Here is a 60,948-nt window from a genome sequence, read left to right as displayed (position 1 = left end):
TTAAGTGCTGTACGACTCTAATTTATTTCAGTGAATCTATTTTGTTCTAATCTAGCTGCCTTTGTAATCATTTCTCCTCAATGTCTTCTAACCTACATTGATCGTTAAAAGCAGAATCCACCCTAAGACAGATTTACTGCTGTCCTTGCAATGGTAAATTGCCAAACTGATAAACAACTCTGATGGAGCAAATGGCCTTTTCTTGTTCTGTGCATTTATTGTCATTGTTACACTTTGAAACTTTCATCACCAACTTTACTCACCTTATTTTGTGGATGATTGGAAAGATTGTTTTGTTTGGACATTTTCAGATGTAGTGCGGGAGACCTGAAATAAGGGAAATTCATACAGTGTTACTTCAAAGTGAATCTCATTAGTTTTTCTAAAAATAATAATTTTTATAGTAAATGCAGATCACCAGATATTTTTTGTACTTTTAGTTTAAACGCAACCTCTGTTTTTTGTTTAAAACTCACTATCTGCCTTTATTCCTTTGCAGTTTATAAACTCTGCATTATTTACATATTTCTAACCCATTTATGCACCTGTTTTCTGAATTGACGAAACACATTTTAGACAGTAATGCTGTAATCACCTCCCTGTTTTACACCACCAGACTATTTTGAGTTTGAATATATATAATATATATAAATATATAATAAATCACACATAATAGCATAAGAAGCAGAAGCAGGAGTGAGTTACTTGGCCCAACAAGCCTGCCCCACTATTCAATTAGATCATAGTTGATGCAACCTTGTCATTAACACAGTATACCCATGGTCTCCCCACATCCTTTGACTCCCTTGTAGCTCAAATATCTGTCAATTTCTGCTTTGAATATATTCAATGACTTGTACCCATGCCTGAAGAGAACTTAATATTGACCGTCTCCTCCTCAATTAGAAAGCCAGCTGGAGTGGCTGAAAAATGTAAACAAAAACGACAAATATCCTCGTGTTCTGGATTTCTCTACGGTTCTTTCATGTTCCAACCTATGTAGTAGTCACCTGGAAATAATTTCATGAGCTCTTGCTTTTGCTTTGGGAAAATAATGCATGGTTGTTCATTCAAATATAGTGTCATGTATTGTGTGAATTGTGTTAAGAAACCAAATTTGATTGTTCCTACACCAAAAGCAATTATTAGCTACAGTTTTTACAGGTGAACAGCTGGAGTTGTTGGATCCTGTCCCACTTCCTATCCAAACTTTCTTTCCCAGCTTGTTCCCCAGTAATTCCATGCTCATAAAATATTCAGCAGTGGACAGTAGTGTTCTTCGGCACTACATTTTTATATTCATAATTAATAATTGGGATAAGAGCATATGGATAAGGCTTAGACTAGATGTTTCCATATCTGCAAACACTAAACCTGGTGGTAAGGTGAATATTGAATAGGACAATGTTCACCTGGGAGAATGTACAGGTAAGTGACAGATGCAAGGGAAATGTGAAGAGGTGCATGTTGGAAAAGGAATGAGAAGAGACTGTATAAACTAAATGGGATTGTTCTATTGAGTTCGAGAATGGAAGCCCTTGGATTTATGTGCATTAAAAGCCCTGTACGTGGCAAGGAATGTTGAGGAAAATGTGTTAAAAGACTTAATAAGTAGGGCATTTTGTATAAATGCATGAAACTTTACAATACACTGATTTAGGCTGAAAATGTAGACCTGTAATTCTACATTTAAGAAAGCATGTAGAGATCCTGGAGAAGATACAGACTTTATTGACTAGAATGATTCTAGGAATGTGGGATTTCAGCTTTGGTTGGATTTGGGAAGCTTCTTGCAAAGAACATTGAGAGGAGGTTATGGGAGAAGGCAGGAGAATGGGGTTAGGAGGGAGAGATAGTTCAGCCATGATTAAATGGCGGAGTAGACTCGATGGGCTGAATGGCCTAATTCTACTCCTATTACTTATGACCTTATGACCTTGTGAGATTGGCATAGGTGTACCTGATCATGATTGGTCAATTAAAAAACCCTATCCCATCCGTGGATTTTTTGAAACCCAGGGAACAACAAATAAAATTGATGGACAAAGAGCACAGATGAACTTAAGGAAAAGCTTTCTCATGCAAGATAGTTATGAGCTGGGAAATCTGCAGAAGGTCATTTTTATCTTGTTGAGTTCCACCATTACAGCTTTGGGGGTCAATATCTGCTGCTCTGTTGAGTGGAAGGCTGTGCTATGACTTTAGTTCAATTATTACCCAGTTATGGGCATATTTGCTGGCAGTTTCTTTTTGTGATCTCTTTGGAAGTTTGGCTCCAATAAACTCCAAGTAGTAAATGTTAGGTTTACATTTATTACTGTCACATGTACCAAGGTACAGTGAAAAGCTTTGTTTTGCATGATATCCAATAAAATCTGGCAATACTATACACAATACATAAATACAATGAAACCAAACTCAAATACAATAGGTAGTGCAATGGGGAAGATACAGACTGCACAATATAACTCTCAGCATTTTAGCGCACCAGTTCCAGAGACAAAGTCCAATGACCACAACAGTATCCTAGCTTGTGGAAGGCTTATTGCCTGTGTCATGATTTCATATTTAGAAACAGGACTTACCATCGGTTTGAAATGGTTAACTAAGGCTTCTCGTATCTATAATTCATAAAATAAGGAAGATTTAAAAACGGTTGTGTACAAAAGCAACAACAAATGCTTGAATGAGCAAAATGTGGCTTAAATGCTTTTACCTTCTTTTCTGTGAATCCAGCAGTTAATAGAATAAACAAGCCCTAGAAGAGAAAAGGTAATGGAGAGTTAAAATACGTTGGCACTTTTGGGGTAATTTTCAACCACTGCAGTGCCAAGTTGTACATTACCTGGAGTGAGTTTAATAGAACAAAAGCATAATGTAAATAATCACTATTATCCTTAAGCAGGGCAAATCCAACGATCCATGTCAATCCAAATGTTGGAGTGAAAATAAGGACAGCCTTTATGATTTTCTTTATTGTTTTTTTTTCCCGTTCCTTTAATCCTTCAGAAATATTTGGCCTCAGCAGTTTCAAAATGACTATTGTCAGGATAATTATATTGATGGCAATAATGCATCCGACAGGTATGATGAATGTTAAAAATGCAGAGAATTTGGGATTCAGCGTGGCATTTAGCCAACAGGAGTCTTTCCTCTTGTACGCGTTTATCTTCAGGAAGCTTGTGGTTGCAGCAATTACGATGGCCAATGGGCAGCCATAGCCAATGACGAAACAAAATGATATAAAGGTTAACCTCCCGATGTGGTGGAAAACAAAGATAATCTGATGGAGGAGTGTTAGACTTTGATTTAATGTCCAAAAGAACGTGGAGAGGAAGAAAAATTGAGTGAAAATTGTAGCAACTGTACATAGGTGATCATTCTTTTTTATATATTCAGATCCACCTATTAGAAATGAAATCTGACCAAGCAGTAAAGCGACAGCAGTGTTAAGCTGGGTTATGTGCCGTGAATAGGCAATGCTACTTTTAGTAATTGTCTTCCACGTTATCTTTTCAATAGTGATCCAAATTAACAGTGACATCATTGAAATGCTTAACCCTATGTAGGTCAATTCATCAATGAATGGAATGGGTATGTCCATTGGCGACATAAGCACAGCAAAGGATGTTAAGTGGTTACATGTGCAGCGTATGTTACTTCCAATCGTCTCTGTCGTACAGCCGTTGGGTGACCAGCCTATTTGCTTATCGTCGATGAAGCTGTAATCCCAAAACACACATCTTGCGGATTTCAGATCAAATGATTGATTTTTTGGGGACAATGTAAGTATGATGTTAGGTCTTATCGTATCGTTTTTATTATTGTTTGAAATAATTGTTGTTGTTAAAATCTGGCTGTTCACCGTCTGGTTTCCGTCTGTTGAGGGTAAAATCTTATCTATTTCTGGAAACAGAAGGCTGGATATTTTGACAGTAGCATTATTTGATGAGTTTCCCCAACCAGTCACATTTAATGTGGCAATGCTATTCCCAGAGAAGTTCACAAAATAATGATCTTTGGAATTAGCTTTAAACTCTTTTGCTTTTAGCTGAATTTGTGGAAGTGATTGATTCCCATCTTCCTCAGTGGAATTCATTGCACTGGCAAATGTTTCAATGGACATCATTAATGTGCTTGAATCAGAAATCTGATCCATTGGACCTTCAGCCTCTTGGATTTTCTGTTGAATTAGTTCATTTCCAATTGAAAGGAATTTCTGAAAGAAAATAAAGGGAAAGTCTATCAAATATATGGTAGAATGGTTAACTATTAACTGTGAATAGAAGCCCAGAAAGTGTATCAATTTATGCCTACAAAATATGAAAAGGTAGACACAAAAAGCTGGAGTAACTCAGCGGGACAGGCAGCATCTCTGGAGAGAAGGAATGGGTGACGTTTTGGGTCGAGACCCTTCTTCGGACGGTATCGACCTGAAACGTCACCCATTCCTTCTCTCCAGGGATGCTGCCTGTCCCGCTGTTATTCCAGTTTTTTGTGTCTATATTTGGTTTAAACCAGCATCTGCAGTTCCTTCCTACACATTTAACCGAAGGTAGATTGGCAGCTGTCCATTGTTTGATATATTATTATGGTCATCTCTGGGCACTCCAGATGGCTCAGGACAGAAAGCAAATACATGCCTTCTGCAAGGAGCCTACTCTAAAGGAAACACCACATCCTATCTTTACCACTGTAATGAACAGCGTAGAAACATAGAAACATAGAAAATAAGTGCGGGAATAGGCCATTCGGCCCTTTGAGCCAAGATGATCATGTCCGATCATCCAAAATCAGTACCCCGTTCCTGCTTTTTCCCCATATCCCATGATTCCGTTAGCACTAAGAGCTAAATCTAACACTTTCTTGAATACATCCAGTGAATTGCCATCCACTGCCTTCTGTGGCAGTGAATTCCACAGATTCCTAACTCTCTGGGTGAAAAGGGTTTTCCTCATCTCAGTCCTAAATGGCCTACCCCTTATTCTTAAACTGTGACCCCTGGTTCTGGACTCCCCCAACATTGGAACCATTTTTCTTGCATCAAGGCAGTCCTTATGAATTTTATATGTTTCTATAAGGTCCCCTTTCATCCTTCTAAATACCAGTCAATACAAACCCAGTCGACCCATTCTTTCATGCCGAGCATTTCTGAGAAGTATGGGTTCCCACAGAAAATGTAACAGGCTTTGTTCTTTCTTGCGTTGTCTTTGCAGCTCCTCATTTCTGCATCACAGTTCCTAAATTATGCAATTTTCTATGCAAAACTTTTGGAGCAAAGTGGGTAAATTTGGACTGGGTTGCCTGTGACAAGATGTTACAATCTGCAGATCTAGGAGATCTTGCAAGTTAAGGGCATTATCCTTATTGCCCATTTGACCACCTCCTGCCCCCTCCTGAAATGAATTAAATCAATGCCATGCTTCCAAGGATGCACGATTAATGCATTTTTAAAAAAGCAAGCTGAAAAATCAGTATAATGCAATGCATAAATCCCACTTTATGGGTGTTTTAACTAATTTGTGCTCATTTTCGCTCGGAATGTTACCACTGAAAAATAGAGCCAGGACAGAACTGCCTACCCGATTGTCACTCTGAAAGTTTAACGCTTCCCCCACCATTGTGGCTGCAGTATGGACAAAATCCACCAATTTACTCTGACAGCACCACTTAAACCTTGTCTCTCGTCACAAGAAAGGGCAAGAAAAATCAATGATTGGGAACACTACCCTGTGCAAGCTCTTCTCCGCATTACACCACAATCCTGACTTTGAAATACATCACCAACTTTCATCTAAAATCTGCAGCTTCACTGGAATGACTGCAGCAATTCAAAAAGTTACTACCGCCTTCTCAGTGGAAATATGGACATCAATGAAATGTTAGCATGGCCAGCAATATATTTCTATGCCTGTTTTTGGAGACATCATGAAGTGGCCATTTGTACTGGGATACTGCCATACATTCAAAATGCAAAATCAGCTGAAAGTTATGATGCCCTTGCTCATTTTATCTCCAGTTCAAGTCCAAAAATGTTTAATTTGGTTGCTCAGTAGCTGTAGTTTTCTTAAAAATGAATGAAAGTTACTTACTGACACCTCTGTGAAAGAAACTTCAGAATTTGAGTTATTTACTGCCTGAGAAACTGAATCCAGAATTTTAACAGAAATGCGACTATTTGCAATGGTAATTTCTTTGGCTTTCAGGGTATTGTTTAGCTCATCCAATACCTCTGGCACCACTTTCTTCAGATTACCACGTCCTTCCTTGATCTCCTGAAAGATAATGCAAACCAGTGAAATTAGTTTTTGTCTGATCACTCTCGGTTTGCCTGCATCCAAGATTAGGCCTTTTCAGTTTAGTTTAGTTTAGAGATACAGCATGGAAACAGGCCCTTCAGCCCACCGAATCCATGCCGATAATCGATCACCAGTACACTAGTTCCATGTTATCCCACTTTTGCATCCTAGACACTAGGGGCAATTTACAAAAGCCAATTAACCTACCAACCTACACATCTTTGGAATGTGGGAGGAAACCAGAATGCCCAGGGAAAACCTATGTGGTCGCAGGGAGAATGTACAAACACCATACAGACAACACCTTTAGTCTGGATCGACCCTAGTGAGGCAGCAGCTCTGCCACTACACTACTTCTTGCATCAGCTCTCCAAGTTAACAATTTCTTTATCAGGCAGCAACCAATTACTCTCCTCCATCCCTCCCCAGATCCTCTCGATAGAGAGGAGTAGTATTATAGGAAACTGACACAGACCAGAGGAAAGAAAGGGAAAAGTTGAGCAGATAAGTGAGCGAGAAACAAAATCTATCCAGAATCCAATACAATTTTGGGCATTGAATATCAGGAAAGGATATTGATTTTAGATGAGAAAAATTGGACTCACCAGAATAATGGGAAGGTTATAGTTGAATTTGGAGGAAGATTTAATGCACTTAGTTTGTATTTGGTTAGGGTTTATTATTTCCAGTTGTACTCAGATAGTGTGAAATTCTTTTCTTTGCATGTTATCCAATCAAATCAATTAATACTATTCATGAATACAACCAAGCTATACACAAGTACAATAGGTAGAGTAAAGAGAAAAATATCAGAGTGCAAAATATATATATTTTGGCATTTCAGCATGACAGAACTAGAGAAAAAGTCCAATGTCTGCTATGAGGTAGGTTGGGAGATTTGGGACAGATTCCTAGGTTGTGGAAGGGCATTTCAGAAATCTGATGACAGAGAGTAAGAAGCTGTTCCTGAATCTGGTGGTGTGCACTTTCAAGTTTTTGTTTCTTCTGCCCGAGCAAGTGTGAAAAAGATCCTTCATTATGTTGGCTGCTTTCCAGAGGTAATGGAGTCAATGGTGGGGAGTGTAGTCTCTGTGTTGGACTGGGGTGCATCCACAACTCACTACAATTTCTTCTGGTCTTGGGCAGAGCAGTTCTCAAACCACGTGGTGATGCATCCCGACAGTATGCTTTCTACGGTGCATCTGTAAAAGTTGGTAAGAGTCATTGGAGACATGCCAAATTTCCTTAGTCTCCTGAGGATGTTGTGGAATTGGTATTTATTTTACCCCTAGGTTCAATGTGGTTGGCCCATGACAGATTATTGGTAATATTTACAGCTAGAAACATGAAGGTCTTAACCGCTTCTACTTTGGGGCCATTGATGCTGATTGTGGCATGTACTTGGCAGGTGTGGCATGATTCTTGATTAGTACATGTGTCAGAGGTTACGGGGAGAAGGCAGGACAATGGGGTTAGGAGGGAGAAATTGACCAGTCTTGATTGAATGGCGGAGTAGACTTGATGGGCCGAATGACCAAATTCTACTCGTATCACTTATGATCTTATGATCTACTGCACCATGTTTCCTAGAGCATATTTCTTTACGTTTAAAACATTATAGTGTCATCTAATTCAGCTATTTTAAAAGGTAAGGAATCCGATAAATTACTATTTTTAGAGACTAGAAACAATTAGTCTGAGGAGAAATTAAGAATTTCTGCTTCTCCCAAAAGTTGCTGTGTTCATTGAAATTTTTAAGACTGTGATCATTTTTTTTAGTGTTAAGAGGATCAAAAAATAAGGTGTAAATTGCACAAATGAAGTTGAGGTACAGAACTGCCATGATCCAATTGAAAGGGAGGATAGGCCTTGACTTGTTGAATTGTCTACTCCAGTTCCTATGTCTTCAGAGGTGGGGAGCAGTGATGAGTTTCTGGGAATGAGCAGATGGTTCAAGGTGGAAGATGCATTAGGGAAGCAGCAGGAAAGTTATTTTAGTATTTCATTATTCCAAATTTTCCAAACCTTCGTTCTTTCTGCCTTTGTTACCGCTGTTTTAAACCTAAGAGGTAGGAGCAGATGTGAGCTACATGATTAATTGAGTATGCTTTGCAAGTACCAAGGCTTCTCTGTGGGGAGGCATGGTTTGTGTGCAGTCTACCTTGGTCATATTTATGTTCTAGTTTATTCCCACATGTCATAGATGTGCAGATGGGTAAGATAATTGGACACTAAGTGGACACTGGATCTGGATGGACAAGATAATAGCTAAATTTGAACTCCAGAGTATGAACTTTATATTTTCAAGGGTTTTTTTTGCACAGAAACATTTTGAATGTTTGAATATTTTTTTGTCCCTCTCTTTAAATCTAGTTGGGTAACCATTTATTCCCTGTTTCTTCAAATGCTTTTAAAATGCAAAAATGTAGATTCTGGAAATCTGAATAAAAACATAGAGAAAATATTCAGCAGTTCATTCAGTATCTGTAAGGGGTGAAGAGCAGAGTTGATATTTCATGTTGATGCCCTTCCATTTAAACTATTCACTGCAATGATTCTCTGCACTGCCAAGTTGTATGCTCCCACTAACCTTTGGTTAAAAAGCTTTTTTTTTCTAAACTCCCTAATAGGTTAGTTGGCCTCTGTAAATTGCTCCCAATGTGTAGCCAAGTGGTGGAATCATGGGGGAGTTGATGAGAGTATGGGAAGAATACAACAGGATTAATATAGGATTAGTGTTAATAAATGGTTGATAGTCAGGGCAGATTTAGATTCGTAGATTAGATTCATAAATTTATACAGAATAGAAATAAACCCCAAAGCCCAATTCCTCCATATCGACTAATATGTCTATCTCTGTTTCTATGTGTCTGTTTTTGGCCCATTTTCTGTTAAATCTTTCCGATCTATTCCAGACAAACAATAGTCTAAATGTCTATTAAAAGTTGTAATTAGGTATAGGTTTAGATTTTTAATTGGCACGTTTACTGAGGTACAATGGGAAACTTTGTTTTACATGCTATCCAATCAGATCAGATATACCATACATAGATGTTGTGACATCAGTTCCTTACATAATGTCCAATGTTATCAATGGAGTAGAGGTGAATGAAACAGTATCCCATCTTATGGAATAACCAATCGGAAGTCTGACAACAGACAACAGAGAGAAAGAAGTTGTTCCTGAGTCTGGTGATGTACACCTTCAAAGTTCTGTATCTTCTGGCAGATGGGAGCGACGAGAAGAAGGAATGACCAGGGTGGGACAAGTCTTTGATTATATTGTCTGCTTTTCTGAGGCAGCGTAAAAAATGTAGATGGAATCAATGGTGGGAATATCCAGTTTACTCTTACCGTTGAAATGTCCCATAATTTCAATAGTTCTAGATTTGTGCAGTTTTGAAACACGTTCTGCCATTGGCCCTTTTCATCACAAAATCTTATTATTTTCCCAACACTTCCTTCTTCGCACGTGGAATTGGATTCTGCAAATGAGTTGGCTTGTGTACTGTCCCAAGTATGACCTTTGTAATATTCAGTTGGGCATTTTGTGCTATTTTCTGGATAAATATTGAAAAGAAAACAGGCATCAATGAGCAATCAGTAAAGACTTGGTTCCTCTGCCACTATACCTTTATGCAATTTACTTTATTTCATCCTTTTGTGGTCATCTATAAATTGTATTTAATCTGAGCAGCATCCTGCTGGGAAACTTCTGAATATGCTAATCTGCTTGGGTTTTCCTTGAGCAGCACGGTTAATTTAATATTTCTCACTATAGTAGATTAGTATAGATGGCAATTTTTATTGATGGTCAGCGAGGTAGCCTAAAGAGCCTGTTTCTATGCTCCATGACACTGTGACTCCATGTGTTACACTCATCTGCTTTCCCACACCAGATAAATATTCTGGTATATGTACCTCTCCTCACTCTTTTTACTGTAAGTAAGCAATGTGGGTTCTAAATTTAAAAAAATCAACTTTCTAATGAAGATAGCCAATGCAGCAAAGTGTAGCGCTGCTGCTCACAGCTCCAATGACCTATGTTCACGCCTGATCCACTGGTGCTCTCGATGTGAATTATGCATGTTCTCCCTATGTCTGCTTGAGTTTCCACTGGGTGCTCCAGTTCCCACCCACAACCCAAAGAGTGAGAGTGGGAGAGCGCATGCGAGAGAGAGAGCGCGATTCATTGAACCTATTTGGAGAGTCACTTGAAAGAAACAGTCATCCTATGCCCACCAGTCTCTCTGTGTCAAAGTTTGTTCAGTTTATCATTGATAAGGTTACACAAAGAACCCAGACATTATAAAGTTACATCCACTTTGATGAAATGAAACACAGATTATCCTGCAAATCAATTCCTTGGATATTTTCTTAATGTCTTAACACTTTAAATTGTAGCTAAACATTGGAGGTTTTACTTACCAATTAGGAAAATAAGACTGAAAAGTCCATTTGTGGATTCATTTGCACCATTTGTAAAAATGCATTTAAAGTCAACATTTTTCTCGAATGTGCAATTTACTGTAAATGTCCAACATATTTGGTTATTGAGAGTTGTCCGATTTCCTCTTAAAACTTCATTTAACAAAAGGAAATGTATAATTAGTATGAGACAAATATTGTTTCATTTTCAAATTGTAGGAAGCTGGATTAATGTAGCAATTTCCCAACAAAGTCTATTATGTGCAGGCAGAAAGATGGATATTTTATAATCAGAGTACTATTAAATCGTGACTTTCCTCTGGTGTTATGATTAATTCAAGGTTCGCTTGAAATTCCTTGGAAAACACTGTGCAAAGTTGCTCTAACTCCCGGAGGAGTAAAGTAGCTTGTGTGCAGCTGGAAATAATGGAATATTGCTGAGAAGATAACAGGGTCATGAAGTATTGGCTCATTCACCAGACGCAGTGACTGGACAGGGCCCAGGTAATGCTTCAGATTGTCTGGGCTTTGTGCCTAAGATGGACTTGCCAGTGTGATTCAAGTTGTAAGAAAATAATAAGGCATGAGTAACAGAAAACATTCACAATTAATGTGTAGATCTTCAATGACCAAATTATATTTAAAAAAATAACAGATTAACATGATGGAAAAATCCAAATATTACAAAGAAAGGTTAATTAAAACATACCATTTGCACATGTGTTGTTATCTGATTGCAAAGTAACATTTCCTTCAATGCTCTCCTTGATGCAGCACTGAACTTTATTGGAGAAGCGGGCTAATTGGTGTGTCTTTCCAAGTTCCGTGTAATTTGACGGAGTTATTATAATCTCATCAGGGAGAAGATTGATTTGCACATCTCTATGGACTTTGTGTACAAGTAATTGGTTATCAAAACTCATGGAACAGCTGTAATTCCCTGTACAACACAACAAATGAGAGAAACATAAGATGAGTGAATGATGCATTCACATCAAGAGCTAAGTGCTGCTCCTTTGGGAGTAGATCAGTCTTCATTGTGCAAACTTCATGTGGGTTTGATAGTCTATGCAGACTTTGCCAAGGCTGAAGCAATGTAGAAATGAAAATTATCAGGTTTTTAAATTTTGTTTCACATAGGCATTTTTCATGTGCAATAGGCTCATGTATGCTCCACCATCTGGGAAAGAAACTGCACAGTGCTTACTCCTGAAATAGACATCACAAACTTATAGTCATGGAGTAATACAGCAAGGAAACTACCTATGGCCCAACTTGTTTAGGCCAGCCAAACTGTCAACCTGAGTTTGTTCCATTTGCCTGCATTTGGCACATATCATTCAAAACAATTTCCTGCCCATGCGCCTGTCCAATTGCTTCCTAAGCATTGTAATTGTTCCTATCTCTAGCACTTCCTCTGGCAGCTCATTCCATATGGCCATCGTCCTCTGTGTGAAAAAATTGCTCCTCGGGTCCCCTTTAAATCTTTTCTCATTCCATCTGCAGTCAAGAGACCTCATATCCTATACAACCTTTCACTTCAAGACTTGCTTATTTGTTTATTCCCCAGGTAGCCAAACCTTTGGGTTGCCTGTTTTAAAAATAAACATTGTTGCATGTGGAATCAACCCAAACCATTCACTTCCCAATCAGTACTGGCTCACCAAACATGAATATTGACATACCTCCACCACCTCAGGCCACCCAGACTCTTTCTCTTGTTCATATTTCATATCCTTCCTCTGATCTCATTCCCCAGGCCCTCGCTTACCTCATGGCAAAATTATCTTGCTTGGTGGGCTCATTGTATCCCATCACCATCCTGGGAATGAAACCCAAGGAAACTCACAATGCAGGCATAGTCCTACCCCTGGATAGGACGTACAGCGTTTATAGCTCCGGAGACCCGGATTCAATCCTGATTACGGGTGCTGTCTGTACGCAGTTTGTACATTCTCCCCGTGACCTACGTGGGTTTTCTCCGACATCTTCGGTTTCCTCCCATACTCTAAAGACGTACAGGTTTGTAGGTTAATTGGATTGGTATAAATGTAAAATTGTCCCGAGTGTGTGTAGGATAGTGTTAATGGGCGGGGATCGCTGGTCGGTGTGGACTCCGTGGGCTGAAGGACCTGTTTCGACGCTGTATCTCTAAACTAAACCAAACTAAAACTATCAGCTTCCACTTCTACCCAATGATTTCTTGCCATAAATATTATTAGTTCTGAAACACTTATACAAAGTTTTTCTTACTGACTCGAGTGTTTCAAATCTCCGAAAGCAAGATCATCCGAAAGAAAAATAAAAAATGTTGGAAATACTCAACAACTCATGGAGCATCCCTGGAACAAAAACAGTTACTGTTTGAGGCCAATGACTCTTTATAAGAACTACATTGGCTGACCTTGTAGTCATCTGCTTTAAACTTGAATTTATCCCAAATCTTTTCTGTCCTCAATTTGTGGTGTACAATATCCTGCTAAACTGCTGCATCACGACAAATTTAAACACTCCTCCATTCCATTCTTGCCTGTTGGGTAATAAATATGATTAATTTTTAACCCACTATTAATGACAATGACATAAGTTACCTAGATTTAATATGCTGTAACTTTATCCCTAAGCTTTTCATTATAATTAATAGACTGTATAATTAATTTATATATTTGTAAATTGATCAACATAGAGATTAAACCAGTTTGCTCAATACTTTTTGCTCTTAGATTTTCAGAATTTGATATTTTTCTTCTTTTATAAAATTGTATTGCATCGATAAGGTGAAGAGCTACAGTCTTTTCTGCATGGCAAGGGAATCTAAATCTAGAGGCCAAAGGTTTAAGGTAAGAGGGGGAAGATTTAAAAGAGGTCTGAAGGTCGACTTTATCACGTAGAAGGTGATGCGTAGACAGAATGAGTTGCCTGAGGAAGTAGTAAGGGTGGGTACAATTAACACATGTAAAAGATACTTGGACTGGTACATGAATAGGAAAGGTTTGAAGTATATGGGTTGGCACAGGCAGGTGGGACTAGCAACTTGAACGAGTTGGGAAAAGGGCTGTTTCCATGCTGTATAGCTCTATGATTCTATGACTTCATTTCCACTTTGTATCTAGTTTTCAGCGACGGGTACCTTGTAAGTTTTCTCCTAAGTTAATGAAAATAATGTCATATGAACATCTTACAATAATGACAACCAAAACTAACTTTTAAAGTAAAATAACAATCAGCTGGCTAACACGGTAATAGCTGAATCAAGCTCCGGAAGTTACTGAGTAAAGTCTTGGGCTATGTTTGAATTCCCTTGTAATTGACTGTACCTTTCCAAATTGCAGTTGCCTCTATCGAAAGATTGCTGACAGTAGATTGATCACTGTGTTTCAAGTCATAACGGCGTTTAGCAATGGGGGCGTCTTCCTTGTCTCTTGGTGCCCTGATGAACCATTCTGATTCATCAACCCTGTCCTTAATGATACATGACAGATTTACAGGTTTCTTATAAGGAATGACCTTTGGAATGACCATCTTCAGTAGTCCTAAAAGAACATAATTGTTTGTTAAACGAATAATTATTTTTGCACCACATCTGAAACACATTTCTGAAATTACTGCTCCTCGGCATCACTGCAATAATATCGGTGAAGGTGTTGGTATTTAATAAATGGATGATTGGACACCATAATTCCATAAAAAAAGGAAGAACATGTAATTAAATTGCAACTTATCATGCCTTCAGTCTGTGCCCCACACTGATTGGTAATTAATTGTCTGCCAGGATTACCATACTTAGTTGGCGGCGCAATGGTGCAGCAAGAGAGCCACTACCTTTGTGCCAGAGAGCCGGGTTCAATCCCAATCTTGGGTGCTGCCTGTGTAGAGTTTGCACGTTCTACTTGCGACTATGTGGGTTTTTCCTGAGAGCTCCAGTTTCCTCCCAGGCAAGTGCGTTAATTAGTCAATAGTCAATAGTCGTGGTGTGATGTGTGAATGGTAGAACTAAGGTACGCATAACACAGAAGAGCCATGGAAGATAAATCTCCCAAGCCAAGGTAGACAAATCATTTGGATCTGATCAGATAAATCCAAGGACATTGTGAGAAGCTGAAGAGGAAATTGCAGTTTCCCTGGCTGAGATGTACAAGTCGTCATTAAATGCAGGTGAGGTGCCAGAAGACTTGAGGGTGGCAAATGTTGTGCCTCTATTCAAGAAGGATTGCAGTTGGAAGATTATGTTACAGTCGTCTAAGACATTGGTGAGGTCACATTTAGAGTATTGGGTTCAGTTTTGGTCACCATGTTATAGGAAAGACATTGTCAAGCTTGAAAGGGTTCAGAGAAGATTTACCAGGATGTTGTCAGGACTTCACAATAGGGAGTGTTTGAGCAGGCTAGGGCTTTATTACTTGAAACACAGGAGGATGAAGGGTGATCATATAGATGTTTACAAAATCATGAGAGGCAAAGATTGGGTCAACGCACAATCTTTTGGGAATCAAGAACGAGGGGACGGGGGGAAAGATTTAATGGGAACCTGAGGGGAAACTTTTTTACACAAATGGTGGTGGGTGTATGGAACAAGCTGCCAAAGAAGGTAGTTAAGGCAGGTACTATCACTTTGTTTAAGAAACATTTAGACAGGTACATGGAAAGGACAGGTTTAGTGGCATATTAGACCAAAGAAAGACAGGAGGGACAGTATATATGGGGCATATTGGTTGGTGTGGGCATGTTTCCATGTTGTATTTCTCTAAGATGTGGTGCCCTGATGGAAAGAGGCTGAAAGTCTACCTCCTACACATGCTGCACCTTCATTCTGTGCAGAGAAAAATAAAGTTTTGCAGTTACCAACAAGAAATAAAATCTAGCCGGGTCTTCCTGTGATGTGGATAGATCTGGGCTAGGTATTACCTCAGTTTGTGCTGCTGCACTCTGCTAAACCCCATCCTTATCTAAGCCATGTCTCATCATCATCAATGTTAAAATACAGGGGCAATTGAAACTTCAGAAATAAATACATTATTTCACTTGTCAGAACTCTGCCCTTTCACCAAACAGTACTTCTGAATGCTAAGGTACAACAATTTTCACACAGTACCAAAGGTTTACTTTACAAATATTAATGGAGACATGACTGGTTTTCTTGTAAGTATGGTTTAAATAATTGCAACTATCATAATTTTTCTGATAGTGTTTTTCAATATTAAGCTCATACCTTCAACTTTCAGTTTCAAGGAATCGTTATTAACTTCGCTTCCAATCAGAGAAATCGCATCTTTGGCTTGGCTTATAAAATCTTTGGATGATAATTCTCCATTGATGTTCAATTCAAACTCCACAATGAGGCTTCCATTGCTAGTTGTATGTAAAATATAAAGCATGAATAAACTTTCAAGCTAAACTTTCTATTCAGGGCTATAGCAATTTACCGTAAGGGTCGTTAAACTCCTTTGCTTGATGAAAGGACAGAACAGATGTAATTCTAGGGAGTTGTGATATCTATTTAGTGCCAGTATAAGACTACATCATTATAAGTAAGTCAGGGTCTCTCTGTTCGGATAGAACCATGGAAATGAAGCATCTGTCTTGGGAATCTAACAGATCAAGTGTGTTGAAGTAGAGAGAGGTTACACACAACTCTCCCTCTCCCCCCTCTGTGCTGTCTAAAGGGCCAGTCCCACTTAGGCGATCTTTTTGGCGACTGCCGGCGACTGTCAAAGTCATAGCAGATCGCCAAACTTTTCTTTTACCCGACGACAATGATCACGACAAGCCGAGTCAGGTCGAGATTACAGCGTCTTCTGAAACATCGCGAAAATTCCCACGCTGTCAATGCTTCTCCAGTGTCCTGGTTTTCGCTGAAATCACTGACAAGTCGGTAAGTACTTGAGAGTTTTGAACTATAACATCTTGTATGGGTTACTTAAAAACCAAGCTTCACTGTAACAAGGAATAGCTGTATTTTTAAAAAAATTTTTTAAAGTGGTTCAGTGGATTTTTGTGAAAAGTATGTGGGCATTCTTTGCAAATGTAAGGGAGATGCATTTCTGGTTTCTGGGTTGAATATCTGGGTTTGGAGCCCACTTTAAATGTAATGGCTGAGGCCTAAAACATTGCGAAAATTCCCACGCTTACCTGACCGTCAAACTGTCGCCTCCAATCTACCTGTCAAATGTCCTGACGGTAAATAAATTCGTTAAACACAACCATTTTATGGTATTTTGAAAAGACTTTACTTATTGTAATATTATGTGCTTCTAAATGCATCTTAAGAGAACCTATCAAACCTGGGGACAGCATGCGACAGCCTAGTCGCCGACAGTCGCCTTAAAATCGCCTAAGTGGGACAGGCCCTAACTCTTTTTACTCATCCCCATGGTTGGAAGTAGCAGATGTTATTTGTTATTTGGTTTCCTGCTCGACAGAGGAGCTTGCCCATTGATCTTGTAGTTTGTTGCACAGGGCTCCTGCATGCTGCAAACGATGGGGCCCAAAATGCCTATGGGAAGGCAAAGATGGATAATGTGAGGGTGGAGGTGGGAGGTGGGAGTGTTCGGTTTGGAGGGGGCCACTGTTTCGTGGTCAGACAACCCACGTGAATGGGATTTCTTCAAGTCCCGCCTGAAATTTAACGGCAGAACCAGTTTACAATTATGTGATTCCTCCTCATGGCCAGAGCCATGTCATAAGTGATAGGAGTGGAATTAGGCCATTCGGCCCATCACATCCACTCTGCCATTCAATCATGGCTGATATCTCTCTCCTTCCTAACCCCATTCTTCTGCCTTCTCTCCATAACCTCTGACACCTGCACTAATCAAGAATCTCTGCCTTAAAACTATCTACTGACTTGGCCTCCACAGCCTTCTGTGGCAAAGAATTCCACAGATTCACCACCCTCTGACTAAAGAAATGTCTCCTCATCTCCTTCCTAAAAGAACGCCCTTTAATTCTGAAGCCGGCCAAACTGAGGGAGTGGCTGACCCCAGGGGTGGTGAGACTGCAACATCACATCATATATGTGGAAGGGAGTGCGACAGAAGGAGGGAGAGATTGAATCAGTCAGGAGGAGGAGTTAGCTTGGATGGGCTCCGAGTTTGAGGCAGCTGGATACAAGGATAAGGGTTCTGATCACTGGGGTTCTGAACAGGTTTGCTTGGCACACCACAGAGAAGCACTTCAGTTTATGGCCCACAAGGAATGTTGACAAAGGACAATCCTCCATTATAAACAGCCCCTTTAGGTGCCAGCTTTCCATATCGTCATTAAAATATCTAAATGATTGAGCATCTTAATCATCCTCCACCCTTCCCTTTCGTGTAACAAGGTGCTGGAGTAATTCAACGGGTCAGGCAGCAGCTCTGGAAGAACATGGAAAGGTGATGTTTTGGGATGGGACCTTTCTTCAGACTGGACCGAAACAATGGGAAACAATCAATCTCTCCAGAGGTGATAATAGACAATAGACAATAGACAATAGACAATAGGTGCAGGAGTAGGAGTAGGCCATTCAGCCCTTCGAGCCAGCACCGCCATTCAATGCGATCATGGCTGATCACTCTCAATCAGTACCCCGTTCCTGCCTTCTCCCCATACCCCCTCACTCCGCTATCCTTAAGAGCTCTATCCAGCTCTCTCTTGAAAGCATCCAACGAACTGGCCTCCACTGCCTTCTGAGGCAGAGAATTCCACACCTTCACCACTCTCTGATTGAATCAGTCAGGAGGAGGAGTTAGCTTGGATGGGCTCCGAGTTGTGACCTGCTGAGTTATCTCAGCACGTTGTGTCTTTTTTTGTAAAACTAACTCCTGCTGTTTCTAATGCCCCTCTTTTATGAAACGTTTGAAACGGTTTGAATTCCAAAAGTTTGCGGGTTAATTACCGAAACTGCAGTATTTTGACACACTGGAACCCCTTCAGGTTACTGAAAGAATTGGCAAGCTGCAAATAAAATGAATAAGTAAAGTTAGCTTTGGGAATAAAATTTACGGACAAAATCGACTGGTGTTGGCTATTACTAAACAAAAAGCATCCAAATAAAATCCTATTACTGTAAGATATAAGCATGCGTACAACCTCCCTTCCTTTGACTCCATTTATATCTCACATTGCCTCGACAAGACCAGCATCATAATCAAGGATAAGTCTCACCCCGATCACTGTCATCCCTCTCCCTTTGGGCACGAGGTCAGGAAGTGTGAAAATACACATCTCCAGATTAGAAAACATAGAAAATAGGTGCAGGAGGAGGCCGTTCGGCCCTTCGAGCCAGCACCGCCATACATTGTGATCATGGCTGATCATCCACAATCAGTAACGTGCCTGCCTTCTCCCCATATCCCTTGATTCCACTAGCCCCTAGAGCTCTATTATCTAACTCTCTTTTAAATTCATCCAATGAATTGACCTCCACTGCCTTCTGTGGCAGAGAATTCCACAAATTCACAACTCTCTGGGTGAAAAAGATTTTTCTCACCTCAAAGGCCTCCCCTTTATTCTTAGACTGTGGCCCTTGGTTCTGGACTCCCCCAACATTGGGAACATTTTTCCTGCATCCTGTCATAATTTTATACGTCTCTATAAAATCCCCTCTCATCCTTATAAACTCCAGTGAGTACAAGCCCAGTCGTTCCAATCTTTCCTCATATGACAGTCCCGCCATCCCAGGGATTGACCTTGTGAACCTACACTGCACTGCCTCAATAGCAAGGATGTCCTTCTTCAAATTAGGCGAACAAAACTGCACACGATACTCCAGATGTGGTCTCACCAGGGCCCTGTACAATTGCAGAAGGACCTCTTTACTCCTATACTCAAATCCTCTCGTTATTAAGGCCAACATGCCATTAGCTTTCTTCACTGCCTGCTGTACCTGCATGCTTACTTTCAGTGACTGTTGTACAAGGACACTTGGGTCTCGTTGCACTTCCCCTTTACCGAATCTGATACGATTGAGATAATAATCTGCCTCCTTGCTTTTGCCGCCAAAGTGGATAACCTCACATTTACCTACATTATACAGCATCTGCCATGCATCACTCAACCTGTCCAAGTCACCCTGCAACCTCTTAACATCCTCTTCGCAGTTCACACTGCCACCCAGCTTTGTGACAACTGCAAACTTGCTCGTGTTTCTTCTAATTCCATCATCCAAATCATTAATATATACTGTAATAGTTGCGGCCCCAACACCGAGCCTTGCGGCACTCCACTCGCCACTGCCTGCCATTCTGAAAAGGACCCGTTTATTCCCACTCTTTGCTTCCTGTCTGCCAACCATTTCTCTATCCATGTCAATACCCTTCCCCCAATACCATGTGCTCTAATTTTGCCCACCAATCTCCGGTGTGGTTCCTTATCAAAGGCTTTCTGAAAGTCCAGGTACACTGCATCCACTGGCTCTCCTTCATCCATTTTACTTGTCAAATCCTCAAAAAATTCCAGAAGATTAGTCAAGCAGGATTTCCCCTTCATAAATCCATGCTGACTTGGACCAATCCTTTTACTGCTTTCCATATGCGCCGTTATTACCTCTTTAATAATTGACTCCAGTATCTTCCCCACCACCGATGTCAGACTAACTGGTCTATAATTCCCCATTTTCTCTCTTGCTCCTTTCTTGAAAAGTGGAATAACATGAGCTAACCTCCAATCCACAGGAACTGATCCTGAATCTATAGAACATTGGAAAATGATCACCAATGCATCCACGATTTCTAGAGCCACCTCTTGAGCACCCTGGGATGCAGACCATCAGGCCCTGGGGATTTATCAGCCTTCCGTTCCAACAATCTACCCAATACTATTTCTCGCCTAATGCAAATTTCTTTCAGTTCCTCTGTCTCCCTAGATCCTCCATCCTCTAGTACATCTGGGAGATTGTTTGTGTCTTCAGGGACAGTTTCTTTCCAGCTGATATCAGGCAACTGAACCATTCTATCAACGATGAGAGAGCGGTCCTCAGTTATTATCGACCTCATTGGAGACCCTTACTGTATTTTTAATCAACTTTATTGGACTTTATCTTGCATGAAATGTTATTCCCTTTATCATGTTTCTGTACACAGTGGATGGCTCAATTGTAATCATGTATTGTCTTTCCGCTGATTGGGTATAATGCAATTACAGCTTTTCACTGTGACATCTTCATCTTTTTGGTTTTTGACAAAATAATTTTGACTAAATATTATGTACAGGTAGTAGTTCTGCAACAACATGTGTTTCCATACTGTGAATTGGATATTAAGCGATTGATTAATTAGGGAATACTATTTTTATTATACCGCTTTCTGGGTAAAAAAATGATTTCGATTAAGAACTAGCATACTACTTAACTGTTACTATGGAAATTGAGAAGTGGAAATAAAGCTGCTTTGCAATAAAAATAGTTGAAGTGAAAAAAGATTTCTAGATAATCTTTATGTCTCTTAAGAACCCAATCTGTCAGTTTCTCACAGATGGCCATTGGAACTGATGAGAATGACTTGTCCTGACATTTGTGCAATGCTATATTAAACAATGTAACATACAGCCTACAGTATTGTAATCTTGCAGTAATAAAAATAAACTTAAAAACTATTAAAATAAGGCTTACTTTTGAAAATCCTGCAGGAGAATTTTTTTATTATTATGCGTTGACTCCCAAATTCCTAACTCCCTTTTCCCCTTTGATACTATTGATTTTCTAACACAATTGTCTATAACATGAGGTTTCATAGGAATGCAATAACCTCATAATACCAGATCTACCTGTATCTATTTTAGAAAGAGTGTAGATACTTTTGCGTATATATTTTGAATGAAGAATGCAGTATTTCAAACTCAAAAATTATTTTTGCAAGTGGGTAAAATTATTGGTGTGTCTGGATTTTTGCGCACTCAACTCTTCAAATATAGCAGAGCAAGTTGTGAAGATTGTGAATGAGTGATATATTTGCTTTTATAAATAGTTATCACAATAAAAGCTCCATTTAATGAAATCTCTGGTGAAACCGCAGGCAGATTAATCTGCCCAAATTCAAGACAGCAATTTGCAGAAAGATGAAGTTGCTGAATGGATTGACTAGAATCACATCAGGAAGGAAGGACTTTACAGAGTGACTGGAAAGGTTGCTTGTGGAGCAGACATGTTTTGAGGAGATTTAAATGGGGTATTCAAAATTAGAAGAGGTTACGCAGGAAGAAGTTATTTCCTCTGGCAGAAAGAGTTCGTTTAATAAAATGAGAAAAGTAACAAAGGGGGAAATAAAGGATAATGTTTTTTTTTAAACCTAACGACATTATTATTTGCAATAAACAACTTGAAAGTTTGTAAATTCCACATTATCTTTCCAAAAATGTTTTTACTTAAAGGACAATAATTGTAGGGTGATATGGAACAGCAGGAGAATGGGAGTAATTGTATTTTTCTTTAAAATGTATTTGGACAGGAAAGGAGTTGAAGGAAACAAGCCTAATGCAGATGTGGATATGGGACAGAAAGAAATGACGGTTGGCAAGGACAAGGTGAATTCGTTTCTGTGCTAAATGCTCCTGAGGTTCTATGATTCTTTAATTGACCTGGCATAAGCAAAATGGGTTGGATAATTTCCATCTGTGTTGTATTATTTTATGAGATATGAGAGACATCGTGGAGCTGGAGGCCTTGCCTGGGACTGACTTTGAGCCCGACCGCGGGGCCGTGGACTTAACATCTGAGCGTACGATCCCTTGCCTGGGGTTGACGCTCCAACCTGCGGACTTTAACATCGCAGAGCTCGCCGTCTCGGGTTGAGACCAGTAGGGAGCTCGAAAAGCCGCACGAAGTTCGACTGGTCCCGACCCGAGGTAGATCGCTCGGCGCGGGGGTGCTGAAATCCCCCCCCCCCCCTCCAATGCTGGAGCTGGATCGCCCGACGAGGATCACTGCCGGCATCGGGAGTCAAGATCGTCCCGTGAACAGAAAGTTAGAGGCCCCCGACTGCTGGAGGACAAAGAAGGGAGAGATTGAACTTTTTTTCACCTTCCATCACAGTGAGGAATGTGGAGGAGTCACTGTGGTGGATGTTCATGTTAAAATGTATTTTGAGTGTCCTGTTGCTTTTTATTGTTATGACTGTATGGCAAATGAAGTTCCTCATATGTTGCAAAACATACTTGGCTAATAAAGTATTATTGTGATTGTGATTGCTTAAGGATTACCTTGCTAACAATTGCTGACATTTTTAAACTGGATCACCTGTGATTAATTGTTGTAAATGCACTGAGACTCAGACATAAATGCATGTCCTGTGAAGCATGGAAATGTGGGACTTTCTGATGGATTTAGAAGGTCAAATTTGCCAGTTCCACTGCTGTATTTCAGATTCCAATAGTAATTGCCAATATGCTTGATTTCAATGTTTGCAGTGGCTTATATAAATCCTATTAATAGTGGGGAGGACAGTACCCATGATGGAATGATGGAATGAGCAGTGTCCATCACATTTTCAGGATGCTGAAACCCTGCCTGATAGACCTCCCCACTTACAGACAACCTTGTGGGACCATGGTCGGTGGCTTCTGGGAGAGGGACAGTGTCAGCAAGGCATGGCCATATATATACACTAGCCTAAATTGTACATGGAGTTTTGTTTTTTCCACTGAACTAATAACCACCACCAGAAAATCATAAAGTAAACAAATCATTTAATTTCGAGAACATTGGTACACTATTCAAAACCAAAAAATGCAGATCTAGAAATATTTTTCAAGAAATAAAACTACAGCTATGAACATCACATTTTACCAGATCAGTTGGCAATGGTACTTTTCTCTTACAGCCAAACTAAATCTAATCCGATTCTCTTGATTGGTTACTTGGAAACAGATGAAATGTTGAAATGTGATTCTAAATTAGAGATTTTCAATATATATATATTGTATGTATAAAATAGACTCAGGCAAAGGCCATGGGAATTAGTCATGCTTACTGTTCTGTACCTTTGATACTGGATTCTATTGAAATCAATAGTCAATAGTCAATTTATTTGTCACATACACATAAATGTGCAGTGAAATGAAAAATTACCCGCAGTTCAACAATAAGACCAATAAAAATAATCAATAAAAATGCAATAACATATACAATCATAAACCAACACCAAACAAAAGAAACATCCATCACAGTGAGTCTCCTCCAGTCACCTCCTCACTGTGATGGAAGGCCAGAATGTATTTTTCTCTTCCCTGCCGTCTTCTCCCGCGGTCAGGCTGTTGGAGTTGCCACATTGGGGCGGGACCGCGGGCTCTGCCAGCTCCAGGTGCATGGCCGGTGGTAGGCCGCAGCGGGAACGGAGACACGACACAGAAACAAAGGTCGTGTCTCCGTTCTGGAGAGACAATGTTACAGTTCCCACCACCCCCCCCCCCCCCCTCCCCACATAACACACAACCGCAAACACTACATCATATTTAAACTACAATGAAGACAAAAACAACAAAAAACACAAAAGACAACGGACTGCAGGCAAGCCGCAGCTGCGAGGGCAGCGCTGGCTCCTCTGTACATACCAGTGTCGTAAGGTTATTGTTAAGATCTTGGTAAGTATTTGATGAGATATTTTGAAATTCAGCAAAGTATTGCCTATTCATTGTAAAGGTGCCTTTTGCCGTAACTGAAACAAAAATTGGGAAATGATCAACATTCTTGGTTACCATCCAAAAAAAATATTTTGCATAAATATATCAAAGGGCATTAAATCATAAGACCCACTCTGCTTAAAAATGCCATGGGACTGATAAAGGCAACCTACAATCCTGCCCTCACAGCACCGAATCCATGATTGCACAAGGCTACTTAGTTAAAACACTAGCGCAGATGCAACAGTGACATGGGATGGATGAAGTAATGCAGTGCTGGCAAAATGCTCTATTTAAATGCAGCACTACCGGCTAAGGCAATATATTATTTCAGGTTAACACAAAATGCTGGAGTAACTCAGCGGGTCAGGCAGCATCTCGGGAGAGAAGGAAGGCGTGACATTTCGGGTTGAGACCCTTCTTCAGACCCTTCTTTCGTCTGAAGAAGGGTCTCGACCCGAAACGTCACGCATTCCTTCTCTCCCGAGATGCTGTCTGACCCGCTGAGTTACTCCAGCATTTTGTGTCTACCTTTGATTTACACCAGCATTTACAGTTATTCTCCTCCTATTATTTCAGGTTGTTGTTACCATTGTTTGGGACAAAGGCTGGCCTTTAATCTCTGACTGGGGTTTTAAATCCATCCCTGGCTCAGCTCTATACTTTTAGGTTCATGCTCATTCCCAAACTGGAGATCTTCAGAGGGATTTAGCCAACCAATAGTTTACTGTGTGACTAGTTCTTGTTATCAGTCTAGTGTATGAGTGATCATTGGCTGGTACAGACTCAGTGGGCCAAAGGCCCTGTTTCCACACTATATCTCTAAACTAAACTAAAGTAAACTAAACTAAACTAATACTGTTCCAGTCTGGCAGGCAGTTGGATAACAGAATACTTTGATATGAATTATGTTGTTTGTACCTCTGAAACATTTGCATTGTAGATTAAGAACCAACATTATCACCCAACTGAATTAATTCTCCAGACACGTTGGTCCAAGCTCCAAGTAAATCAACATGGAAAGTGGCATTATTGAATAAAATATCAGCAAACAGATCATGATACTGAGCCAATTCACAATGCAATGCCTAGATGGTTTGATAAAAATGCAAATCAATATCGTGAGTAAAGGCACAAACAAACTTGCCTTTCTGTAACAAGAGTAGGTTAATTGTGTTACATTTCTGTGCCTCCTGTTAATCTGCATCTCTAAATCCTTTGCATTTTCATACTTTGCATATAGAGAAACTGTTATAATATTGACATTGTAAGCGCTGCAAACAAATAATACCCTTGGGGAGTGAAACTGAAGATGCCAGTACCCACAGTGTTCTTGATAAGGCAGGAAAACATCTTTTAAAAACAGTATTTCGCTATCCCCTTGAGTTTGAGGATCATGTCTCAGTCTCGTTCCACCAGAATCTCCTTTCTCAAGGCTAAATGCCAGAAAGTTCTTAATCAAGCTCTTGAGAAAAAGGTGTTATTGCTAAAGACCAACAAGCCTTGCCAGAGTTTTATGGTACACTGGCCGGGCATGGACCCGTTGCGGACAAATCTCTCCCGCGGGCCCGGCAACCCTCCCCTAACTGACGACACTCACCCACTCCATTCCCCTCAACCCCCCTTAAAAGTCCCCCGGGGCCGGGGGGGGGGGCGAGGGGGGATAAGAAAGGGGAGAGGGAGCCACTCACTCTCCGTCCCCTTGTAGCCATCGCGGCGGCCAGCAGCAGGAGAGCTCTCCTTCCCCCCGCCCCCCATTGGCAGCCACTCCCATCTCTCAGGCGGGTCCCGCCCCCCTCCGAGAGGCAACCCCCCCAACTGCGCACGTGCGGATCTGGCGGCCATCTTATGTAAGTATTAGATCAACAGGCCCCAACTGTGCATGTGCGGACCTGTTGGGTTCCCCTTATGACTTGAAACATGGAGGTAGCCAATCAGGACACGCCAGACCCCACATGGGGGGGATGTGGTAGAGGCAATCAAATTTATTAAAGTTTAAAAAATGAAAAATTGTTTAAATATAACAGCCATTTGAACTGCAGGCCAATGGTGAGTAAGGTGCGCCTAAAATTGTTGCGCTATCGTGTACCTTTCTAGCTGTATTTTGGGTATGTACGGACAAACACACAAGATGAGAGTTTTAGTAATATACTAGAACAAGTGTGCCCGTTCAAAGCGGGCCCGTTGGGCCCGACGCATCAGTTAAAGGCCGGGGGGGGGGGGTGCGGGTGATCGGATCAGTGAAAAGTCCGGTGGGGGGGGGGGGGCTTCGGGTGATCGCATCATTCAAAGGCCCGGGGGGGGGGGGATAGCGGGGAGATGTTCTCCCGGGTGTGGGAGAGAGGAGAGAAGCAAGGGGAGAGAGGAGAGGTGAGCCGGTGATTGCGGGCTGGCTCCGCTAACGGCGTCCATTGTTTTGGTGCGAGTGAGGAGATGCCGCGCATGCGTGCTGAGCACAGAGTGAGGAGATTCAGCGCATGCGTACTGAGCACTGCCTCACCGCACCGCCCTCTATCGAAACCTCAATAAGGGGGGGGGCATTGCATTAAAACCTGTGTAACTTAAAAAATATGCGACAGAATTTCCAGCATTGGCCCACGTGGTGATTAAGGCGGTACAAAAATCGTGGCGCTACGGTTCACCGTTTTGCCGTATTCAGCCGACATCAGTGGAATATATATACAACGCTACAAGATCTGAGTTTTAGTAGTATATAGATAGATAGATTTTAACGGGGAGTTGTGACGTATAGCTTTTCAGAGCATTTAAGAGATCATAAAGCTTAGGGAGCCAAATATTAATGGTGAAGCGATGGAAATTCTGAGACGCAAGTCTCCATATTTGATTAGTACAGGTGTCTGGGGTTATGGGGCGAAGAATGGGGTTGAGAGGGAAAGATATATCAGCCATGATTAAATGGCGGAGTAGACTTGATGGGCCGAATGGCCTTATTCTGCTCCATGAACTTATGCGGGAATCTTGCATGAAACACAGTGATGGAATAACTCAGTGGGTCAGGCAGCATCACAGGAGGACATTTCAGGTCAGGGCACTTCTTCATACTGATTGTAGAAAGGGAGAGAATGTTGGGAAAGAGATGGGAGTGGGGCGATTCCAGGAAAGTGATAGGTGAATATAGATGAGGGATTGGAAATCTGGCATGCACACAAGGCCAAAGTTGGAAGAACATTGATGGTTCAAGATTTTACAAGAGATGAGGAAGATGCATGGGGGTATCAGACTGAAGAAGGGTCTCGACCCGAAACGTCACCCATTCCTTCTCTCCAGAGATGCTGCCTGACCCGCTGCCTAAACCTTTGATTTATACCAGTATCTGCAGTTATTTTCCTACACAAGATGCATGGTGGAATGAGTCCATGAAGGCATTAAACACATGAAGTAGAATCCAAATTCTGAAATAAACAGATGGAATGTACAACATAGAACATAGAAAAGTACAGCACAGGAACAGGCCCTTCAGCCCACAATGCCTGTGCCGAACATAATGCAAGTCCAACTCTTATCTGCCTGCACATAATCTATATCCCTGCATTCCCTACATATCCGTATGCCTATGCAAACATCTCTTCAATGCTACTACCATATCTGCCTCAACCATCACCCCCAGCAGCACATTCCAAGCACCCAAGACGCCCTGTGTAAAAAAACATCTCCTTTAAACATTGCCCTTCTTACCTTAATGCTATGATCTCTAGTATTTGTTTTTTTCCCCATCCTAGGTAAATGGTTCTTACTGTCTACCATATCTATGCCTCATAATATTATAAAATTCTATTAGGTCTTCTCTCAGCCTCCATCACACCAGAGGAAAGAGTCCATGTTTTGCCATCTTGTGCCCTCTAATCCAGGCAGCATCCTGTAAAACATCTTCTGCAAAGTCTCAACATCCTCCCTGTAATGGGACAGACAGAGGGTAGGAGAGTGGAACGGTTGAGAGAGGGAGGGGAGAAGGAAACAGTTGGGAGATGGGGTTAGAGGGGGGAGAGTGGGGAATAGTTGGTAGAAAGGGGGGGTAAAGGGGGGAGATGTGAGCAGGTGGGAGAGGGGGGGAGAGAGGAGAATTGTTGAGAAAGAGGAACAGAGGTAGGGGGAGGTGGGGAGAAGAGGGGGAGGAAAGGGGAAGAGTGGGGGGAGAAGGGGGAGGTGGGGGAAGGGGGGAGGGAGAGAGGGAGAGAGATTATAATGTAGAGATGGAGAATTACAGTGACAGGTGATGGATTACTCTCATGAATTGAATGGAGATGTTCAGCAAAGGAATCTCTTGATCTGCGTTTGGTTTTAATAAAGACAAGATACTAGTTTGAAACGAATGCAAGGAAATTGCTGCTTTGCCTTGGGAAGGGGGGCGGTGTTAACCAGGAGATGGAATTAGAAAGTCACAGAAGGAAAGGTTCCTTTGTAATGCTGAAAGGGGAGAGGAGGATGAGGCTGGTGGTGGCATCCCATCGATTAACCATCAGAACATTGAGTTTTTATTGGGAATACAAAAACAATTTAAAAGTTAATTGAATTCTGCAACAAAATATTTGCTTGAATAAAATAATGGATTATTTATTTAAAATGTTATTCATTGTTGTTTAAAGAAACTGATTATGTTACCTTTCTGTATTAGACTGGAAACATCGTCTGGGCAGAATCTTATTTCATCCGTGATCAAATCACTACAGTTACACGTGGATGGAACTGAGCATTCTGGCAAACTTATGAAACATTCACTATCCTTTCGCAAAGTTTCATTCCAGAAAGTGCACTTGGTTCCATTCTCCAAGTATTTGCATTCTAAAAAAATACAGGAAGCAGATAAGCCATATTAAAATGGTGAAAATGCTGTAACCATACTAAGTATATTCCAGTATGCATGACCTTTTTCTGATGTTAACTGTTTCCTGCAACTGACACCTCTCCTGCTGAGCATTTTCAACATTTTCAGATTTTACTCGCATCAACTCTTTAGAAGCTCAGTGCCTGTATTGAAAAGGTCCAGCTACATCTTTGTACAAAGAGTGTGCTTTTCTAAAAGTCCAATATCTTCTAACTGTGCTACCTTTGGGCTCACAGATGTGACACACTTTGCATACTTCTGAAATTATAACCCACTTTCTCTGCATCTCTTGAAGACTAGTGCAGTCTGAGCCAAGGAGGCAAAGGTTCATGTGTACTTCCTCTAACCTCATCTACTGTATCTTGTTCCCGATATGTGCTCCTGTACATTGGCGAGATTAAGCATAGATTTGGTAACCTTTTCATCAAACATTTGCTTTGGGCCCGCCGAGGACTGCTGAATCTCTTGGTCACCAACCATTTTAACTCCTCTTCTCATTCCCATACCAACCTTCCTGTCCTGGGGCTTCTCCATTACCAGAGTATGCAAACGGGAGGAACAGCACCTCATGTTCCCCTTGGGTAGTTTGAAAATTGAAAAAGGTATGAAAAGGTATGAAAATTGAATTCTCCAATTTTAGCTAACAACAAAACTACCCAAAACGTCTCTCATTCCTTCTCTCCACAGATGCTGCCTGTCCCGCTGAATTATTCCAGCTTTTTGTGTCTATCTTCAGTTTAAACCAACAAATACAGTTCCTTTCTACACTTTCCCTCCTGGATCTTGGCAATTTCTGGCACGTGCCTGTTCAAAATTGAGAAGGAGCATTCAGGAAAGTAATGGGAACTTTCAGGACTTGCATCAGGAGCTCAGAGAAGTCTTGAGGAAGGAACAGACAATATGCACCACCTTACAAATTACCCACCTACCTACTCTATCTGCCACCTCCAGGCTTATCTACAGAAGAATCTACGAGTCCCACGTTCGTCTCAGAAGCACAAATCTAGAGTGGAAGCAAATCATCCTAAATCCTGCCTAAAAAGATGTAGCAGTAGTAGGGTAACTTCAGCTACTGGGTAGATTTGCAATTCTTCCCAGAGTAACGTTAACAACTGATCCTGAGTTCCAATATTTTGCACACATATTAGCATCTTGGTTGAGAAGCATATCTAACTTACCGGTTGTGATGTTAACATTCAGGATGACAAGGAAATCATCTCTTCCAGGGATCGTAACAGTAACAGGATAAATCATTTTCTTCATATATTCAGCAATAGTTCCAAGCCTAACTAATTCAAAATTTAAGTCTGCATAGTAAAATCTTTTTGCATGTCGTATAACTGGGATTTGAAAAACAAGCAAAAAAATTGAGGTTATTCATCAATAGAAGTAGATCTAAATAAGCAACACAAAATTCACCCCAATTCTGTTTTATTTTCAATTACAATAATTACATGTTAACTCATGACTGTAATTCAGAAATAATGTTATATGCTATTAAATGCCATATTCTGCATGTAATTTCAACCAAAACCTCATCTGCTACACAACTACAGCAAAGAAAGTTTGTAGTGTTTTACTGACCAATGTTTTTTTTTTTTAAGCAAAATTTCTAAATCATATTATAGAATCACTTGCGGTAGATTGCTATACTTAAATGCCAACTGTCTGCCTCGGCAAGAACAACGAATAAATAAAATCTCCTTCTTGCTGCAATTTATAGTTTTTAAGTTTCTTTCATACAATTTTTGCAATGCTCTTTTATTATCATTGAACGGATCTTTTTGCAATATCCATTACTACATTTGTGCAGTTTATAATCTGGCAATCATATTTAAAAACAAGTCTTGGTCACTAGGAAATAATTTCTTTGCGTCATTTATTTCTTACCATTTACTTCGAACTCAGATCTACGAAAGGGCATGAATAATGGAGCAAAGGGGTCCTGAAGATTAAACAGATAATGTGTTAATTGTCAAAAGAATAATTTTCAGTGTATTGTACCTTTGCTACAGATTCCAGAGCAATAAAATAGCTTATAACTTTCCATGTCTAAACTGTATGGAACAATACAACTTTGGAAACATAAGTGGAACCTGGAGAAAGAAGCTTTGTGTCGAGCAAATGGTGTCAACAAACACAAAGGACAAAGGCTGAGAACCATGGTGAAGACTAAGGCCAATGTATGACATTAGATACACTACTAAAATGACCCTGAGTACCTTTGGCTCGGATTAAACTGACTGGGATCTGTACTTACATTATGCAGGAAATCCACATTTCCCTGTTTACATTTTCTCTGAATCTAACAGGGACTGCATGGCAAACACCTAACACTGACAGATCCTTGACCATCACAATGGGGTGAGGTGGTCAGACTTGAACTAGCCCCATCCATGAAATATCTCCGGATATCTCTGACATACCTCTCTGACATTCAGAACCTGCCCTTGCACTGATAAATTGTGGCAGTTCATTCCACTACTTTAATCCCAACACTAAAGAATGAGTCAAATAATGCTGGAGTAACTCAACGGGTCAGGCAGCATCTCGTGAGAAACGAATAGTTGATGTTTCAGATCGAGACTCTTCATCAGACTCAAAATGCTGGAGTAACTCAGAGGGTCAGGCAGCATCTCTGGAGACAAGGAATTGGGGACGTTTTGGATCGAGACCCTTTATCAGACTGATGGTCTCGACCCGAAACGTCACCAATTCCTTTTCTACGGAGATGAGATCTGGCCCGCTGAGTTACTCCAGCATATTGAGTCAATCTTAGGTGTAAACCGGCATCTGCAGTTCCTTCTTACACACTAATGGATGAGTGTTTGTGGAAAAGTGGATAAGATGGATCTTCAGTGCTGCCAGGACCTGATGACATTGGCTGTGAAGATCTGGGTTTGTTCACAAATTTGTGCATGAATTATTTGTTAATTGAAAAGTGGATGAATTCACCTCTGCAATCCTACCTGCAGCCAATGTTCTTCCAGCCTACATATGCCGTCACCATCTCCTGGTGTACTATTTTTATATAATGTTTGGCCTAAGTGAAGGCTGACCGCCAAATTTAGATAATGGAGGCAGGAAAGTTGGAGAGTATTTTATACTGCTTCTGGTTCCATGTGACGATTAACTCAGAAATATATGTTTAAGTGAGTGATATCTTACCTTTGATGGCTGAGCTGAGCAATATTGGTTTGCTTCAACCGCTGAACCAGAAAATGGCAGCAAAAGCCAAAAGGCAAGGATTACCAAAACCATCATTTCCAGCCTGTGCCTGCAATGAAGAGAAACATGAAGGAAACTGAGTTTTTGAGTCAGTCATAGAGCCACAGTGTGGAAACAGGTCCTTCTGCCCAACTTGCACACGCCGACCAACGTGCTAAACGACTACACTACACTAGTGCCACCTGCCTATTTTTGGCCCATATCCCTCTAAACATACCTTATCCATGTACCTGTCTAAGTGTTTCTTAAACATTGCGATAGTACCTGCCTCAACTACCTCCTCCGGCAGCTTGTTCGATATATCCACCACTCTTTGTGTAAAAATGTTACCCCTTAGGTTCCCTTAAGTTGAAGAGGAGCTAATAACATAACTTTACCAACTTGTTGCAGGATGTCATTGCCATGACAACTAGGAGTCAAGGGAATCTTGTTTTATGCTATGAGCATTCATTGGAGATACCAGCATGGAAACAGGCACATCAGCCCACCGAATCCACACCGATACTAGCACTGTCCTATGTACTAGGGACAATTTTACAATATTACTGAAGCCAATTAACCTACAAACCTGTACGTCTTTGTAGTGTGGGAGGAAGCCGGAGCATCTGGAGAAAGCCAACGCGGTCACTGGAGAACGTACAAACATCGTACGGAGAGCACCCATAGTCAGGATCGAACCCAGGTCTCTGACGCTGTAAGGCAGCAACTCTACCATTGCACTATCATGCCGCCCATCATTTGAAGAGCCGTCATTTGAAGGAATGTACTCTGGACAGTCTTTGCTATTAATCTCCAAGAATAGTTCAGTTGTACCATTAGTGACTAATCATGCTGACCTCTGGACTCTCTTAGGTAAAAGAAATGTGAACATTCAATGACATCAATGTGAAGTGGTTTCTTATCATTGCAGTTCTGAATGCGCCATTCTTTTTTAAATTGTAGGCTTTGGCTAAAGACAATCCAGCGAGAGGAGATGTTAACCTTACATATACCCTGTCAAGCTCACTTAGGATTTTATGTGTTTATTTTAAGAGATACAGCAAGCAAACAGGCCGTTTTGCCCATGGAGTCCACGCTGACCATTGATCAACCATTCACACAAGTTCTATATTGACCTGCTTTCTCATCCACTCCCGACACACTAGGGGAGATTTACATAGGCAGATTAACCTACAATCCCGCACATCTTTAGGATTTAGGAGGAAACTGAAGCATCTGGAGGAAACACATAGGGTAATAGGGAAAACATGCGAACTCCACATAGCACCTGAAGTCAGGACCGAACTCAGGTCTCTGGCATTGTAAGGTAGCAGCTCAATCAGCTGTGCCACTGTGCCCGCTTTTGAAAAGAGTTTGAATGAGATCCATCTGATGAAGCTTTTGTTGTTCTTTGTCTATGGCAAGAATGTCTTTCTTTAGGTAGGGAGTCAATCACATACACATTATTCCACATGCAGTCTCACCAGTGATCTGCACAATTGCAGTTAGACATCTTAATCTTTGTATTGAAATCAATTTCCTTCCCAATTGCTTGGAGTCCCTGAATATTAATTTCATGTAAATGTCTGTTTAGGCATCAACACTTCTTTAACTTTCTTCATTCAAAAAATCCCCTTTTTGTTTTTATATTCCTTAACCATTACCATAACCTTATTCCTTTAAATCTTCGTCGCATATATTCTGAATGGTGGTTGACTAATATTTCTAATCAGTTAATTGTCTGAAAAAATGGCAGTGCAGCTAAAGCAACATCTAAAAGATAGAGCTAGTTGATTTCAGAATGTGGATCAGGATGTGTGCATGGAAATAAATGTCTGCACAGAGAAACACAAATTTAATTTGGCCAACTAGTGGAAAGGCCCATGCCCTGTGCTATCAAATATCAGTTAGTCAGCAGTAGCTTGGCCATGGATGCTCAGTTGGGGCTCTGCCAAGAGCACGCAGCTCCAGACATCATAGGAGCCTTAGACATAATGCAGAAGAGAGAGCTGAATTCTCAAGATGAGGCAAGAATGACTGCTCTCAACACCCAGGTAGCTCTTCACTGAGTGTGGAATTAGGAAACAATTTCATGGTGGAACTGAGGTCAATGGAGTTCAAGTGGATAACATTTTAATGTTTGGAGTCATACAGCACACAGATAAACATTTTTGTACTGGTTAGATCTCAGAACATTTTTCAGTGTAGTGTCCTAGGTCCAAACACCTTCAGCTGCTACATCTACGTACTTCCATATCCATTCATTTTTCCCCATTTTCCCACAATTCACCAACACCAGTATAACTTACAGGAGCTAATTAACCTACCAACCAGTGTGGCTTTGGAATGTCGAAACAAACCAGAGCACTTGGGAGAACCACACACACACACACACACACACACACACACACACACACACACATGCACACACACGCACACACACACACGCACACACACACGCACAATACACGCACACGTAAGCACACAAATGCACATGCACACACACACGCGCACACACACACGTGCACACACACACACGCACATGCACACATGCACACGCACACGCACACACGCACACGCACATACCCACATCACCAGGAGTGAACCAAACCACTGGAGCTGTGAGGCAGGAGCATTAGCTCTCTGTGCCACTTTACCACCTCATTAATACTTTGAACTTGTGTTTGACTACCATTTTATTTCTCTGCTTCATTCTCACTTCATGTCTGGCTTCCAACCCTGCTTCAATAATGCTCACTGGTGCTTAGGGAAAGATTCCTTATCTTTCACATTTGCACTGGACAATGGCAAATTCAACAGATTTGGGTCTTTAACAACTTCTTCCATGTTGAAATAGTCATCATCAGCATTTCCTGAACTGTTCTGTCCTATCACCAATTCCCTTTGCCATAGTGCATCAACTTTATCCTCAGTAATTTCCTCCAACCTTCCAGAGATTCCCTCCTCATTCTATCTCCTGCTTCTGCCTCTCCACGTCTCTACTTGCCTAAAACCTTTTGCAACAGTCCTGAAACATTTGCTGTCTTCCCCATAAACATCAACTCATTTTATAATTGGCATTAAAAATTTAGTTTGTCGTCGGACTGTCTCCAAATAAACTCCCAGAAATTAGCAATCACATTCGGAATGGCCATTTGATATTTGGAGACATAACAGAATGCAGATGCCGGAATCTGAAGCCAAAAACAAAGTGTGAGAGGAACTCAACAGGGTTGAGCAGCATCTGTGGAGGCAAGAAATAGTCACCATTTCGAGTAGGGACCCTGCGTTAGGACTAGCATTTAGAGGGGAGAGTGGACATTTAGAGTTGGAGATTAAAATGTTATTCCAGTGCAGCAAAGTGGGATGTTCCCATGGATTCAGATCAGGGCTGTCTTAACGCATGGGCCTGATGGGCACTTGCCCGGGGGCCCACGAGCATAGGGGCCCCATGCTGATCTGTGTATGTTAAGTGACTTGCAATAAATAAATACTACTTTAAAAATGTAGGTTCAATAAGTGCTTCTCACAGCGATCTGTAAGTGCTTTTCGCAACAATGTAGCACCCTAAGTCCATCGCTAAGTGCTTTTCGGTAAGTGCTTTTCGCCGGCACGACGGGGGGGGGGGGCTGGTAGGGAAAGGGGGGGTGGGGGAGAGTAACGGTAGGGGCCCCAGTACACTGCTTTGCACGGGGGCCCATAATGCTGTAAAAACGGCCCTGATTCAGATATTATTTGAGCAGAATAGAGAGAGCTTCACCACTGCGTACCTGCACAGTTGCTTGTTGCTTGCTATTGGATTGTAAATCAAAAGTGCTTCATTCTGTGGCGCTCACATATCTCAGGACAGCAGGTGTAAAACTCAACCCAAATGTAAATCAATGCAATTGCATGCACTTATTTGGCACCTTCAAATTCATGGAACATTCTCACATCTCCTTCGAGAGCAATGAGGATTGGACAATAAACACTGGTTTAGATAGTAATGAGTGAATCTCCAATAATAATGTTATTAAAGGATGGGGAGGGTGGGAGTCGGGTTCTTAATGAAGGTGCATATAACATTGCATGGGGCTTAAGCAGAGTAATAGGAAGTAGCTTTATCTCTTGGCAGTAGGGTAAAAAGAAGAGCATAGACAAGAGAGAGGAGTGTTTTATTGTCCTGAAACAGAACAATGAAATTCTGACTTGCAGCAGCATGACAAATATGTAAACAGAGGACTCACTCGACATCATGGTCAACAACAAAAGGCAGTTCAAAAAACAAACAATAAGTGCAAAGACAGAAACAATCCCCTCCCCTCCCCTCTTCCCCCAAGTTTCTAGTACAATTGAGGCAGTTTGTAATTCAGAGTTTATTTAAAGTTTGTAGTGCTCAATAGCATGATAGTTGTTGGGAATTTATTTAATATAACTGGCTGAAGGATTAGAAGTCAATTGAGTATTTATTTCACTCAGAGAGTGTCAGGGGTCAAAATGAGTAGACTGAAATGATGGTAAAGATTTAAATATTTTGGATCTCTATTTAAAGGGCCATGATCCGCAGGGCTACAAAACGTGGCTGGAAATGGAATTTGCCTGAATGGCTTTTGCTGATTCTGCACAAAAGCCTCTTTTTATGTCATTATTTGTTTACGTTTTCGCGATTCATTTAATTTGGAGGAATAAGATTTGTATTCCTGTGCGGAAAATGCCAAGTTGATGTTTTTGATTTGAAGAAATTGTAGGAGCTTTAAATCAGGAATCTCAGAAAAATGTATGTGAATATTGCTACTGTTATAACAATAAAAAGATTTAACTGTGAAATTTACAACAGAATTATCATACTATTGCTAATTTGCTCTCAGAAAATAATCTCACTTCTTTTCATTCATTAATTTCAAGAAATTAAACAGTATATTGTTCATTCAATTTTATATCCAACTTTATAAGAAGCAATCCATACTTACATCTTTGTTTTGTTGGGGTTTCAGGTATTTCTTATGCTTTGTTGTGTTCAGTTAAATTCATCCAGGGAATTCACCATTCCTTACTCCATGGACAAACTGAATGAGTGCAGATTTGAGCAGCTCACTGTTTTCCTTGATCACCGTGAATTTTTGACTTTTGATTGGAAAATTGGAAACTCTATATGTAGCATGAAACAGGAAATCAGAGACTTGACTCATTTGCATGCTGAAAGCACTTTCCATTTCCTCATTTGACGTAATTTGATGATATGATACTCTACACCTGCAACACCTCTACTGACAAACAGCAAAGCCCGGTCTCTGGTATTTAGAACACATAAAACCTATTAAAATTGAAATTAAAAAGAACTTAATGTAGGTTTTTAATTTAAAAGTTTTTAATTTTTTTTAATTTTAATAGCAATGATCAAATAACACTTTAGACTTTACTTGAGACTTTAGAGACATAGCATGGAAACAAGCCCTTTGGCCCACCGAGTCTACGCTGACCAGCGATCCCCACACTGACACTATCCTACACACTAGGGACAATGACCAATTTTACGCAGTCACAGGGAGAAGGTGCAAACTCTGTACAGACAGCACCCAGAGTCAGGATTGAACCTGGGTCTCTGGCGGTGTAAGGCAGCAATTCTACCACTGTGCCACACACACAAACACAACACATCAAAGAAAAAAACATTTTTTAAACAGCTAACCTATACTTCCTTGCGGCCCTTTGCAAGGACAAGGGAATGCTCACGGTTTTCAGCTTCACAGCTGGTGTCCACTTGGAGCCTTAAAGCAGAAGCTCAGACAGTGAAACTGAGACTTTGGCATTTGCCATTTGCCTGAGAGTGCTGATCCTTGCCCAACATAATGTGTACAAAGGCTCGCAAAATCTGTTGGTAAAACCCAAGGTTTACCTTCTCCCTTATCCTTCAGCACGTTTTCTTTGGCCTATTAACTGCTGGAAGAGGAAGCAGATAGCAGTGCGATGTGATCAATGGGACAAGTGGGAGCGTGGAGAGTGATGGGACCGATAATCAATCACCGCAACCAAATAGATGTCGGACTCTAGAAAGGGGAATAACGGCGAAAGAGTATTGGAGTCAACTTAGATACAGAGAATGGAAAAATGATTGGAGAGAGAGGGAGGGAGGAATGGGAGGAATGGAGGAGACAGAAGGAGAGAGAAAGAAAGGGAGAAGGAGAGAGAAGGGTCGAGAGGGAAGAGGAGAGAGGGAGAGAGGGTGGGGGGAGGGGGGGGGGGTGAGGAAAGGTGGTTGGAGTCAGGTGGGGGAAAGGGAGGTGGATATAACAAAAAAGGCTGGGGTGTGTTTGGTGGAAGTATCCAGGGGCTGAGGATGATGGAATCTGATGGAAAAGGAAGGTGGAATTTGAAACCAAATAAAAGGTGAATGTGTAAACTTCAGACAGACAACACCCGAGATCAGGATCGAACCCGGATCTCTGGCACTATGAGGCAGCAGTTCAACCAACTGTGCTACTGTGCTGCTTCTTGACATGGTTACCCATACTTCCACAATATTGTAGCAAAAGCACATTAGATAATAAAAAAACAGTGTGGAGAGTGAGGAAACTTGTTCTGGTGCTCTTAAAAAAGAACACAAGTACGTATATTCATAGATAGAGATAGAAAATAGGTGCAGGAGTAGGCCATTCAGCCCTTCGCACCAGTCATTCAATATGATAGACAATAGACAATAGGTGCAGGAGTAGGCCCTTCAGCCCTTCGAGCCAGCACAACCATTCAATGTGATCATGGCTGATCATTCTCAATCCGTACCCCGTTCCTGCCTTCTCCCCATACCCCCTGACTCTGCTATCCTTAAGAGCTCTATCTAGCTCTCTCTTGAATGCATTCAGAGAATTGGCCTCCACTGCCTTCTGAGGCAAAGAATTCCACAGGTTTACAACTCTCTGACTGAAAACGTTTTTCCTCATCTCCGTTCAAAATGGCCTACCCCTTATTCTTAAACTGTGGCCCCTGGTTCTGGACTCCCCCAACATTGGGAACATGTTTCCTGCCTCTAACGTGTCAAACCCCTTAATAATCTTATATGTTTCGATAGGATCCCCTCTCATCCTTCTAAATTCCAGTATGCTCAAGCCTAGCTGCTCCAGTCTTTCAACATATGACAGTCCTGCCATTACGGGAATTAACCTAGTAAACCTACGCTGCATGCTCTCAATAGCAAGAATATCCTTCCTCAAATTTGGAGACCAAAACTGCACACAGTACTCCAGGTGCGGTCACACTAGGGCCCTGTACAACTGCAGAAGGACCTCTTTGCTCCTATACTCAACTCCTCTTGTTATGAAGGCCAACATTCCATTGGCTTTCTTCACTTTCTGCTGTACCTGCATGCTTCCTTTCAGTGACTGATGCACTAGGACACCCAGATCTCGTTGTACGTCCCCTTTTCCTAACTTGACACCATTCAGATAATAATCTGCCTTCCTATTCTTACCACCAAAGTGAATAACCTCACATTTATCCACATTAAACTGCATCTGCCATGCATCTGCCCACTCACACAACCTGTCCAAGTCACCCTGCAACCTCATAGCATCTTCCTCACAGTTCACACTACCACCCAGCTTTGTATCATCTGCAAATTTGCTAATGGTACTTTTAATCCCTTCATCCAAGTCATTAATGTATATTGTAAATAGCTGCGGTCCCAGCACCAAGCCTTGAGGTACCACACTAGTTACTGCCTGCCATTCTGAAAGGGACCGATTTATCCTACTCATTGCTTTCTGTCTGTCAACCAATTTTCTATCCATGTCAGTACCCTACCTCCAATACCATGTGCTCTAATTTTGCCCACTAATCTCCTATGTGGAACCTTGTCGAAGGCTTTCTGAAAGTCAAGGTACACCATATCCACCGGCTCTCCCCTGTCAATTTTCCTAGTTACATCCTCAAAGAATTCCAGAAGGTTAGTCAAGCATGATTTCCCCTTCGTAAATCCATGCTGACTCGGAACGATCCTGTTACTGCTATCCAAATGCTCCGCAATTTCGTCTTTTATAATTGAATCCAGCATCTTCCCCTCCACTGATGTCAGACTAACTGGTCTATAATTTCCTGTTTTCTCTCTCCCTCCTTTCTTAAAAAGTGGGATAACATTAGCTACCCTCCAATCCACAGGAACTGATCCTGAATCTTCAGAACATTGAAAATGAAAATGATCACCAATGCGTCCACGATTTCTAGAGCCACCTCCTTAAGTGCCCTGGGATGCAGACCATCAGGCCCTGGGGATTTATCAGCCTTCAGTCCCATCAGTCTACCCAACACCATTTCCTGCCTAATGTGAATTTCCTTCAGTTCCTCCGTCACCCTAGGATCTCTGGCCACTAGAACATCTGGGGGATTGTTTGTATCTTCCTTAGTGAAGACAGATCCAAAGTACCGGTTCAACTCGTCTGCCATTTCCTTGTTCCCCATAATAAATTCCCCTGCTTCTGTCTTCAAGGGACCCACATTTGCCTTGACTATTTTTTCCCTCTTCACATACCTAAAAAAGCTTTTACTATCCTCCTTTATATTATTGGCTAGCTTACCCTCGTACCTCATCTTTTCTCCCGGTATTGCCTTTTTAGTTAACTTCTGTTGCTCTTTAAAAGAGTCCCAATCCTCTGGCTTCCCACTCTTCTTTGCTATGTTATACTTCTTCTCTTTTATTTTTATGCTGTCCTTGACTTCCCTTGTCAGCCACAAGTGCATCTTACATCCCTAAATCTAACTCTCTCTTGAAATCAAACTCTCTCTTGTTGTGCTTTCGATTTTAATAATATTATGCTTGTTCGCATGTATGGGTGTTCTTAAATTTAGTGTTTGTAACTTAGGGATGCCCACAGTGTACAGAAACAGGATAAAGGGAATAACATTTAGTGCATGATAAAATCCAGAAAAGTCAGATCAAAGATAGTCCGTGGGTCTCCAATGAGGTAGATGGTAGGTCAGGACTGCTCTCCAGTTTGTGAAAGGTTCAGTTGCCTGATAACAGCTGGGAAGAAACTGGACATTGACATCAATCCTTCACCAGCAGTTTCCATGTCAGGACTGACCTTCCAAGTAATTTCACAAGGGGTAACAATGAAGCGGATGCGTACTGCCAGTGACAGAGTTGAATTTAATATAAATCTAATATAAAGCTTTGGATTAAAAAAATAGGATCCAAATGATGGAATAGAATAATTGGGAGTTTGTGTCGTTAACGGAGGCACTGTTTGTGCTGTGGTGCCACTGACTGAACACAAGGGCCCATGTTTCTCCCGGAATATAATAACAACTTAAAAGTAGAAGACATGATGAATTAAGTTTGTAATTAGTTTAGTTTAGTTTAGAGTTACAGTGCGGAAACAGGCCCTTCGGCTCACTGCGTCCACGCCACCCAGTGAGCCCTGCACACTAACACTATCCTATGCACCAGGGACAATTTACAACCGAAGCCAATTAAACTACAAATCTGTACGTCTTTGAAGTGTGCGAGGAAACCGGAGTATCCAGGGAAATCCCACGCGATCACAAGGAGAACGTACGAATTCTGTACAGACAGCGCCCATTGTCAGAATCAAAACTGGGTCTCTGGCACCTTAAGGTAGCAACTCTGCCGCTATGCCACCGTGCCGCCCATAATGATACTAAGAAAGTCCCTTGTAAACACTTGAAAACTGAGAAGAACCAAAGGTCCCAGAAACATCACGCTCACTGGTCTTTGAAGAAAAGATTGAATCATGGTAAGATCAAGCTATTCAAAAGTACTGGACTGAAATGTTATCAAACATTAGTAAATGTACTTTATTGGGTTTGTATTTAATGTTCATTTTTTAGGTTGTAGAATTATCAGGCTTAGGCAGTGCTTATTGCCGATCTTTACAAGTAAAGGTAGTTTTGAGCTACTCATTTGAACTGCTACCTACCTTCAATGAAGGTACTCCTACCATCATCTTGTGTAGGGATATTGAGGAACAGGACCACTTACATTACACTGAAATAACGGTCACCATGATATAGGAGGGATGTGATAGCACGAGCTAGGTTTCAGAGAAGGCGTATGAGAATGCTGACAGGTACGGGGAACATTAGTAACGAGATTGACAATGTTAGGATTGCTTTCAATGCAACAGAAGTGGGGAGATTTCAATGGTGGTGTATTACATGGAAAACTGTGACAGAAGAAGAAGAAACACTTATTTTCTTTAAGGCAATTTGTTCAAGGGGGTAGGGTGCTGAGAAAAATCTCTTTGCAAAGGAAATAGTGGTGGAGATTTCAATGGTTCAATGGATATTTATTGTCACATATGCAATTAAAAATTACACGGTGAAATTCATTTTGCATATAATGCTGACACCACCATGTCACATTTGAAAAGTATCCAGATGAACAATTCCTTCACATTGGCATTAATGTTATTGGGTTGAGAGCTGGAAAGTGGGATTCATCCCAATAGTTTTTCTCCAACTGTCCTGATCGTGAACATAATGTCCCCTCCTGCCCCCCCCCCCCCCCCTTCCAGGGTTTTCAATTATTTTATGTTGCCATGTTTAATCTGTAGTTTGTGTTTTATTTGCCCACAATTTCACACAGTCACAGTCATAGAGCCATGCAGTCAGATATAAGCCATGCCAACCAAGATGCCCCATCTAAGCTGGTCCGATTTGACTACATTTGGCCCATATCCCTCTAAACTTTTCCTATTTATGTACCTGTCAAGTGTCTTTTTAAATGCAGTTTGATACTTTGCCTCAGCTATCCCATCTGGCAGCTGATTCCATATTACCCACCATGCTCTAAGTGAAAAGGTTGCCCTCTCACCATACACCCAGTTTAGGAAAATACAGGGTTGTGAGCCATGAGACCAAGCACCCCATACATTTAATGTGACACAAAGTAGAGTTCACCCTTCATTTTCAAAGTCTATTTAACAAGATTTAGAACCAGTTGTTCTATCAGGAACTAAAAATATGACTTCATAATATTTGAAAATTGTGCTTACTGGCCCTAATTTGTATATGTTTTAAATATATTTCCATTTCCAGCATAATATTTCCTGCAATGTTTAGATTTTCTAGGGGTACAGTGGTAAACAAAAGGCTTTCTTTACCACTGCACCTAAGGCAAAGAATGTCTAAAGTCTAAAGTCTTTCAAGCTTATTTCAAATTAGATTACAGGCTTGATATCGGAATGGAGTTTTTTTTAGTTTGGAGGAGATCTCCTGTATTTATGGGCCCTGTTATGTGAAGAATTTACCTGTGGGGCCATCTTCAATCAAGCTACCGGCGCGTGGTGCAAGATCTGCCCAGCTCAATACAGAAAGGGAGACAGGGGCTCCATAGGACCCCATTACAGCCTTCTCTCCTAGCTGTAACTGTGGCGGGCATGTAGTAATCCCAGGCATTCTATAACATGCTGTAACATTAACACCAATGTCTGTTACTGTGCACCACTCCTGCTGGTTTCTGCTGGACATAAAATCATTCTGTGAATTACATAGAAACATAGAAACATAGAAAATAGGTGCAGGAGGAGGCCATTCGGCCCTTCAAGCCAGCAACGCCATTCATTGTGATCATGGCTGATCATTCATGATCAGTAACCTGTGCCCAACCTCTTGACCCATATCCCTTGATTCCACTAGCCCCCAGAGCTCTCTCTAACTCTCTCTTAAATTCATGCAGTGATTTGGCCTCCACTGCCCTCTGTGGCAGAGAATTCCACAAATTCACAACTCTCTGGGTGAAAAAGGTTCCTTCTCACCAAAGTTTTAAATGGCCTCCCCTTTATTCTAAGACAGTGGCCCCTGGTTCTGGACTCGCCCAACATTGGGAACATTTTTCCTGCATCTAGCTTGTCTAGTCGTTTTATAATTTTATGTCTCTATAAGATCCCCTCACATCCTTCTAAACTCCAGTGAATACAAGCCTAGTCTTTTCAATCTTTCCTCATATGACAGTCCCACCATCCCAGGGATCAATCTTGTGAACCTACGCTGCACTGCCTCAATTACAAGGATGTCCTTCCTCAAATTAGGAGACTGAAACTGTACACAATGTTGTACTTCGTGGTCCGGTATCTGTTATACCATTGTTATGACTCTGGAATGACCACAAGTACACGTATTTAGGGGTTTGAAGCTGAGCATAAATCCAGGCTCAGTTTATTTCACGGTAACCTGGAACCAGAGTGCCCTGCCCATATTACGTCATTCCCACATATACATGTTGCTACGTGGGCAAACAAAGTAGTCCTTGTGATATAACAAAATAGTCCTTGCAATATCACAACACACAATACTCCAGATGTAGTCTTACCAGGGCCCTATACAACTGCAGAAGAACCTCTTTACTCCTATACTGAAATCCTCTCGTTATGAAGGCCAACATGCCATTAGCTTTCTTCACTGCCTGCTGTACCTGCATGCCAACTTTCAGTGACAGGTGTACAAGGACACCCAGGTCTCGTTGCACAGCCCCCTTACCTAACCTGACACCATTGAGATAATTATCTGCCTCCTTGTTTTTGCCACCAAAGTGGATAACCTCACATTTATCTATATTATACTGCATCTGCCACTCATCTGCCCACTCACTCAACCTGTCCAGGTCACCCTGCAACCTCCTAACATCCTCTTCGCAGTTCACACTGCCACCCAGATTTGTGTCATCTGCAAACTTGCTCGTGTTACTTCTAATTCCTTCATCCAAACCATTAATATATGTGATAAACAGTTGCGGCCCCAACACCGAGCTTTGCGGCACTCCACTCGCCACTGCCTGCCACTCTGAAAAGGACCCGTTTACTCCTATTCTTTGCTTCCTGTCTGCCAACCAATTCTCTATCCATGTCAACACCCTACCCCCCATTACCATGTGCTCTAATTTTGCTCATCAATCTCCCATGTGGGACCTTATCAAAGACTTATCATTCTAAATGTTTTGCTTCTATTAATCTTTAGATTAATGTAACAGGCTTTAGTTCTGTGGCCCAGCTTTGGCATCAGCAATAGCTTGAAATTGAACTGAACAAGGTTCTCTGTCACCTTTCGTAGTTATCAAATACTGAATTTCTGTTGGAATATTTTGACTCCCAAATGTCCTCTTTCAATTACAATGACACAGGGCTGGCTGAAATGAAATTTATTTTGAATTGGTTAAAATCACATTAATTCGTCAATGGAATACAATCTTTACAAATACAGTAAAATATTATGAAACAGAAGAATACAATTGTCTGCTTCTTTGAGCAAAATATACACATTAATGGCAATGCGCTTAATCAGCTCCAGTTTATATTTATTTCTTGGCAAAATCCCCACTTCCTTCCAGTAGCAAACAACACACTATAAAAGTTACAATAAAAGTGACATTGAAAATAAATGCTAAATTTAAAGTCATATTTTGAATGGAGAAGTCATTAAAATGCTCTCTCACTATACTACACACCACCTGTATTATTGATTATATATCCATTCCCTCCATTTTACAATTGCTCGTAATCATCACAATGGACAGATCAGTTTTTCTAAAACACACACAAAATGACCTCTCATTCCAAAAAACTATAGAAAGATAAGAAAAATAGATACACGTCAAAATTAATGCATTAATTAAAACAACGTTGAATTAAAAGAAAAGTGGCCAGTAACTTAACAGCAAAATTCTCTGGCAGAAATCTGTGATCTTTTAAGCAAGATGTCATCAAATTCATCACAGAACCCATGGGTATGGGAACAGATTTGGGTTTAAATGTCTTTAATTGACATTGACATCAATCTTTCTATACGTCCACAGTTTTTTAATCTGTATTTTAAGTACCATACACAGCCTGTTTATACAGAAGCATAGATATTTAGTATTTTACAATCATCCAAAATAAAAAGATTTAATAAAAGAGAGTTGACCACACTGTCAACCAGAGAGTTGGGGATGGAATAGGCCTATCCATTTGTCCCCATTCTTTCGACAAACAATGACGCCATTGTATGCAGCCTTCAATAAAACACCTGCATAAATAATGTAAAGTAATTGCAGTAAACAAAAAAAACTTTTACTCAATGTATTTGTATTTTCAGTACAAGATTGGATTACAATATTTCAGAATAATTTATCACTTTTTGCGATTAGGAGATATACATTTTTGGACCTAAGTAATGTTAATAGTACTTTGAATAAAAGTGTTCATTTGAGCAAATAAACAATATCAGGATATCCTTTCTCAATAAATGATGGAGTTGGAAATTTATTTTATACAAAGAGAATGTCATGAAATAATAACAGAAACACCTGCTAACATTCAGCAGCACAGGCAGCATTCGCAGAGAAAGAAAACATTTATTTGTCATTTAAATGATGAAAGGTTATCAATCTGAAATGTTAAGTAGCTTTTCTCACAGATGCTGCCTGACCTGCTGAAGATGTTTTCAGCATCTGGATGTGTTTGTTTGGTGATGATGATCCGTGAAGCACTTTGACCTGTAGGTGCTGAGCAATATCTTGAGTGATCCTGCACATTGGGAGGAAATCAGGACCAGACAACAATTAGGTGTAAAGTATAACAATGCAGCATTAGATATCAGAATTATAAGAAGCTTCATTCGCAAAGTGTTTCAGAATGTGATTGAGTTTTACTTCACAGTCATTTCCCCACTTCGTGCCAGTTGGTGACTTTATATCTGTATCCTTCACAGCGAGACTAGTGCGGCTGCAGAGGGCCATCGTTTTATGGCCAAGGTCCCAGCATGAAGCAAGCAGGAAGACTCTTCCGAGTTCCACTTACGAGGAGCCATTCGGAACCTGATTCTTATTTTAAGCAAAGGCCCGGTCAGATAAGATCAGTTCAGTTCAGGTCTAGAAATGGCCACAAATACATGTGTGGTCTTGTGGAGCAGAAGTGCATAGAAATAATTATTTTGGCTTCTGAAAAACATCAGGGGTCTCAGAAGCTGTGGAAATAACTTCTACAGCTATTTAACTCCGGGCTTCCACCAACACCCCAATAAAAGAAAACTTAAATAAACTGTGGATGTTGAAAATTTGGAATAAAGGTTCTTCAACCCAAAATATGGATTTTGTTGCTGCTCATCTGCTTGGCGTCTCCAGCATTTTGCTGCTTGTATCCCAAATAATAAAAAACAGTGCGAAATATGGAAATCTGGAAATCTGGAAATAGGCAGCAAGGAAGATTGTAACTGTAGGCAGAGAAACAAGAAACAATTTAGGCCGATGGTCTTTCACCAGAGCAACGACATGTTTGATGGAACAGGTTTAAAGCAGGAAAGAAATAAGGCAAGAAGTAGTGAGTGCAGAATGGAAGATATGTGATAGAATAAATACCAGGAGAGATTGAATGATTGAATGAGTGTTGCTGGCTGACAGAAAGTGCTAGAGACTAGTGAATAATTAAAATTATATTTGGAGGAGATGCAAGCAAGAGGATAGGGGCAAAATCTGAAACATGGAAAAGAAGAGCCAAAATAATTGGAATACTGGAAAGGTAAGATCTAAGTCTGGAATGGTTCATCCTCTGCGGTTAAAGAATTGGATACTGAGTCATTGAAGTTGAGGTGCTGAGGTGAAAGTTTTATTGAGTTTTGTAGGAACAATGTAGAGTGTTGAAGACCAAGAGATCAAGTGAAAGTGGGCTGGGGACTTAAAGTGGAAGCTAAGATTCACTCACACAGATTGAATGGAGGTGTTCAGCAAATTGTACTCCAAACTGCATTTGGTTCCTCAGTGTAGATGACTTGATATCATGATCAGTGAATGCAATACACTAAATTACATTTGAAAGGGTGCTTGAGGAGGTGGATGGGGAAAGGGGAAGAGGTAAAAGAGGCAAAAGGGCAGATGCACATGCAGGTGTTGTGGAAAGGGAGTGGTATTGGCAGAGATGGAAGAATGATCCAGATTTATCTCACCATTGTCATATTTCAAGCCCTTGCTGCCGATATCATCACACTCACCCTTTATCTCAAAACCTTTGATATCCAGATGTTCAGTAAGAATGAATTTGATTGTGAAGTTGAACCGGTCGCTGCAGACTAAAGCAAAAGAGATGAAAAATTGACATTTAACAACTGGAACTATTTATCTCCCACTTTACAATACAGGAGTTCGCCATGTTACAGCAGTTACAGGTCAATGAAATTTGGCCTCGTGGACTTCACAAATCAGTTCCGTGGAATTCATGTACAGGAACTCCAAAGACGTACAGGTATGTAGGTTAATTGGCTGGGTAAATGTAAAAATTGTCCCTAGTGGGTGTAGGATAGTGTTAATGTACGGGGATCGCTGGGCGGCACGGACTTGGTGGGCCAAAAAGGCCTGTTTCCGGCTGTATGTATATGATATGATATGATATGTGAAAGAAAACAAATAAATAAACACAATCTTTTTTTTGTGATTCCTGCGCAGATGATATGGCTTTGCGTTAAAGAAAATCTCGATACACACTGTTTATGAGGAACTCCATAATGCAGGGATAGTGCCTATTTCTCAATTATTTTAACCTTTCAAAAATATTCAGAATGATTTAAAATCAACCAATCTATGTAATTCTGTCGCTGTTAGATGTCATTTTTTAAAGTAGAATTTCCCAATGGAAATCGGCAATTCAAGTAAGAGCAGTAGATTTAGGATTATAGAATTATTGCAGTACACAAGGCCATTCAGCAAATAGAGTTAGAAACATAGAAACATAGAAAATAGGTGCAGATGTAGGCCATTCGGCCCTTCGAGCCTGCACCGCCATTCAATATGATCATGGCTGATCATCCAGCTCAGTAGCCTGTACCTGCCTTCTCTCCATACCCCCTGATCCCTTTAGCAAAAAGGGCCACATCTAACTCCCTCTTAAATATAGCCAATGAACTGGCCTCAACTACCTTCTGTGGCAGAGAATTCCACAGACTCACCACTCTCTATGTGAAGAAATGTTTTCTCATCTCGGTCCTAAAAGACTTCCCCCTTATCCTTAAGCTGTGACCCCTGGTTCTGGACTCCCCCAACATCGGGAACAATCTTCCCGCATTTAGCCTCTCCAACCCCTTAAGAATTTTATATGTTTCTATAAGATCCCCCCTCAGTCTTCTAAATTCCAGCGAGTACAAGCCCAGTCTATCCAGTCTTTCCTCATATGCAAGTCCCGCCATCCCAGGGATTAATCTGGTAAACCTTCTCTGTACTCCCTCTAAGGCAAGAACGTCTTTCCTCAGGTTAGGAGACCAAAACTGCACACAATACTCCAGGTGCGGTCTCACCAAGGCCCTGTACAACTGCAGCAGAACCTCCCTGCTCCTAAACTCAAATCCTCTTGCTATGAATGCCAACATACCATTCGCTTTCTTCACTGCCTGCTGCACCTGCATGCATGCTTTCAATGACTGGTGCACCATGACACCCAGGTCACGTTGCATCTCCCCTTCTCCCAATCGGTCACCATTCAGGTAATACTCTGCTTTCCTGTTCTTGCCACCAAAGTGGATAACCTCACATTTATCCACATTATATTGCATCTGCCATGCATTTGCCCACTCGCCTAATCTATCCAAGTCACTCTGCAGCCTCCTAGCATCCTCCTCGCAGCTAACACTGCCACCCAGCTTCGTGTCATCCGCAAACTTAGAGATGTTGCATTCAATTCCCTCGTCCAAATCATTAATATACACTGTAAATAACTGGGTCCCAGCATTGAGCCTTGCGGTACCCCACTAGTCACTGCCTGCCATTCCGAAAAGGACCCGTTTATTCCTACTCTTTGCTTCCTGTCCGCCAACCAATTTTCTATCCACCTCAAAACTGAACCCTCAATACCATGTGCTTTAAGTTTGTACACCAATCTCCTATGTGGGACCTTGTCGAAGGCCTTCTGAAAGTCCAGATATAACACATCGACTGGTTCTCCCTTATCCACTCTACTAGTTACATCCTCGAAAAATTCTATAAGATTCGTCAGACATGATTTGCCTTTGGTAAATCCATGCTGACTTTGTCCGATGATTTCACCACTTTCCAAATGTGATGCTATCACATCTTTAATAACTGACTCTAGCATTTTCCCCACTACCGATGTTAGGCTAACTGGTCTATAATTCCCCGTTTTCTCTCTCCCTCCCTTTTTAAAAAGTGGGGTTACATTAGCTACCCTCCAGTCCTCAGGAACTACTCCAGAATCTAAAGAGTTTTGAAAAATTATCACTAACACATCCACTATTTCTGAGGCTACTTCCTTAAGCACTCTGGGATGCAGCCTATCTGGCCCTGGGGATTTATCTGCCTTTAATCCATTTAATTTACCTAACACCACTTCCCGACTAACCTGGATTTCCCTCAGTTCCTCCATCTCATTAGACCACCGGTCCCCCGCTATTTCCGGCAGACGGTTTATGTCTTCCTTAGTGAAGACAGAACCAAAGTATTTGTTCAATTGGTCTGCCATCTCCTTGTTCCCTATGATCAATTCACCTGTTTCCGACTGCAAGGGACCGACATTTGCCTTAACTAATCTTTTTCTCTTGACATATCTATAAAAGCTTTTGCAGTCTGTTTTTTATGTTCCTTGCCAGTTTTCCCTCATAGTCTATTTTCCCTTTCCTAATTAAGCCCTTTGTCCTCCTCTGCTGGACTCTGAATTTCTCCCAGTCCTCTGGTATGCTATTTTTTTCTGGCTAATCTGTATGCTTCATCTTTTGTTTTAATACTATCCTTGATTTCCCTTGTTAGCCACGGATGCACTACCTTTCCTGGTTTGTTCTTTTGCCAAACTGGGATGAACACTTGTTGTAGTTCATCCATGCGACCTTTAAATGCCTTCCATTGCATGTCCACCGTCAACCCTTTCAGCATCAATCGCCAGTCTATCTTGGACAATTCACGCCTCATACCCTCAAAGTTACCTTTCTTTAAGTTCAGAACACTTGTTTCTGTATCGACTTTGTCACTCTCCATCCTAATGAAGAACTCTACCATATTATGATCACTCTTGCCCAAGGGGCCTCGCACAACAAGACTGCTAACTAACCCTTCCTCATTACTCAATACCCAGTCTAGAATGGCCTGTTCTCTCGTTGGTTCCTCGACATGTTGGTTTAGAAAACCATCTCTCAAACATTCCAAGAAATCCTCTTCCTCAGCACCCCTGCCAGTTTGGTTCACCCAATCTATATGTAGATTGAAGTCACCCATTATAACTGCTGCACCTTTAGTGCATGCATTTCTAATTTCCTGCTTGATGCCATCCCCAACCTCACTACTGCTGTTAGTTGGCCTGTACACAACTCCCACTAGCGTTTTCTGCCCCTTAGTGTTTCGTAGCTCTACCCATATCCATTCCACTTCCTCCAAGCTAATGTCCTTCCTTTCCACTGCTTTAATCTCTTCTCTAACCAGTAATGCTACCCCACCTCCTTTTCCTTTCTGTCTATCCCGCCTGAATATAGAATATCCCTGGATGTTGAGCTCCCAGCCTTGGTCACCCTGGAGCCATGTCTCCGTAATCCCAACTATATCATAATCATTAATAACTATCTCCACATTTAATTCATCCACCTTATTACGTATACTCCTTGCATTGAGACACAAAGCCTTCAGGCTTGTTTTTACAACTCTCTTACACCTTATACAATTATGTTGAAAAGTGGCCCTTTTTGATTTTTGCCCTGGATTTGTCTGCCTACCACTTTTATTTTTCACCTTGCTACCTGTTGCTTCTACCCTTATTTTACACCCCTCTGTCTCTCTGCTCCTGCTCCCATCCCCCTGCCACATTAGTTTAAATCCTCCCCGACAGCACTAGCAAACACTCCCCCTAGGACATTGGTTCCATTCCAGCTCAGGTGCAGATCGTCCTGTTTGTACTGGTCCCACCTCTCCCAGAACTGGTTCCAATGCCCTAAAAATTTGAATCCCTCCCCCTTGCACCATTTTTCAAGCCACGTATTCATCTGAAATATCCTCCTATTCCTACTCTGACTAGCACGTGGCACTAGTAGTAATCCAGAGATTATTACCTTTGAGGTCCTACTTTTTAGTTTATCACCTAGCTCTCTAAATTCATCCCGTTTTTTACCTAAATCGTTGGTGCCAACGTGCACCACGACAACTGGCTGCTCACCCTCCCGCTTCAGAATGTCCTGCAGCCGCTCAGAGATATCCCTGACCCTTGCACCAGGGAGGCAACATACCATCCTGGAGTCTCGTTTGCGGCCGCAGAAACGCCTATCTATTCCCCTTACAATTGAATCCCCTATCACTATAGCCCTTCCACTCTTTTTCCTCCCCTCTTTTGCCGCAGAGCCACCCACGGTGCCATGAACTTGGCTGCTGCTGCCTTCCCCTGATGAGCCATCTCCCCCAACAGTATCCAAAATGGCATATCTGTTTAGGAGGGAGATGACCGCAGGGGACTCCTGCACTACCTGCCTACTGCTACGCTGGCTAGTGGCCACCCGTTTCCTTTCTGTCCGCTTATCTTTTACCTGTGGTGTGGCCAACTCACTATACATGCTATCCACGACCTTCTCAGCATCGTGGATGGTCCAGAATGAGTCCAACCGCAGCTCCAACCGTTCAATGCAGTTTGCCAGGAGCTGCAGCTGGACACACTTCCTGCACATGTAGTCATCAGGGACACCGACAATATCCCTGATCTCCCACATGTTGCAGGATGAGCATTCCACGGGGCCGATCTCACCTGACATGTCTTACCCCCAAATTAAATAAAATCCCTCTTAATCCTTTAAACTGTACCTTTACTATAAAGCACTGAACCCTTAACTCACTGAACCCTGAACTCACTGAACCCTTAACTAAAAGTACGAACAAAAAGCAGAATTACAACCCCGGGGTTACGCCCAATCAGCTGCTTCCTCTAGTCCGCTTCCACCAATCAGCGGCTTCCTCCAGACCACTTCTTTTGAAGTGTGAGGGAACGTTTTTATCCTGCTCCAACCGCCTCCAACCGCTCCTGGGCCTCTGGGTGAACAAAGCCCCGCGCTGGGTTTTTAAACCTACCGCCCGGGCGCTGCTCCAACCGTCTCCAACCGCTACTGGGCCTCTGGGTGAACAAAGCCCCGCGCTGGGTTTTTAAACCTACGGCCCGGACGCTGCTCCAACCGCCTCCAACCGCTCCTGGGCCTCTGGGTGAACAAAGCCCCGCGCTGGGTTTTTAAACCTACCGCCCGGACGCTGCTCCAACCGCCTCCAACCGCTAATACAACATCTCAGTAGAAAAATTCCATGTTCTCTTGTTTCTTCCCCCCCCCCCCCCCCCCCCCCTCGTGGACCACAAATCACTTCTGTGGAATTCATGTGAAAGAAAACAAATAAATAAACACAATCTTTTTTTGTGATTCTTGCACAGATGATATGGCTTTGCGTTAAAGAAAATCTCGATACAGACTGTTTATGAAGAACTCCATAATGCAGGGATAGTGCCTATTTCTCAATTCTTTTAACCTTTCAAAAATATCGAGAATGATTCAAAATCAACCAATTGATGTAATTCTGTCGCTGTTAAGTATCATTTCTTAAAGTAATTCCCAATGGAAACCAGCAATTCAAATAAGAGCAATAGATTTAGGATTATAGAATTATTGCAGTACAGAAGGCCAGTCAGCAAATATTGTCAATACAACATCTCACTAGTAAAATTCCATGTTCTCTTGTTTCTTCCCCCCCCCCCCCCCCCCCCCCCCCATAGCCCTGCTAATTATTTTATTTTTAGTGTCAATCCATTTCCCCATTGAGGCATAGTTAGGATAGGCTGTCACAACCTTTTTTTCCAGGATGAAATAGGGAGTCGCATAGGCATACCAGAGGGAACATGAATTGCAAGATTCTGGGGAAAGTAGCAGTGGATAAGGATGAATGGATTGACTTTTCTGGAGCAGGTACTGATATTTTAGTTTAGTTTAGTGATACAATGCGGAAACAGGCCCGTGCCGACCAGCGATCATCCCGTACACCAGCACTTTCCTACACACTAGTGACAATTTACAATTTTACCAAACCAATTAACCTACAAACCTGAATGTCTTTGGAGTGTAGGAGGAAACTGAAGCACCCGGAGAAAAACCCACATGATCACAGGGAGAACGTACAAATTCCTTACAGACAGCAACCATAGTGAGGATCGAACCCGGGTCTCTGACACTGTAAGGCACCAACTCTACCATTGCCCCACTGTGCCGCCATTGGTGGGCCAAATATGATGGGCCAAATGATTTCTTTCTGTCCCACAATGTTTCTACAATCCATAATTCTACCACATTAAACAAAAAATACAGCAAATACAAGAGAAAGCTCACCTAACAGAAAGAAAGGAAAAGTACTGATGCCCCTAATTTTCCCAAGTACATAGGGTCAAAACAATCTCTTAACAGATACATTCCATATTCCCTTCTTCTTCTTCCATAACCCTGCTAATTATTTTCCATTAAGTGCCTATCAAATTCCCTGTTGTTTAGGACATTTTATCATCAGAGTTGGGTCCCTGCTGGGAAAATAACTGCTCCCTTCACTGTTTATATGTAATTGATTTTAAAAGATGCAGAGACACACATGGATGGAAATCAAACATTAACTTACCGACTTATGTGAGTAAGTTTGTGTTAAGAACCATTGTTTTAGACATTCTCGTACCTAACAAAACAACAGAGCAGAAGTGTCAAGGTGATGTGAAAAACATGAATTTGCATTAAATGATGAATGTAGTTTACCTTTTTGTCCATGATTATCCCAAAAATCAAAATTAAGAATCCCTGACAAGAAAAAAGAAAAAAACCTCAAACAAATAAACAGACTAGTGATTTAGCACACAGACTTAAAATAAGTGTACTGTTTGTTTAGTTTAAATAGTTTTTCTAGATCTGGACATCATTATTGCCTATCCCTAATTGGCCATGATGGTGTTGCTGAATTACCTTCCTGAGCTTCTATGGCTCTGGTGAAAGTACTTGTACAGTTGTTGGGCAGGGAATTTGAAGAGTTTGATTCAGCAATGATGAAGGAATTGTGATTGTTTTCCAAGTCTGGAAAGGCTGTGATTTGCGAGGTAGATACTTGTAGGTAATGGGATCTCTAGTTAAAGTAACAAAGGCAAGGAACTGCAATTCACCTTTTAAATATGCATACCACAGTCACAATATGCCAGTGGAATGAATGACCTGGCTGGACAATGATATGTCAAAAATGTCGACTGCTTTGTCCTGTCAAACTTCTAGAGTGTTGTTGGAATTACACCCATCCAATATTCAAGCTAGATGTCACCACAACCGGTCAATTCCAGATACCAAAACAGTCTTGGTCCAAAGGCAAGACTGACTGCTCTTGACATCAAAGCTGCATTGGACCTGACGTGATATCAAAGTCTAATGTCTTTTTCCACAGTAAAACCCGAGGAGAAATACTCATTAAAGATCTTGTTTAACAATTAGCTTATACTTATTTCTTTGCTAATTCCACACTGAAACATAGAAATATATCGTGCTAAACAACCATTCAGTCCATCACTTCTGCCCATTCACATCCATCCTACATTCATCCATCCCACTATAGATTCTCCCCACATTTTACTACTCACTTACACAGAGGGGGCAATGTATAGCGGCCAATTAACCTACCAAGCGTTACCTTGTAATATTTTATGTCTGAGCAGCGTGTTCAGTGGGTGATATTTCACAAGTGTATTTTTCATAAATCTGATGGACTACATTAACATCTTTTTACAACTATAGAGGCATTTAATAATACATACCTGAAGCTCATCGACAATAAGAAATACAGGTAAGATGATTTTTTTCGAAATAAATTTATTTTCAGTACTTGCAGCCGAACGAATATATCCAAGCAGCCAGTGGAGACCCAGGAGAGGGGTTAGGATAATAATGCATCTCAAAATCTGTTTGACTGAATTTTTATCACTTTGATGACTGCTGTATTTCTCCCCAATTGCTGGGCGCAGCATCTTAACTATGGCATATAACATTATGAGGAAATTCATTCCAGCGATGACCAGTGGCACCAAAACAATTGTATAGTAAATGTCAGTTTGCTCTACATTAATCGAGCAGATCCTCTTGTCAATATAATGGTCCTTTAAGTGGCCTTTCACAAACACACTAACAACAATTATGAATGGACAGATGTCGCCCAGGATAAATGAGATTAGCATCATTGATGATCTGTTGAAATTTCTGAGAAGAAAAACTAAATGGTAAAGAATTTGAAGGGCCAGCGTGAACATCCAAAAAAACAAGGCCATCCAGAAGAAGTGAGTGAAAAAAATGACCACTTTACAAATCACGTCCTTTGGCTTCAGAAACATGCACAGATAGAACAATGTATTTGATATCAGTAGAGTGAGCAAAATATTCAGAAGTGCAATATGATGGGCAAGTGAGGTATTATTTTTGGTGAGATCCTTCCATACAATTGCCTCTATAATAATGCCAATTATCAAACTTCCCTGACTTGTGCCAAGTAAAACAAAGTGTAACATCGTCAACCAAGAGGCTACCTCAAAATCTGTCATTGGCGACATCAATAGAGAAAAAGATGCCAGATGGTTACAGTGGCAGTTAATGTTGTTTCCATTTATTTCATGCTTGCACCCTTCTCTCTCCCAACTTCCAGTACTGAGATTCCAAAATACACATTGTGCACTTGCTTGAACAAGTGTGGAATTTAGTGGCATGAAATGCATCATAATGTTAGTTGACTTGAGTTCTGCTGTTGTTGTTAGAACAAGACCATTCAATTCGTAATTACTTGTAGGTGGTGGGCTTAGGATATCATTCATTGTTAGAAATGCAATGCTTATAACAAGACTGCCGCTGGTCAATGCCTCCAAATTGGTTTTATTAATGAAAACACTATTTGTTACTGATCTGTTATTTATCGTAAGAGTACTGAAATCTACTCGATAATCTTTGCCAGGCTCAACCTTCATCCCCTTTAGTTGAATATTTGGTTTTATGATGTTGAAAGTTTGATTAGGTGGATTTAATAATCTGGTAAAGTCTTCCACTGACTTTAATAATTCTGTACTGGAGTCTTTGTTTTTATTCTTCACAGAGGTCCAGGCAGACTCTGCCTTTTTATCGACTAGCAAATCCACTATGGAAAGGAAACCCTGGAAATGTAAGACAAAGTTTGATCAGGTGAATCATAGGATCATATTCTAATTGGCACAAACTAGAAACATGTTGAGAAAGACAAAATAGCTCACTATCACTTTGTTGGCTGAATGATGTTGAGTATTTATTCATATAGTACAGTGCCAAGGGTTTAGATGGGGTGGAATTTGCCAGATGTCTTCAGGAAAACTTCCTCAGGCAAAATGTAGCGGGTGCCACAAAGGAGAGGAGGGAGCTTGAACTACTCTTATGAAATTGGGAAGGGCAAGTGATTGAAGAGTCTGGGGTCAAGCCTTTCTATTAGCTCGAAAATAGTTATGGATAAGGACAGGTTTAGTCCATCAGTTAAAGTTCTAAATTGAGATAAGGCCACTTTGATGGCATTAGACCAGAACTCATAAAAAGTTGATTGGAGTAGGTTATTTGCAGGCAAAAGGAGTGGGATGCTTTCAAAATTGTGATGTGAGAATTCAAGGTATGCATGTTTCTGTCGGAGTGAAAGGCAAGGCAGGTACATGCAAGAAACCCTAGATAACGAGAGAAATTGAGTCCCAGCTTGTCCAACCTTTCTCTTTAGCTCAAGCCCTCGACACCTGGCAATATCCTTGTACATCTTGGAGCCTTCCTCATGGCCCCAGAAGGACTTGTTTGTGCCCCTGACTAAAGAGTTCCCTATCACTATGGCTCATCTAGATTTTGTCCTGCCCTGCTTTATAGCAGAGCCGTAGTGCCCCTGATCTAGCTGCTGCTGCTATTTTCCCCTGAGAGACTATCACCTGGCAACAGTATCCTAACTGATATACTTGTTTGTGAGGGGTACAGCCACAGGAGATTCCTGCACCACCTCCCCGTCTCCCCTAACAGTAACCCACCTGCCGAACTGAACCTTGGTGTGACCACAACCCTGAGCGAATATCTTTGAAACTATCTGTAATTACTTCTCAGTAATTGCTGCTGCTGCTCCGAATTGTCCATATAGTCAGAGAGTAACTACAGCTGGACACATGATAGACACAATATACTGGAGTAACTCAGCGGGACAGACAGCATCTCTGGAGAGAAGGAATGGGTGACGTTTCGGGTTGAGACCCTTCTTCAGACTCAACGTATCGACCCGAAACGTCACCCATTCCTTCTCTACAGAGATGCTGCCTGTCCCGATGAGTTACTCCAGCCGTTTGTTTCTATCATCGGATTAAACCAGCATCTACAGTTCCTTCCTACACATACATCTCAACACAGTTACCTTTTACAAAGATAATGTTTTTTTATTGCATTCCTTTCATTGAAATCTTGGACACTCTGCACTTGTTGCCACCTGTCAATTGTTACTTTTTTTAGCAGTAATATTTAGCAGTGATTTGAACACACTTAGATATTTGAACTCTTAATTTCAATCACGCTTAATTCTTACCTCCACTACAACCGGTTCCAGAGATACATTTGAGACTGTTGAAAAGGCTTTGAGGATGGTAAGTGAGGCTTGCAGGTTACCGGGTGTTGTGTTATTCTGGCTTTTTGAAATGTTGTCGAACTTCCCAACCAGTTGGGGAAGTTTCCTTGCTAATTCTGTCGAGTTCATGGTGATCTAGAGCACAAAGGACAAGCATTCAGAAAGAACACAATATCGTATCATGCTGCAAATTGGAAAAGATTAAAAAATAGATATTTAATTGAGGTGGCAATACTTGCAGGGGGTAATCATACGCAGATAACGTACAGTGGGATCTTGTATTGGTTTATCAAATTCTTAAGACGGTGGCGGGTCCAGACGCAGCGGCTTTGCGCTCCCTAAACCGATGCAATTCGGAGCAGCCCAGCACCGAATGCGGCTGCGAGAAAACCCAAGAAAGTACACCCGGGAAACCCAGAAAACGTAAAGAACACAAACGACCACTGAAATACACCTACAGCACGAAGAAACCCAGCACCGGAACCGGCACCGAAATCCCGACGTGCGGGCGGCAGCACATCCGGACACAGCAACATCGAGCTCTCCAAAGCGCTGCAGACCACGCAAGATGGACCGCTCATGGAGCTGCACGGAGCAGCCCAGCAGCGATGGGAAAAACAGGTCATTGAATCTTCATTCAAAATCCGCGACCCTTATCTCCACCGAAATCCAGTCGGAGCCCGTGGCGGCGAGTCCGGACACAGCGGCAGCGCGTCTCCCCAAGGCACTGCAGCTCACGGAAGGCGGATCGCACATGGAGCCGCGCGGAGCTGCTCAGCATCGGACGTGGCTGCGAGAGACTGGCTGGTGAATACTATAAAACCCTCACCAAAATCCCGACGGAGCTAAGCAGAACAGCCCCCTGGATGACCACACCGGAGGGAAGGAGACGGAGCCAGCGCAGGGAGACGGAGCCAGCGCAGGGAGACGGAGCCAGCGCAGGGAGACGGAGCCAGCGCAGGGAGACGGAGCCAGCGCAGGGAGACGGAGCCAGCGCAGGGAGACGGAGCCAGCGCAGGGAGACGGAGCCAGCGCAGGGAGACGGAGCCAGCGCAGGGAGACGGAGCCAGCGCAGGGAGACGGAGCCAGCGCAGGGAGACGGAGCCAGCGCAGGGAGACGGAGCCAGCGCAGGGAGACGGAGCCAGCGCAGGGAGACGGAGCCAGCGCAGGGAGACGGAGCCAGCGCAGGGAGACGGAGCCAGCGCAGGGAGACGGAGCCAGCGCAGGGAGACGGAGCCAGCGCAGAGAGACGGAGCCAGCGCAGGGAGAGGAAGCAAAAACGTGACCAGAGAGCGGGGGTGCAGGCCAGGCTACGGAGGGCCCCACAAAGACCATCCCTACCAAGCGTCTTTCTCGCAAATGTCCGGTCACTCTCCAACAAGCTGGATGAGGTAAGGCTATGGATCAACACCCAACGATCCCTGAAAGACTGCTGTGCGCTGATCTTCACGGAGACGTGGCTCAACGCACTGGTTCCCGACGGGGCTGTGGAGCTAACGAACCGGTCACTACATCAGGCCGATAGAACAAAGGACTCCGGTAAGAGCAAGGGCGGTGGGCTCTGTATCTACATCAACAATGACTGGTGCACCAACCACTCCGCAATAGAGAGCTACTGTTCCCCAGACCTGGAGTACTTACTGCTTAAATGTAGGCCATTCTATCTGCCGCGGGAGTTTACTGTGGTCATTATCATGGCCTCATACATTCTTAATCCAGCGCTAGCACAGCTGCACTCGGCCATCAGTAAGCAGTAGGATGCCCACCCCAACGGTGCCTTCATTGTTGCCGGGGTCTTTAATCAGGTCGACTTACGAGCCGCGCTCCACAAATTCCACCAGCATGTGCAGTGCCCTACCAGGGGCTCAAACACGCTGGATAAAGTGTATACCAACGTAAAGGACGCCTACAGAGCTCTCCCGTGCCCACCCCTGCGACAATCCTATCACCTCTCACTGCTTCTACTGCCCGCTTACAAACCCCTCATCCGCAAGACCAAACC

The 60,948-nt window shown here is 41.7% G+C and overlaps 1 protein-coding gene across 1 annotated transcript; it reads right to left on the bottom strand.

Annotated features, from left to right (window-relative positions):
* Positions 1 to 264: 264 nt before the first annotated feature.
* LOC144593971 (adhesion G protein-coupled receptor F4-like) lies at positions 265 to 30,426 on the bottom strand. Its single transcript, XM_078400109.1, has 14 exons — positions 30,342 to 30,426; positions 28,941 to 29,120; positions 24,252 to 24,355; positions 18,604 to 18,662; positions 15,937 to 16,076; positions 14,045 to 14,260; positions 11,437 to 11,667; positions 10,728 to 10,880; positions 9,654 to 9,859; positions 6,093 to 6,275; positions 2,846 to 4,219; positions 2,717 to 2,758; positions 2,586 to 2,621; positions 265 to 327 (listed from the first exon to the last, which is right to left on the bottom strand). The coding sequence occupies exons 1-14, from the start codon at positions 30,424 to 30,426 to the stop codon at positions 265 to 267; spliced, it is 3,072 nt and encodes a 1,023-aa protein (XP_078256235.1).
* Between the last annotated feature and the right edge of the window lie 30,522 nt (positions 30,427 to 60,948).

This window comes from Rhinoraja longicauda, chromosome 5 (genome assembly GCF_053455715.1).
Source record: "Rhinoraja longicauda isolate Sanriku21f chromosome 5, sRhiLon1.1, whole genome shotgun sequence".
Taxonomy (NCBI): domain Eukaryota; kingdom Metazoa; phylum Chordata; class Chondrichthyes; order Rajiformes; family Arhynchobatidae; genus Rhinoraja; species Rhinoraja longicauda.
Note: the sequence above shows the minus strand (reverse complement) of the source record. Positions and strands in the feature narration are given on the sequence as shown.

Bases quoted from the DNA above. Each gene is read 5' to 3' on its own strand.
- LOC144593971 (XM_078400109.1), bottom strand. From the start codon at position 30,426: ATGAAGAAAATGATTTATCCTGTTACTGTTACGATCCCTGGAAGAGAT. The intron at 16,077-18,603 runs GTAATTAACCCG...ACATACAACTAG, and splicing joins GTCAAAATACTGCAGTTTCG to CAATGGAAGCCTCATTGTGG. The intron at 10,881-11,436 runs GTATGTTTTAAT...TGTTAAATGAAG, and splicing joins TAACAACACATGTGCAAATG to TTTTAAGAGGAAATCGGACA.